Source organism: Drosophila guanche, unplaced genomic scaffold (genome assembly GCF_900245975.1).
Source record: "Drosophila guanche unplaced genomic scaffold, DGUA_6, whole genome shotgun sequence".
NCBI lineage: Eukaryota > Metazoa > Arthropoda > Insecta > Diptera > Drosophilidae > Drosophila > Drosophila guanche.
The window spans coordinates 10725695-10787199 of NW_022995743.1; the positions used below are offsets into that span (position 1 = coordinate 10725695).

A 61505-nucleotide genomic window follows, 5' to 3' on the forward strand; every position below is an offset into this window, starting at 1 on the left:
CTTTTGTATATTCAATTGGCCCTGCAAATAGATCAAAGCACGTAATTTAAATCAAATATAAATCAATACATCTATATATCAATTTCAAAAATATCATTTGATTGCAAAATAAACGGCTTGACATTGGATCCAAAAAAATGCTCAACGTAAGTGGGTTTTAAAATGGACGTCTACGGATAGATGGACCATACTTACCTCTCTGCAGGAGACCGAACAGGACGGGCATAACATCAGGGCGAATTACACCTTTGCTGAAACTCTAAAAGAACGAACGACTTCCCGATCTCATACATAGAACAGGACTAGGCCAAGCTGAGCTATCACAATTATTGAGAGATGCCTTTTATCGAATACTATTCGCGTTCCCTGCCTATTCCTAGAGCTGTGCCACACTTTGAGAGGATTTGTTAGACAATATGTATGTATATATGGTATAAAAAACAATCAATATAGAGATATATGTAGATATAGATGGGCTTTGGAGGCAATGTAATCCGAATATATAGCAAACAAATGATACCTTGAAACTATATACATAATATATAAATATTCATATAGTCAGTACCGAATCATACGAGTATCTGTTCAAGTTCTTGATCGACTGAGATCTACTCTGGGCAGGAATCACTGCAGTTGCTATGAAAATATATAGAAATATTTGTATATATGTAGATATGTAAAGTTTACACACAAAAATAGATAGTAATATATCATCATCATCATAATCAAATGTCAATATTATTAAAAGTGCAATTCGATAAGGCAATAGGTATACATAAATGTAAAAATCGTTTTCCAATATAATTCAAGGCATACCCCGATCGTGGCAATCAATCAATCAATCGACTAGGAAAAGTTAAAGTCTGTCCTGAGCCTGTTCCCCCAGATATCCTCCAAAGCCAAGACCACAAACAGCGCCTCTGAAAATACGCTCAAGAAACGATTTTCAATTATGGCAATAGGCAATAGGAACAAACAAAAAAAGTCATTAAAGTCAATAGAAACGCAATAAAGCATAGAGCACGATTGTAGTGCTAAATGCTGAGAATAAATTGATATATGTAGGATATATATATCTATATGTATTATATACGGTATTATATATTATATGTTTATTCAATGTCTCGTCGGCTGCGGGCAGATTCAGCACTCAAAGACTCTGAGACTGCCCTGCCGGCCAGCGTTTACAAATTGTTGTTGGTTCATCTGCTGTTGCAACATTCAGATGTGTGTATTGGGGAGACGTAAAACTTAGTTTAGATTATTCAAAGTAATGTTTAAATATTATGGTAGACCAACGTTCATATGGGTAAGTTTTTATCATTGTTAGATTTGCATATATATATATATGTAATATGTAAGTTTGTATATCAATATGTTTCATATAGAGACAGTAACAAGAACACACGATCTTACCAAGCTTGACACTTTTACAATTAATTATTTCGTATCTGTTCATGTTCTATAAGAGAGAGTGTGAAGGTTCTGGAGTTTTGCTTTCGGATTTCTGTTATGAACTGCCTTGAAGAATGTCCCCTCTGAAAGTACATATATGTTTGGCATATGTATGTATAATATAGGGTGGCATATGGTGGTAATATATGTAAATATTGAAATATATATATATGGTGTGATATTTATTATTCCTTGTACCTTGGGAAATGAGTTTTTCTGTTTGTTTGTCTGTTGTTTAAAGAAAATATTGAAAAGAGTTTAACCAGTTAGGATATCCTATATAAATTACAGTAAAATAGAGTACCAAATCAAGTCTAATATTATTGAATTCTGGGCTGCGTTGATCATAAGGCTATTAAGTATTGTCCACAAACTGAAAGGTGAAAGTTATATATTGTACGAGTATGCATATTGTTATTATCAAATCAAATTGGTATCACTCCAAAGGCCCCTGGACTTTCAGAACTCCCCTCTCAGGCCACATTACAGAAATCTTATACAGTGTATACATTTTGGAAATCGAAAGAAAGTCTTACCAGATCACCAAGGTATAGAGAACATCGTTTATATGTATGTATGATTATAGATATTGCTTGAACGGGTTGGTTTTTTCTTTGTAATATGTAACACTAAGCTAAGTACGAGAGAAATATGTTCATGTATCAAAAACGATCATCATTTATGAGCTACATTCGATATATATAGTTCTAATCAGTATATGTAAGTAAATGGATGCATATTAATTGTAATTCTATATATTTTTTAGTTTCAGTTATTGCAATTTGAGAATTCTCAAAAATGTTGTCTTTCAATTGTAAAAAAAGAACGCTCTCAACACTCTCCGATCGACTGCCGTTCGCTCGCACATTTCATTTCGCTTGACGAGGAAAGAATAGATAGATATAGTTGTTACCCAAAAACGTATTGGATTGGATTGGCTTGGCTTGGCTTGGTTCTACTGTGTGTGTGTGTGTGTGTTTTTGTGTGTGGCTCAGTGCTATTGAACATGGACAGCAGAGGCAATATCTTTTCCTTCTGTTAGGTTTAGGTTTAGGTTTATATATATATAAATATAAATACAAATATAAAAGTAGAGTTCGGTTTTTCAGGGTGGCTTACTCTCTTATGTACTAATGGGGAAATCATAGGGAATATCAGATAATAGACAGTTGTTAATATATTAATTTACAATTATGCAAAGTGCGACGCCACAAGCTGAATGCTTTTTTGTTTGTTTTTATAATTGATGATCTGATCCGGTCTCCTTCGATCTTATCTTCTCTTCTCTGTTCATCTCGTCTCATCCCTTCTCTTTGCTTCTTCGTGTCGCTGATGATGTGGTTTAAAAACTTTTTCTTTTGTTTATTTATTTTTTGCTAGCTTGTGGGGGGATAAAAGACATAGGACATAGTAGAACAATAGATCACTGCAAAGAGTTGTACGCATGGGAAACGAGATTTGGTTAGGATATCACATAGTGTAAGCATCAATTGTACTAATTATACATAACAATATGAGGAAGGGGGGGTCTCGCATTCACTAAAATGAAGCAGGCAATTAAAGCAGAAAGATAAAGCAAATATACTATGTGTGTGTGTGTTCGTAAAGCAATCAATTGAGAGCCCAGCTTTGCAGCTCAACACGGAAGAAATGTTTTTGTCTATCAACTACTGGGACTTGGTTACCACTCACCCAATTCAAGGCACCTGCCACATCCGTTTAGTGCAGCATTTTCCACTCCAACTACAGACTACAGCTCCTTCCTATTCCTCCGACTTCGACTTTGACTCCTACTTCCATGCCCACTTCGCGCTCCTCGCCACATCGCATCCCGAAACTTGATCAATGCTTGTCATTTTTGTGCGGCTTCTGTTGCTGCTGCTGCTGTTGTCCCGGCGCACCCGGGTAGCCGCCATAGCCACCACCCGGATATCCACCGGGATAACCAGCGGGCGGACCACCGCCGGGCTGCGGTGGTGCCTGTGGCTGACCCGCAGCCGCAGCAGCGTAATACTGAGAATATTGTGCATATTGGCTAGGAGTCATACCTTGTGCATAGCCACCGCCTGCTGCTGCAGCGGCCGCTGCTGCCGCCGCTGGATTGGGCTGCTGTTGGCCAGGATTGGGACCGCCTTGGCCGGGATTCGGCGCATTGCTTTGGCCAACAGCAGGTCCACCATTCTGTGATTGCTGCAAAGCATCGAGCATTAATTGATTGCTTTTCGCACACACACACACACTCTTCCCCCACACTCACCTTATTCTTCAGCGTCTTCTCAATCGCCTCTGCCTCTTCGTGCTTGCCCACACTGCGGTAATATTCCGCCCACTGGGCGCTGTAGTCAGCGCTGTTGCCGCCCGCTGCCTGCTGCTGTGCTTGCTGTGGCACTTGCTGCTGCTGCTGCGGCTGCTGCGGCACCTGCTGTCCGGGACCAGGCGCTCCGCCTCCCTGCTTGGCCTTCATCTGTTGCTCAATCAACTCAGCCTCGCGATGGCAGCCCATTTGCCTGTAAATTGATTGATTAATTAGAAGGACAATTAAGGCTGCGAAGAGCTTTAAATTCTCACTTGTAGTACTCGATCCATTGGGCCGAGTAGTCCTGTCCAGCGTTTGCACCGGCGCCGCCAGGCCCACCGCCCTGATTGGCATTCATTGCCATTTGTTGCTGCTGCTGGGCCGCTGACGGATCCCATCCCTGCTGGCCATAGGGACCCCAGGGCTGTTGCTGCTGCTGGTACGCTGCTGCGGCGGCGGCATTTGGATCTCCGCCTTGCATTGAATTGGGCCCACCATAGCCGCCCTGCTGCTGACCGTGATGGGAATTGCTCGGTCCACCTCCAGAGCCATTTCCACCACCGCCGCCTCCCCCGCTGCCGCCGCCACCACCACCACCGATGGGCTTGCGCGCAATGACGGTCAGCTCCATGTTGATCTTCTCAGAAATCATTTGACGAGCCGACTCCACCTGGTCGGTGGTGCCCTTCGACTTGAACAGCTTTTCGTTGGGCGGATTGCTGGCATTGCGATCCATTTCAGTATGGGCGCCGGACTGCTGATTGATCAGCTTGATTGTCTCCCCCCCACGGCCAATCACAATCTGCAAGGGAAACATTTCGGTTAGGAAGCGGCAGTATAGGAGGTTCGTGTTCAACCTACACCGCATTTGGATGCCGGCACCATGAATGTGATCTCCTCACGCCCGCCCTGGGCATGGTTCACGCCGTAGCCATAGCCATAATTTGAGTTGCCTTCGCCGCCACTCTGGGAGCCGCCGCCGTTGCCATTGCGGTTGAGTCCATTTCGTTGCTGTCAAAGAGAACGGACAAAAAATGAATTAAGTTCGATTAGTGTCTGGTGTCTCGGGTGCCTCTTACCATCACGTTCTCGATCAGTCCATCGATGGTCCGCTTGGCGTCCTCGACCTGCTGGCGGGTGCCCTGTATGACACAGCGCCTGTCGCCCATCTCGTCGTTCTTGCCTTGGATGAACTGCAGCTTGCAGCCGCATTCGGTTTGAATCTTTCGGATCATGTCTCCCCCCTTGCCAATAACGACGCCTACGGCAATTTTGGGCACAAAGACCTCTACGCTCTCGCCTCCATTGCCATTGTTAAAGTTGTTGTAGCCGAGGCCGGGCCCACCGCTGCCGCCTCCACCACCACCGCCCCCGCGACCACCCTGCTGCTGAGCCAGAGCGTCCTTCTGGGCAATGAGATCCAAGACCATCTGCTTGGCATGCTCGATCTTCTGCGGATCGCCGGAAATGCGCAGTGGTTTGATGACCTCCTGGTTGGGTCCGTCCTGGATAATAATCATCTTGGCTCCCGTCTTCTCCTGCAGCTGCTTGATGGTGTCGCCACCCTTGCCAATGACCAGGCCCACCTTGGCACCGGGTATCATGATTTCCTGGTAGGGCGAATACCCACTGGGGCCCGGAGGCGGCATGTTGATGGTGAGAAGCACCTCTACGGTTCCGCCACCACCGCGGCTGGCCATCTGCTGGATCATGTCGCGACCCTTGGACACTGTGTCCCGCTGTCCACGCAACGTGATGACTCGCTCCTGTTCCGGCATCAGCTGTACCTTGGCCCCCGACTCGGCCTGGATATGGGTGATGGTGTCGTTGCTGCCACGTCCCATGAAGGCATTTGCTATGGATTCGGGTATACGGATTTGCTCCTCGCACGTTGTGCCGGCCGATGCCGCCAGGCGAGCGGCCACTGCAGCGGCCTGGGCAATGGCTTGCGTAATATTTGCCCCACCCGGACCGGACCCCCCTCCCCCACCACCACCGCCACCACTGCTGCTGCTCATGTTCGAGTTATTGTTGTGGCCGTAGTCCGGACTGCCAAAGGAGCGTTTGCACTCTGGTCCGCTGTCGCCGTCGTCGTTGTGCCTCTTGAAGCTGTTCCCCGCGCCGGGTCCCGGCCCTCCGCCACCAGATGGTGGTGATGGTCCTGCTCCAGGTCCTCCTGGACCGCCTGCTTGCTGGCTGGGTTGGATCTTAGCCGCTATCTGCAAACAGGAAAGGCAGCCGCACCAAACGCGTGTACAGAAATAACTGAAGTGTTCCCTCGTTTTCGCTTGCTCTTCTTCTTACCTGCTTGGCACGCTGTATCGCCTGGGCCAACGCCTGGGATTGACTGATACTCTGTCCCTGTTGCGGTTGAAATTCACTCATTTCAATTTAATTTACCAACTCGACTTCGTTCCCACTATCGTTAGCTTGTAGTTGAGGGAATTTTGATTTTTTTCTTCTTCGGGGTTGAAAATTCAATAACCAATTAAGCGATTTTTGCAAACGCCGCTAGCAATGTTTCAGCTATTATTTCCCAGTCACCAAAGACGTTTTCTGTAAGTTTTAATGTCGCGCACGGCACAGTATTGTTTAAATAAGTGTTTTTTCACTTTTTTAATTGTTTTTACACGTTGAAAAGGTAGAAATTATGCGTCGGAAAAAACTTTTGCAGCATTGTCCATGATTAGGGATGTGTGTATCGATATATCGATTTCCATAAGGTATCGATACAGAGTGAGAGAACAACTCGATTGTACTATGATGGCTAGTGTTCTCAAGTATAAAATGTAATTCTGTTAAAATTTAAATAAAGTGATGTGCAGTAGTCTTAAAAATGCCCAAAGTTATCCATTTCAGCATCGCTTTTAATCTTGCTTCCCCACCCCAAAAAGTCAACAAAAATAGGAAGCCTACGTAATACAAATATTTTAAAACCAAAAAAATCGACATTATATGTTCTAAAGTGAAATTTACATTCAGAATCAACTTGTGGCTCGGGAAGAGGCTTATCAAAATATATGCGTGTGGGAAGGGAAGATTTAACTGCGCACAGTGGTGGCCGTGTCGGGCACAATGTTTCCTTCGGGCAGCTCCCTCACCAGCGACAGCAGCTTCTCCAGCTTGGCGATCTGCAGCGTGGTCTGATCCAGATACAGTTGCTTCTTGGGCGGCTTTACCATCACGCGAAGATTGGGCGATAGTTTGAGCGAAGTGGTAACTCCCCTGGACAAAAGAGTAAAGTGTGGAGAGGATCAAGGCAGCGAGAGGGAACGAAGTTACTCACTTTTCGTCGCCAACCACAATGAAGGGTATCTTCTCGTTAAAGGAGAGACGCGTGAGCTTGTTCTTTCGCTTGGGCACCACCGCCTGGATGCAGATGGCCTTGTACTTGTTCACATTCAGATCGAAGACGTGCACCTTGCCCTCGGTGGTGACGGCTGCAAAGACGGTGCTGGAATAGGGCGCCCACTTGACGTCGCCCACGGCAGAGCCGAGATCGAAGATGAAGAGCGGATCGGCACGCATGTCCTCCCAGACCTTGACGCGCCAGTCGCCGCTGCAGGACACAAAGATGTTCGAGTTGAAGCGATTAAAGTCGATGCGGTAGACGGACATATTGTGTGCGTTGTAGGTCATCAGGTACTTGGAGCTGAAGGCCGTGCTGCACTTGTATATGTAGCCACACTCGGTGCCCACCAGGAAGATCTTCTGGTCGGTGGGGTGGAAGACCATGCAGCTGCCGCCGCTCTTCAGGCTGACCTTGGTGCCGTCGGGTCCATCCACGAGGCCATCCTGCAGGAACAGCGTTATGATGGTGGTCACCCAGAGCTTGTTCTGCATCAGGATCCAGTTGAAGACCCGCCCGTCGGAGGACACCGAATAGAAGTTAATCTCGCCGTCGGTCATGTCCGGGCCCCACTTGATCTGCCAGACGCACTCTCCGTGCTTGCAGTTGACGCCCTTGGAGATGTACAGCGGCTCCTTGCAGTTCTCCCGCAGATTGTAGACGGCCACGTTGCCATCGTAGAGGCCAATCACGACCAGGAACGGGTATGTGGGATGAATGTCACAGCACATGACACCGCAATCGGTTTGTACTGCAAGGGAAAGCACTCAGCAAGGAGGGAGACATGAGACTCTGCGGCACTCACTGATGTAGTCCGGAAAAGAGGGATTCTTGACGGTAAAGAGGCACAGGTAGCCCTCGTTTGTCTGCTTCATAAATTCATCTAAATGGCAGGGAGCAGGAAGGATAAAGATTTGGATTTCCTCCTCTGTTTTCCATACTCACGTGAGCCAAAGCAAACGGCAAAGAGATCGTAATAACTCGGATTGAAGAGGATATCGGTGACGTTCATCTTCTTGGTTTTTTCGTACTGAAACTTCCACAGCGGCAGCAGGTTGCCCTCGCCCTCGCGGAACTCATCCGCCGGATCCTCCCAGTAGCGATAGTCATGGGCAATGTCATCGTAGATGTTTTGGTTAATCATCCGCTCGAGTATTTGCCAGCACTTGAGGTACTTTTTGTTGAGCTGCTCGGCAATGGCGGACTTGTCCTTGAACTTCTTCGAGCGCATGCCCCGCTTGCGGTCCTCCTTCTTGGCGGCGCCTTCCTTCGACACTCCCTCAGAGTCCTCCAAGTACGAATCGTAGATGACCCACTGCAGCACGTTGCCGCCAAACTGCGATCGTGGCGGTGGGATCGTTTGTGTGTCCACATTCTAGAAAGGAAGGAGAGTCCATCGGTGTCTATGGGGAGCTATGGATGTGATGCACTCACCCTCTTCGGATTGGTGTACGTTAAGGCAGCCCGTTCGCAGTAGTTGAACTGATTGATCAGCTTTCGCTTCTTGGCGGAGGCTGTGGCTGCCGCCGGTTGGGCTGCAGCTGCTTCCTCATCATCGCCACGTTGCTCCCCCTCTTCTACACCTTCTTCACCTGCCTTGGCCTCCTCCTCTTCCTCTTCCTCCTCCTCGCCCTCCTCCTCTTCGGCCTCCTTGTCGGGTGCACTCTTGGCGTCGTCATCGTCATCGGCTTCACCCTCGCCCTCGCCCTCCCCAACAGATGTGTCGCGCTGCTCCACCAGCGAGTAGTGGGGCATGGGCAGCGGGTAGCCGATCTCGTCGGACTCCTCAATCTGGCGACGCGCCTCCTCCGAGTCCACGTGCAAAGAGTTCCCAGGGTAGCCCAGCAGGGTCACCGTGTTGCCCGGCAGCGGTGCCGGCACATACTCCCCATCCTTGAAGCTGTACACCACCAGATTGTGGATGACGTTCGTGTTGGTGGGCGTCAGCACCTTGGTCACCTCCTCGGCCAGCTCGGCCTCCGTCAGATCCAGCTGATCGTCCGGCTTGAGCAGCTGGCGCGAACGTATCCAGGCATCAAAGTCATCCGCATCGCCGCCACCGGCATCGGCCTTCGTCTTGGAGGCTCTGTTCTGCTTGACAGAGAGTGGATGGATGGATGGGGGGCCAAAGATTAGGGCACAGGTGGGACAGGTGGGTGTGGGAGTAGGGCCAGTGCCAGGGTCAGTGGTGCATGCAACATTCCATTGATGGTGCAGAACGAGCAACAGAATGGCCACTCACCTTGGGGAAGGCTAATCTTCGGGCTTGAGTGCACTGAAAGCTAAGCTAGGTGCTGGATCTATGGCTAGGACTAGGTCTACTTCTATGTCTATTAGGGAACCAAGCATGAGGCATGCAAGTTGAAGTATGAGACGTGGTGAGGGCCTGGTTACCTCATCATCATCATCGCTACTGCTGGCAACATCAACATCCTCCCGCGGATCGGTGGCAGCCGCAGATTCTGACATAATTTTGCGACTAAAATTGAATTGTGTACTGAGAGATGGAGGAGGATAGCGATCTTTCCTACTTAGCTACGACTACGAAGAGAGAGAGAGAGAGAGAGACAGAGAGGACTACAGATAGCACGGGGTACATTGTATTTACAGAGGGTACAGCTTGGTTATGGAAAGGATATCGTCGATTAAATATATGTACATTGAGAAAGGAGAGACTCAAACAACTCTCTGATTGTATTTACAAGTGACTTCCGGCGTTTTCTACAGAGGATCTACTTATGTACATGTCTGCTTTATCGCTCTGAAACGCACTGTACACACACACACGCACACACACACGAAATTCTACGAAATATGCTAGTGGGGATAACAATCAATCTATTGGTCATATACCGCCATGGCCTTGTTGGCAAGCTTCCACATCTTGGCCAGAAATTGGTTCGTGGGCAGAGAATGGCAACTAAAGGGATATCCTACACGGAGGAGCGCGCTAGTGTCTGTCTGTCCAGCGAGAGTGGCGAGGAAAGACTGCCAGGCAGTCAGCCAAAGTGGAACTGAATTATGACCAAATATATCCGACAATTCCTGATGACGTTCGTCATGTCAGCGGCCTCTTCACGACAGCCCAAAAAGCGAAGAAAAACTTTCTGTCCTGACGTCACGACAGCTGGATTGGGCGGGTCTGGGGTGGCATCAGAATAAACAAATTTCGCACACAACTTGATTAGCACGTACTTGGAGGGGGAAAGGATATAAGTTACATATTTATTTTGATGTGCAACTAAATGAAAAGGTGAGCCTACGGTCGTATATCGTACGAGTGAGGTGAGTGATTTATTGAGTCTTTTATTGCGTTGGGTCTGATGAGCATTCAACACTCATCCTTGAGGGGCCTTCTACTCACACCAAACACTGGCGAACTTCTCCTTGGACCCCAAGTACGGGTCGGAAACTCTATAAATTGGTAGCTGTAACCAAATTGCACGGCACTGCCACTGGGCTGAGACCCTTTCAGTTGGGTGTGCTTGGGGCACGCACATGGATTGCGCCGGAAATTGCAAATTATGTATCGTGACAAAGTTCCATCAGCAAGAAACGTATTAAAAATAAGCGCAAAAAGAAAATTTAAACAAGCAAAAACCAACAGAAGTCGAGACTCTGGCATTAGGTTGCCGAGTGTCGAGGCGAAAGGATGTGTGCAGCAGCGGCAGTGTCGAATGTGGAGACTATAGAGAGTGGATGTGATAGGGAATTGCATCTGGAATCCCTGATGTTATTTACCTTCCCTTTGTTCTGCTTGCCGTCGCCCTTGCCTCCTTTTGGGTCCGGCATGGTTCCTGTCTATTCCGTTCACTTGTATATTTTTATTATATGATTTTTAGTTCTCTTCCGGACTGCTTGGAGATTGAAACTGCTGTGTTTGTTGTGCTCGTGCGTTCTGACAGTTGTCTGAAAGGTGTCCTGTGTGCGTATTCCACAAACCAAAGCAAACTAAACGAAAAAGCCCCTACAACTTTACGTAATGCCATGGGGGGAACAAAAGTTTTTGCTGTGCTGCCGGCAATTTGTGGCCCTTTTGTTTGTTTCAGTTTCTATAGAAATTCGCCCAAATCCAAACGCACTATATTGTGGTTTGCCATTTGCATATCGATTGGGCAATTCTCACACTCTGAATCCAATCACAATCCACAGTGCACAGTTCCAGTGCCAGACGGAATCCTTGAAGATTTTCTTTTGAATACATTTTTATTAGAGCAGTAAATCGATCGGTGGTTGTACATTATTATCCCTATATATATGTCCTTTGCTGCCTTAGACTTTTCACATATCTCACTGGAAGTTCTGGCAGATAAACGGAGACAAGGAACATCGCCGGCCCGAACAATATCATGCACAACAGCCAGTAGAGCAAGCCAAAAAATGTAAATGGTTCCATAAATGTATGAATGTTTGTACCAGAAACGATCGTTAATAGTGTGAATGATGAATTGTCTTTGTATATAATTGTAGATAAATATCACTAGTATCACTAAACACCGGACTTTGTCTGGCTGAGAGTTTGCACGCTTCTCCGATGTTTCTAATAGATTTACAGATGTGTATTATGCTGCTGCAGGTCACTTAAGTTGATGATTTTAGCTGTTCCAACGTTATGGCTATCGTACAGATCCGCATACGTAGGAATATGTTGCTTCAGGCGCGCCACCTAAAGTGAAAAGAGAATAAAATCAGTTAGAGATTGGGCTCAATTCTCAGCTTTATTTGCGGCTCTTACAGCGTGCTGTTTCCTGCCCTGTTCGACGTTAACTGGCACAGCTGCTCCACTGAATCACGCACTTTATACACTCGTTATGCCCACACCTCAGATGTGTATTTTTGGGGGCTATCCCCGGGCAAATCACATTCTAAATGCGAAGCTTTTTCAGCTGCAACTGACGCCAGTTAATTCGTAACTGATCCCCGGTACAGGCCTGCTTCGCCCCGCCAGCCAACAGGTTCTAAAGTTCCAGTTCTCGGCTCAGAGCTGAGAGCGTGACTACACCTATTCAAGACTCATTTAATGCCCAAGGCAAAGCCAATTCTATGACAACACAAACTGGTTTTCATTTCTATTTCAATTCAACATTTTAATGGAGCCGATCCACACAGTTCTTGGCTGGTCCCACACAAACACCATTTAATGGCAGGCATTGAACGTTTATCAGTGGTCCAAAAAATGTCAATGCAATGAGTATATAATGTACGAAAGATTGTGTACTCGTAAGGCTATGTACAAGGATTGATACGTGGATGGGAGAAGATAATGAAACATTTCTGAAGTTCTATTACAACAGCCCTAAATGGCTGGTCACTGCCCTAATCTAATCTAAGAACTTTCTCCAACAGTTGTGTAAACTATAAACCCCTCTCAGAGCTCTTCAACTGCGGAAGTGAGTGATCACTCTCTCCATGGGCCCCAACTTACATGATGTAGAAATAATTATCGCTGTCCTTGCGCTTGGCATTTTGAGTGGACGCGGAATTCGATGAACTGCTTTCCGTGTGCTGCGAGCCTGAGTTACAGTTCCGGCCCCAGCGATTGGGAATATCACTACCATTCGTGTGTCCATTCTGCTGCTGATGATTTCCGAGATCGTTGGCCTTGTTGGAGCCTGCGAAGAACGACTTTACGCTATCCATGATGCGACCCTCGTTCCAGATCTCTCTCGATTTCTTTGTGTGGATCGGGTGGAAGTGTGTGTACACTCGTATGTCGAGCCTCCGCAGAAACAGTCGAAAATTGATAAAGCTAAAAATATAATTTATTTATTTATTTTGACTGAAATCTTGTCGTGCGACTGGTGCCGCTGTTTCCAAGCGTTTGGGAACTGTTTCTGTTTGTTTCTTTTCTTTTTGGGTGTCGTACGATCTAAATTAAATCAATTTCTGATGCAGTTGAGCAACAAGTTGATTATTGATAAGATTTAAAGCAAACCTAGCTGTCGTATCGTATCTTGGGTACAGATATTTATGATTGTTTTTCATTGTTCTTTATGGCGAGCGTACGCACATGAACTGTGGCTTCATGCAGCACAAAGCACAAAGAAACAATTGAATTGGTTGTTCAAACAAAGTTCGATAAAATGGCACACATTAGGTGGGAAAGTGCGTCTTAATTTAAATGCAAACCGTAGTTAGTGGGTACACTTATGTATATTGTGTGTACATGGTGTCGATCGATGTACATATTATCAATTAGCGGTTCAAATCAGTTCACCGGCGGCGCTGATAGCCGCATTATGAGTTCCCAAAACGACAGAGACACTCGCATTCTTAGGGATCCATGGGAAATACATAGTTTGCGTGGTTAGACCAAATGGCCCTGGATGGCCCAAATGGCACTGATAAAGACGAGGTCAAGCCATTTGTAGGCTGACAACCGACCTACCTCACACACGCAATTGCCGCTTGTAACACGATAAAAACTTGTGACTAGCTGCTGTCTATCGCGTTGGATCGTTGAGTTCAATTTCAATTGCTTTGAAACTATTTCGCCCTGGACTATTCCTCCAGCTGAAGAAACTGAACACACACTTCAAATGAAACCCACGAGAAACCCAACACAGAACCGCTTTGCACAACGACTGAATCAATTGTGCCGTGCCGTGCCGCTTAGACTCCACGGTAAATTTCATTTTAATATTTCAGTGCTGCCATTTGTTGGTATTGGTGATCTGTTGGGGCGGTTTTTCTAGTTTGTTGTGATCGTTGTTTCGTTGTATATTCTGTATACATAACACCTTTAACTATGTACCAACCTTTTGGCTGCATTGCTTTGCTATATCCTACCTGTTAAAACAGGTACGAAAAACCTTGTAAGTGAACTTCCCGTCTTGTCTCTTTTCGTTCGCCCACTCTGGCTCTCTTTTTGTGGTCAACTCTCTCTCACACACTTCTCTCTTTGCATTTCTTGTGCTCCGCGTGCACTGATGCCGTGCATTAATGAACGGTATACACACATACATACATTCGAGCATGTGTGCGGCATGTGTGTATTTTACAACTGCTCACACACAATTTTGTAATTCATTGTTTGGTGGACTTTGGACTTTCGGGTATACCTCGGGCGCATATGTCATATGTGCATATGTAAGTATGTTTGTATGCATACTACACATGTATTTTCTTTATGTATGTACATATATACGGTGGAGCTATGTAAATGACTTTTGGTTTGTCGCTCTTACGGAGTTTTTGTGGCGGCTATGCGAATACCCTACAGAAAATCGATTTGGTTCGAAGCGTTTGTTGTCCAGTGTTATTTCTGGGAAAATATGTCATTACACTGGGTCACTCGACACTGAGTTGATAAGAACCGATTCTCGGTTAAGACAAGTATGCTGATTAATCCGTATTATTCTCCGGCGAAATGTTCATCCGAATGGAACTCTACGCTCTGAAAAACGTGCTCCTGTGGATTATCCTGTGGCTCCTAGCTGTAGGCAACTGTAGGTGTACCTGCGCGATCGCTTACAGAGTAGTTTGTAATGCATGAACCTCTTTGCAGTGGCAGAAAACGTGGAAAGCTGTTTGTACTGTGTGCCCATTGACGAATGCGGAAAACTGTTTGGCATCCTGCAGCAGGGTAAAAGTGCACCATTCGAAGACATTCGCTTGCTCTATCAGTCCGGCTGCAATGATTATCGCGGCTTGTTCTGCTGCGGCAACGATCTAAAGGGCATTGAGGAATTGGAACTCCAAAAGCCGCACTGTGGCGTCTCCGAGTCAAATCCAGTGGACTTCCGCATCATCAACGGCGAGGAAGTGAAGCTAAGCACCAGACCCTGGATGGCTCTCTTCTTGACCAACAGCTCCGCCAACGGCCAACACTTTTGTGGCGGCTCGCTCATCACAAAAAGTATTTAACTCCTTCCATACAGATAGCGACACTCAAATACTCATCCAATCCCTTGCAGAATTTGTACTCTCGGCAGCGCATTGTTTCACCAAGCGGGAGTATAATGATTTGTGAGTATTTTGCGAGTCAATTTTCTGTCTGGAATTGATGCTGAAGATCTTTAGGCAGAAATTCCGTGGTGGTTCGCTTGGGAGAGCACGATGTGCGCCATGCCAGGGACTGCCGGACCTATTGGGACAAGGAGATTTGTGCTCCACCGTCAGAGGATTTTGCCATCAAAAGGATAATTTCGCACGAATTCTTCTCGCATAGCTCCAATTACCACGACATAGCTCTGGTTGAGCTGGCCACGCAGGTGGATTACAAGAGTGAGTTCCCCTTACGTCACTCGATCAACAGTCATTTCCAGATGCTTCCCTCTGATCTCATCTTGCAGTTCACATCAAACCCATCTGTCTGCCCCTGAACGTAGAATTGCAGCAGCTGGCGGAAACTCTCGACTCCTTCAGCGTGGCCGGTTGGGGCAAGCTCAATGCCTATGCTGCTCGGGGCTCCGATGTGCTCATGGCCACCGATGTGCGGCGCAGCTCTCGCATAATGTGCACCATCAAGTACAGCATGTGGGTGAAGGAGAGCCAAATCTGTGCTGGCAGCGGCACCACAACAGAAGACTCCTGCCACGGCGACTCTGGCGGCCCTCTGGGAAGTCTCGTCAACTACTTCGGCCGACCCCGCTTCGTTCAGTTTGGACTGGTGAGCTTCGGATCCAGAAACTGCCAAAGTCAGGCCGTCTACACAAACGTAGGCGCCCATCTGCCATGGATAACAGAAAATATAGTTGAATAAACATCGATTTGTACATTATTTGTAGCAGCACACGAGATTCTTAGAGTAAACCACTTAATCGGACCACACAATGCCCTCGATCCAGTCGGTGAAGAGGTGAACCTTAGTGTAGACACTCGGCAGACCCTGGGTGCCGCACACCAGGCCATAGGAGACGATGCCAAACACTTGTTTGAGGCAGGAGTAGAGTGGATGCTGCACAAAGATGGGTCCGCCCGAGTCACCGTTGCAGGTGTCCGCATTGCTGGTGAGCGATCCGGCGCAGAACTGGGTGCGCGTCTCGATACCCTGCTGGAGTCGCTCCACGCACTGATCGTCGCTGAAGCGCTGCAGTGTGACCTTCAGCAGGTGCGACGATTTCAGGCCCTTGTCGGAAGTGAATCCCCAGCCGGCGGCAGTCAGCTGACTGTTCTCGTTGCCGCTGCTGGGCGGCAGACAAGCGGGTGCCACATGCTCGTTAAAGACTGCCGCCTTGTCCAGCTCTACGAGGGCAATGTCGTTCTTAAAGCCATCCTCGTCATCGTACGCCGGGTGCACCACATAATTGACCACTCGAAAGTCCTGCACCTGGGCATCGTCTGTGGTGCTGTTGTAGTCCAGCTCCCCGAGACGCACCACAAATTTAGGTGAGTCAAAGTCGGGATCCAGACGCTCGGCCTTTGATCTGTTGAAGCGGCAAATGTAAATTATTATCACGGCTATCGCTGGGCTTCCACTTACTCGCTGGTTTCCAGACAATGAGCCGCTGTGAGCACGAATCTGGGATGCACCAGAGCCCCGCCGCAGTCCCAGTTGATGTCGGCCTTGTCGCTCTCCCTTGTGCCAATCAGCGCCATGAAGGGGAACTCCTGGCCAGCCGCCTTCGATCCGCCCACAATGAAGGGCGTGGAGCGGCAGGAGGCGCGTGCCTCATTGAAACGCTTGCACTCTGATAAAGTTATGAGCTTTAGTTTTTCACGTTGACTAATGGACGCTCTCCCAGCTTACCCCGCTCAAACGGTCTCGTTTCATCGGCCGGCTTCACGTTCTGGTGATCCAGCGGTATTGGACAGCACACGATATCGTTGAACTCGTCACAGTACTTGATGTCAGGGCCAATCAAGTGCTGATTGTAGAATATCACGGGACAATCGGTGGCAGTTAGTTCCTTGCACTCGCCTGTTCCATTGTCGCAGAATTCGGCGCAAACACTGGCCAAAAGCATCAGCAGCAGCGAAACCTGAAGTCCGAGTAGCGACTCATCCATTTCCGACTGCGTCGCAAGCGAAACTGAGAGGCGATCACGAAACGAGCTTTCAGAGAAAGCGCAGAGAGAACTTCGCTGCTGTGACGTGACTCATTCAGCTGCTTCGAACTATCAGGAAGAAACACCTCCATTAACCAGTAACCAGTTCATTTAGGATTATTGAATAAATATTTTAAAATTCGCTTAGGCTACGGCTTAAGTTATCTGATAAAAGTTCTCACTTACACGATCTCATGATTGATGCAAAAACCGGTACAAAAAGAGCCAATAATACTACTAATTTGAACTTATGCTAGAGCTGGGTATTACGTCTGGTGGGGCCTCTATAACTAGTTGTGGCGCATGCCCATACTTTGCATGTGCTGCTGTTGTTGCTGCTGTTGTTGTTGCTGCTGCATGTGCTGCATGTACATTTGCTGCTGTTGATTGAGTTGCTGCTGCTGTTGTGGATTGCTACCGCTACCCAGTGGCACGCTCGTTGTTTGCGCAGCATTCACCTGTTGCTGCATGGGTTGCTGCTGCTGCTGCTGCTGCATGGGTTGTTGCTGCTGCTGCATGGGTTGTTGTTGCTGCTGCATGGGTTGCTGTGGCTGCTGCTGCTGCTGGTGTTGAGCTTGCTGCGGCGACTGTGTTTGATTTGTGACTGTATTGGCATTGCTTTCAGCGCTAAAATCAAGTGAAAACAAGTTAAATCTTTAAGTACTTTCACGTGTGGCAATGCTTACATCTTCTCTGTATGAATATCCTCCAGATTCAGATACGATATGAAGCGCAGGCGCATCTGTAGCAGTGGTCGCAGTCGTTTAATGATTGCCTCCGACTCGTTTTTAATGGTATTCCCCACATGAATGTACTTGATGTGGTAGCTGCAAACGATACAAAGTTAATTAGTCTTCAAAATGCATACAAATATTCTATAACACTAACAGAAAATCGCATATTTGATCCACATATTGCAGGGGTCTGGCACCGCTATGCTTGTCGACTACCTCCAGTATCTCATAGAGCAGAATGGCGATGCCTGCCACAGCATTTGGGGTCTCCAGCTCGATGCGTTTCATGAAGGGACCAAAGACATGGCAAAGATACAGCAGCTGCTGCTCTGTGTGCACGCAGGGCTTCAGCTTCTCCTTGATGTGCCTGGTCATGGCCGCCAGCTTGAAGACGCCCATGTGATGGAAGACCGAGTGAGCCACGGCCAGCACCACAGCGTAGCTCTTTTCCAGCATCGCCTCGCGCACCGTCTTGAAGTTGAACAGCTCGAAGGCATTGAAACGATACGTCCAGTTCAGCATGTTGGGTGTATTCAGCATTTCCTTCAGCCGATCATAGATGCCGGTCCAGTAGGGCTCTGGCAGCGCTGCCATCACGATGCCCACTGCATTGATGTAGCTGTGGATCTCCTTCTGCGGTATCACCGCATAGCCACTGACTATCACGTCGATGAGGTTGTTGGCCACCAATGCTGGGGCCACGGGCAGACCCAACAACTCCACACACGTCACATACAGCGCATGAGCGGGGGCATTGGGAAACTCGTTGAAGCGCCAGTCCGTGGTGTAGAACACATTCTTCCCGCTGATGGCTAAAAGGCAAGCGATTAACTTGAGTGTTCATTAACTTTCCCTCAGTTTAACTTACTCTCCGACAGTCGCTTAATTAAATTCATGTAGTAGCTCAGTTCTGGTGTCCAGAGCAAGTCTTGACTCTGAAGAAAGACCTTGTAGGGCTCACTGATACTCCAGTTTGGTGGCCGAATGTCACTGAAGGCGCCGGTAATCGTGCTCACCAGCTTCTTCTTCAACGAGGGTCGTTCCCGCAGAATGCGCTCATAGTAGTGCAGAGTGTTGTACAGATATGTGATGGGACGATCTGCAGGAAGAGCACACCCAGTTAATTCTTGCTTGGAGTGGGCAGTGGGTAGAGTGGGTACGCACCATGAAACTTGTAGAGTATGCTCAGATGATCCAGAATGAAGCCCAGGATCTGGTGTACACTCGGAATGGTGAGCTCTATGAAACGATGCACAACCACATCGAGCACGGGCAGAAAGCGCAGGCACACATTGCTGAAATACACGGGAAGAGCAAGGTGCGAGGCAGACTCGTCGAGAGCAAACTTTTCTGGGTACTTCTGGTGGAAGGACAGATGCTTATCCTGCCTATAAATGGGTAAGAGAACAGAGAATACTATTACCCTGCCTCACTGTTGGCAATCTTAACAATCTTACCAGTTGCTCTGCTTCCAGTGATCGGGATTGTTGTCCTTGCAGAACTCCTGCACGCGGTTGCGCAGCTCGCTGGCTTTCAGCAGCAGCAACTGGATGATCATGAAGCAGACCTGCGCCTCATTGCCCTCGTGGGTGCGCAGTGCCAGGCAGAGCACCACGCGATCGATGGTCACCACATTGAACTTCCAGATCATGTGGTTGATCGTGTCCACACACTTGTGGATAAAGTCACGGCCATCCGAAGAGCTGGCCACCTCTGCGACCAGATAGTCGCAGAACTTACGCAAATGCGTTGTCAGTGCGCGGGCACTGATGCCCTCCAGGATCCTAAAAGAAAGTAGGTTTAAAGAGGACGCGCTTTTGAGATTAATTACTCACTTGTAGGCCACTGGACTGATGCTCTCCGTCTCCCAAATTATCTTGAAGAGCAGACATAAGAACAGGGGATTGGTAGTTGGGCGCAGAAAGTGCGCAATAATATCGTTCTCGCTGGTCATCGAGGTCCATGTGCGGTACTCCTCCTCCACGGACTTTTTCAGCTGCTGCTTGTTCTCCGGCGGCTGGGCGTTCTGTGTGAAGTACTCGTTCAGGGCTGGCGGGAAGCAGGCCAGCGACTGCAGCGACCACGAATGTGGCGTGTGCTGCATTATGTTTGCCAGAAAGTCTTTGCACCAGCTCTGCATCTCGTCACCGCCACCATGCACATGCATGGAGCGGGCCAGCGTCAGGATGAGCACACGGTTCAGCTCCTCACTCTCGTTGGAAGCCACCGCTCCGGGAGACTTGTCGTTGAAGTAGCGCGAGAACTGCGGCTGGAACTCTGCCGATCCGATGCTGGTAATCAGGCGCAGACCGGTCGATTCGAAGCTACAATTTACAAAGATTTAAAGGAGATTCAAAACTCTTAATGTTATTGCCGCCTCACCATAGATTTAGCTGCATTTTATTGGTCTGCGGCACCGAAGAGAGCGAGTGGAGCAGCGACAGCAGCTGGACGCGGTAGTGTGTGGGCACATGGTGCAGTCGATATGAGAACATTTCCATGAGAGTGTGAAGCATGGCCCAGGCATGGTTCTTGAACACCGTGGGCATTAGTTGGCCTGCGTATTGGAAAATTCGTACAATTTGTTTATCATTTCTAGCTACTGCACTCACTCAGAAAACCCTTCACGCCAAGCGACTCGATTTCCGTGTAGACCAAAAGTCTCGCGTATGTCTCGAGCAACGCCGCTGCCGGCACTTGGCCCTTGGTTTGGGCCTGCTTCAGCATTTGCGTGACGAAGCTGTGGATCAGCGACATTTTGCTGTGCACAGTGAGGCTGTCCAGCACTGCCACCGAAAAGTTGACGGCTGGTATCTGGGCGCCATTGGGTGACTTGGAGGTTCCATTGAGGGCCTCCAGGAGCAGACCCATGGGCCGTCCGAAATACTCCTGATTGGTCGAGTACGCATTGCACACAAGAATGATGCGAAAATCGTTGCCCAGCGACATGTTCATCATGGTGTTTGGCGAGACCAGGTGCTGCAGAAAGCTGTGGGTGGATGGAATGATTACTGCCTGATCCTCATGCCGTTTGCATGGATGCTTACTCGTGGTGATTCTTCAGGGCAATAGGCAGTGGTCGTGTTATGTTCATATTCTCCACACGCGCCTTCTTCATCAGATGGATCCACACGCAAATGGGTGCCATGTGGCGGACCATGGACGATTTGTTGATGTCCGGCAGCTTGAGTGGCTCCTGCTCCGGATAGAGCAGATCGAACAGCCGGAAGACGGGCAGAAAGTTAGTAATCTGGAATGGATTTTCTGTTGAGTTCTGTTCGTTCTTGAATGTCTTTTGCTCTTCCTACGGGATTCTTTTGAATGCTGCCAGAGATGAATTGCAGAAGGATCCACATCAACTGGTCGCGTCCCTTGCGTAGCTCCAACTTTGAAAGCTGCAGAGGAAAAGATAGTTCTTATAGACATGATTTATACGAATCTGTGAAGCGTACCTTCTCGTGCAGTGACAGGACAATGTGCATAAAGCTGACAAATTGGAAGAGCACAAAGTAAATCAGCTGCGAGGAGAGATGTAGCCACACCCACTCGTTGGGTGTAATCTGCTCGTCCGAGGAGTTGAATCCACTGCCCGCAGTGGCGTCATTTGCCTCAGTCATCTCCATGGCATGTATGATCAGGTTGACCAGCTGCTCCTCCAGGGCATTGTAGCGCTGCTTTTGGTGCTTCTGTAGGTTGAGCATTTGCGAGACCATCTCGCGGGAGTAAGGCTGCTCCAGCACATACCGTAGCAGGGGCCGCTGCTCCTCCAGCAGTTCCGGCTCGTAGGGCAGGCTGCCCTTAAAGTTGAACTTCAGGGTGTTGTGGTCGAGGCGCCAGGAGTTCATCATGTGATCGGCGTAGCCAAAGTGCTCCACAATGGGCAGCATGTTGGCGTGTCCAATGATCGATACCATTTGGGCCGTGGTGCGGAATTCCTCCACGAAGTCGGTCATCAGCTTGTTCAGCTTCCAGTGGTAGGGAAACGGACGCATTATCTCGTTGGCAACGAAGTAAGCTGGCAGCAGGCAATTGTTTCGATCGAACAGAAAGCGCAGTATCTCCTCCACGGCCAGGAGTTGCGGCATGTAGGTCACATTGACGTTGAGGGGGAACCACTGCGCCTTGTCGCGGCACACCTTCATGATCTCGCGCACTCCCTTGTAGTCCACCTGCATGATCACCTTCTTGATGATCCGAAAACTTTCGATCCAAAAGGTTTTGTGTTCGTAGTCGAGTTTCTCACACATCAGCACCTTGTCGCAGATCATCCAAGCTGTTATTACATGCGCATCCACCAGCTTCACCAGCGCGGCCATCATTACTTTCATATGATAACTGGACGCGCTGGCGGCACGTAGCAGGTACAGCCGCAGGACATGCTCCCGATGCTCCTGCGCAATGTTTCCAAAGGCCGCAACTGAAAAAGACATTGGTCAATTACATTGTGGGACCACTCGAACAGATACGCATACCCAAATCATTTGAGAAAGTCGTTGCCTTGTCCTCTTCGCCGAATGGCTTAAAGACGATGACGCTCACAAAGGCCTCGTCGATGGAGTCTACTTTCTGTAAGAGGCAAGAGCTGTTTTAGCTAAATGGATTTCCTTCGTTGCGGTTGCTGTAGGTCTTACCAGGAAGTCGTTAACGGTGTCTATTATTTGCGTTTCCATTTCATTCCATTTAAATTTCCGGCCGCATAAACAAATTTCTTCGGCTGGCCTGGCTCCTGCTACAATCGATAACACACGCCGGCACACACAGACGATAGATAGATTTTCGTCAGCCCTGGTTCTCAGCTGCTGCACTGTACCATTCTGTTGTTTGGTTGGAATATTCTGTACTGCAATAACAATGAAGAAGGTCTTGGTTACAGGTGGAACTGGTCTTGTGGGCAAAGCCCTAGAAGCTATCATCAAGAAAGAAAGGCCCACGGATGAGGAATGGTATTTTGCCGGCTCCAAAGATGCCGACTTGACGTGAGTATTGTGCATACAGTGAGAACTGTAAATAAACAAGCATTTTCCATAGGAATCTGGCAGCCACGCAGGCACTCTTCGCAAAGGAGAAGCCCACGCATGTCATCCACTTGGCCGCCATGGTCGGGGGCCTGTTCCACAACATGAACAATAACCTGGACTTTTTGGTGAGAAAGAAAGGGCTTCAAATTCTCCAGCAAAGATTAACTCTCCTCGGTTGCAGCGAAACAATCTGCTGATCAATGACAATGTGCTGCAAACGGCCCACGAGCAGGGATGCACCAAAGTTATCTCTTGCCTGTCCACTTGCATATTCCCAGATAAGACCACATACCCCATAGACGAGACCATGGTCCACAATGGTCCCCCACATCCTTCAAACTACGGATACTCCTACGCAAAGCGGCTCATCGACATTCAGAACCACGCGTACAACGACAAGTACGGGCGCTTGTACACCTCTGTGATTCCCTGCAACATCTTCGGTCCCCACGACAACTACAAGCCCGAAGTGAGTCACGTCATTCCGGGCATGATCAATCGCATGCACAAGCTGATCACGGAGCAGGCGGATACTCCGGAAAGCGAGAAGGTTTTCACAGTATTTGGCAGTGGCAAGCCTCTGCGTCAGTTTATCTACTCCTTGGACCTGGCAGAACTGATGATTTGGGTACTGCGGAGCTACGACAGTGTCGAGCCAATTGTCCTGAGTGTCGACGAAGCCCAGGAGGTGACCATCTTCGAGGTGGCCCAGGCAATAGCCACAGCATTTGAGTTTAAGGTGAGCAGAGGTACTTTAGCGCAGTTGGTACTTTAATAATGATTGTCTTCAGGGTAAACTTGTTTGTGATACAAGCAAAGCGGATGGGCAGTACAAGAAGACGGCGTCCAATGCTAAGCTACGCAGTCTCCTGCCGGAATACACGTTCACGGACTTTGAAACGGCCATCAAAACATCGGTGGAGTGGTACAGAAGCAACTATGAACAGGCGAGAAAGTAGCTGGAACGAACGCACAACCCACAATTGTAAATAAATTCCTGCCTTATTGTCTTCAGAAGTTCAAGGGAATCTTACTCTTGCTTTTTATATCGAACAAGCTGTAATCGGTAATAATATCATACGGTGAGTGGCTTAAACTGTCCAGGAGTCGCCATATTTATTCCTCTTCGGGCTGCCAGTGGCTGCCTCCGGTGTTGGCTCAACAAAACGTGGCTGAACGGGGGCTGGAGCCTCGTAGGGCTTTGAGTAAGGACTTTGCTGACGGGTCGCGTACTCCTCGCGATTCTTCTTGCGCAAATCTTCGTAGCTTTGTCCAGGCTTGGCCGGCTCCAAAGGCAATTCGGTGTCCATCATTTGTCCAGATGCTGATGCAAACAGAGGAAATGTCAAATATTCGTTGTGAAATTCAGTGCAGGTTACTCACAGTCCAGACTGGGCCGGTAAATGTCATCTAGGCCAGCCAAAGTGGGCCGTGATTCAGTGTCCAAGTTCAAGGAAGTGTTGCGCGAAGGCTTGAGTCCCTCATCGCTGTACACATCCGCGGAGCTGGGCGAGAAGGGAGCCAATGTAAAGGCTCGGCTCAGGCTCTCATCTGGCGTGATGGTGCTAATGACACCACCACCCTGTCGGCGCTGCCGCAGGACTTCGCCCAGGCGGGAGTTTGGCAGCCGCATTATCTTTTCGGCACACTTCTGCTGGTAGCTGACCTTTCCCACAAAGTAGCCCATAATGACACCCATAACCACTTTGGGAACAGCTCCGTACTTGCCATTGCCCTTTATGTAGCCGTTCTTCACACCAAAGTAGGCCAACAGCCCCAGACCAGTGCCAAAGGGCAGCGACCGCTGGAAGAAAGATTCCGTGTTGCACTCACGTAACGCCTTCACCTCCTCCGCGGAGAACTGATAGTCTGCCTGAAAAGTAACGAATGAATTAAAGATTACACAAAAACGGAACCCATTCTACTCACTAGTGGGTGTTGATCTGGATGCTGAGGCGGCCGGGAGCCATCATTCAACGGAGCATCCATGATGACCAAATTTTATGGAGAATTTATGAAATAAAAATGATACAGAAGATTGTTGGCGGCGGCCGGCTCGGGTAACTTGGCAGCCCTGGTTTGTGAGCAGCAAAAACAGCCCTGTCTAAATGCGCGCGCGCCGTTTTCGCTCTTTTCAACTATGATGTATTAATACGAAAATAAAATGTCATCATAACTAACCGCCAGTGCGTAAATTGTCATCCCAAACACCCATTTAGATAAACAACTTAACAGATAAAATAAATCTAAATTACTGGTATTTCGCCATATTCACGTCTAGGGCTGATGACAAGCATAACAACCAGTGCCAGGGATGCAACACGCACGCAGATTATGACATATTCGCTGTCAAGTAAAGTTACAGCTGTGTCGTCTGCTGGCCCAATCCAAAGCCGTGTTATTGTAATTAATTAGAGTTTTGTATTTTTTGGAAATGTTCTCCGCTACCACACACTCTGTGGTAAGTGTACGCTCCACATGGCCCACCGCCCGCTGGCGCCGATCCGCTGATCCAGCCCTCACCTCACTGACGCTCGTTTCCTCTTACGTTCACTCAGCCCTACCTCTACCTTGGCAACTTTAGTAGAAAACCGCATTACTACAGCGTGAAGCGTACCAAGCTGCCAGGAGGCGCTGGTGCGGCGCGCCTTTTTGCTGACAAATCAAAGTCATCCAAACAGCCAACGACGGGCAAGTGCCATGCGCTCGTGCTGGAGTTCAAGAGCCTGCTCAGTCGGTCGGGCGCCAACCTGCAGAGCATGGTGGAGAAGGCCGTCAAGCTGAACGGAATTCTGGACACTGCGCTGGTGAACGATGCCCTCGCCAAGGTGACCCGCATGCTGCCCGCCCTCGGCAATGTCCACGTCACGCTGGTGGAGCCACTCACACAGATCGGCCATGAGCAGCAACCAAATTATCAGTTTGAAGTATCTTTGGATGGTGCAGCAGGCGCCAAGCCCATAGGCGCACATGTGTAAATGAATCAATTAATATCTGCTCTTGATCCTTATTAATATTTGCTTGAATTTCAGCAAAATGTATCCAATCGTAACGAAAAGTCTTCTAAATCCGCTCTTCTCCCAGCATCAACTGTGAGTACCATAGAGGGCCGCGCGCTCGATCCTCTTGTTAACTTTGAATTTCCATGCAGGAGGCAGTTACGCGGCTTCAAGACGGATCGTTCCATAGACGCGGAGCAGAAGCGAAATCCAACGATGACGTCCAGACTGAAGACTGCACTGGGGACAACGTCACAAAAGCTAGATGGCGAATCAAACCTTCAGGGAGAGAAACTTAGAAAACTACTGTCCAAAGCCGACGGACACGGATCGCCCCACAATGCGGTAAGCTGCAGTGCAGTCTTCATGGATTGGCTGGCTCTAATATAAGTTAAACATTTGCAGGAGAATCTGAAGATTGCATTTGCCGAGGGCTATTTGGCAGCAGCAAACTCAGAAGATTCACCGAAAACTGGCAAAACAATGAAGTATCTGAAGGTATTATTCCAGTGTGTCCAATGACATAGTTTTACCCTTTACCATTTCCCTTCCAATGGAACCACCTCCCCCCAGTTTATCAAATAATGCCCAGTACTTATCACACAGACTTTCCAGACACTCATCGTTATCGTCGTCTTCATTGGCATATTCCTGAGCTTCTTCACCACCTCGAACGGTTCCGTATTTCGGTGAGTGCACGACTCTATCCAGGCGTCGCCAGAACAGTATTAATGTTGCTCCCTTTTAGTAGCATTCAGCTGGGCAACCAGGTGGAGGTTGATCCGGAGGAAATCAATGTCACATTCGACGATGTCAAGGGCTGCGACGAGGCCAAGCAAGAGCTCAAGGAGGTCGTCGAGTTCCTAAAGAATCCCGACAAGTTCTCAAACCTAGGCGGCAAGCTTCCGAAGGGTGTGCTCCTGGTTGGACCACCAGGAACTGGAAAAACCCTGCTGGCACGTGCCGTGGCAGGCGAGGCCAAGGTGCCATTCTTCCATGCCGCCGGACCAGAGTTTGACGAGGTTCTCGTCGGCCAAGGCGCCAGACGGGTGCGAGACTTGTTTAGTAAGTGAAGACTTTGCTACCTCGAGCCTCTGTTATCTAATTCCCAACTTTTTCAGAAGCGGCCAAGGCTCGTGCTCCGTGTGTGATCTTTATCGATGAAATTGATTCGGTTGGCGCTAAGAGGACAAACTCGGTGCTACATCCGTATGCGAATCAAACCATAAATCAGCTGCTCTCCGAAATGGATGGCTTCCATCAGAACGCTGGCGTCATTGTGCTGGGTGCCACCAATCGCCGGGACGATCTGGATCAGGCTCTGCTGCGTCCCGGTCGATTCGATGTCGAGGTGGTGGTGTCCACGCCAGACTTTACTGGCCGCAAGGAAATTCTGTCTCTCTACTTGACCAAGATTCTGCACGATGACATCGATCTGGATATGCTGGCACGTGGCACCTCTGGCTTCACGGGCGCCGACCTGGAGAACATGATCAACCAGGCGGCACTCAGGTGAGATAAATTTAAAGGGAATGGTCATGGAGTGGAGCTAAGAGTTACTTCCCCTTGCAGAGCTGCCATCGACGGAGCTGAGACGGTGAATATGAAGCACTTGGAGACTGCACGCGACAAGGTACTTATGGGCCCCGAGCGCAAGGCTCGCCTGCCCGACGAGGAGGCAAACACCATTACGGCCTATCACGAGGGTGGCCACGCGATTGTCGCATATTACACAAAGGAGTCGCATCCACTGCATAAGGTAACCATCATGCCACGAGGCCCATCGTTGGGACACACCGCGTACATACCCGAGAAGGAGCGATACCATGTGACCAAGGCCCAGCTATTGGCCATGATGGACACCATGATGGGTGGACGTGCTGCCGAAGAGATCATATTTGGATTGGACAAGATTACTTCGGGCGCCAGTAGTGATCTCAAACAGGCTACCTCAATTGCCACACACATGGTCAAGGACTGGGGAATGTCGGAGAAGGTGGGTCTGCGCACGATTGAGCCAAGCAAGGGTCTGGGCACCGGCGAGACCCTGGGACCCAATACCATTGAGGCGGTGGATGCCGAAATCAAGCGCATCCTCAGCGATAGCTATGAGCGGGCGAAGGCCATTCTAAAAAAACATACCAAGGAGCACAAGGCGCTCGCCGAGGCGCTCTTGAAGTACGAGACTCTGGATGCTGACGACATCAAGGCAATATTACACGACAACCAGACGTAGTTTCCTCTTTTAATGATTGCCCTGGGTGGGCATGGGCATGGAGCTGAACTGCAAACAAATTTTTAGTTGTACCGCTAAACTAAAACAGAAAAGATATAATACAAGAACGGGACGCAGACGGACAGTTAAGAAATAAAATGTTATACATATTTTAGTAACGTTTTCCATCATCCACGTAGTATTTTAGTTTGAAATAAATACAAAATTGAAGTCATGTTAACAGTTGCGAAATCCACCGATAGCAATATCGATATATCGAAATTAGTCTATCGATGTTGTTCCCAGCCCTGCGCAAAGGCCACCTAATTGATTGAACGGGGACCGTGTTTTTTTTCTATTTAAATAAATTGCAAAAGTAATCAAATAAAATGTGTGACTACAAGATTTCGGATCGCGCATACACAAAGCTGATATTCCATGTTGCCAAATATCCCCACCAGGCTGTGAACGGGCTGCTGCTGGCCGATAAGACATCGAAAGGGTCGCTGTTGGAAATCGTGGATGCAATCCCGCTGTTTCATCAATGCCTGCACGTCACCCCCATGGCAGAGGTTGCCCTTATGCAGGTGGGTTCTGGCTGCTGCTACACCAGCATAATTGACCATTTCCGTGCACTGTGGCATGTGTATGTGCTGTACTCACCATTGGGTCATTTCAGATTGATGCCTATGCAGAGCTGGAAGGCCTCGTGATTGCCGGATATTACGCGGCTCCGGAGAACTTCTACGACAACCAGATAGACAAAGCGCCTGCCGTTAAAATCGCCGATAAGATCCAGGATAACTTCAAGAACGCCTGCCTCGTGTTGGTGGACAACAAGCTGGTGACTCTAGAACACGACCGTGCCGCCATTCAGGTCTACACATGTGCGGGCGACTCTGGCCGATGGTCAAAGGCCAAGTTTACACTGTCACAGTCGGCACAGACCCTGGAGGGTGTCTCGCTGCTGCTAAAGCGCGGTGCCATGCGCGACGTGATTGACTTTGATAACCACCTGGACAACCCAGAGAATGATTGGACCAACGATTTTCTCAATCAGTCGCTGAACGACCTGCAGAAGCTATACTAGTCCCGGTCGCCCCACTTGGTAAACGGGTAAAGCCCTATTGTAACCATATGTATGTTATAGTTTAGCTAATTCGCATTAGAACGAACACAGAGAAGCAGAGCCGGAAATTCAACCTTTGCAATTTAATTTATTGTAATTACAATTTGGGTTTCAGTAATCTTTAGAATAATGCATATAAGTTAAATAACATTCAACTAATTAATAAATAATCAATTCTTTCATCTTGCTGTCCATGGAGTATGTGTGTCGCGAGTCTGTCGTTTAAAGTCTGTTTGTCCGACCCGTTCAGTCCTGTCCGACTGTGTCCTGTGCTTTCTGCCCCCCTCCGTCTGTTGTCTAACCTGTTGGTAAACCTAAGCACGTTTACAATTAATTTAGATCGTTAATAAATACAAATGAGTAATATGTATATAATTTTGCTCTTGCTTTTGCTTTCTGGCCATGTAAATTGAAATATTTTACAACAATATTTGGTAATTGGTAATATCGCGATTGCTGATTATACATTTGTAGTCATACGGTATACATAATACGTATATGTCGATATATGCATGTATGTGTGTAAGTATGTAGGTCGGAGATCGGAGTATCGCAAAAACGTTTATTAATTTCAGTGTATTATTGTACGGGGGTTATGTTTGCCAAACGAACTCTTTGAACCATACAAAATGTACGAGTATAGGGGAACGTAATATAACGATTACGAGTTTAAGGAAACTGGAACTGGAACTGGTTGCGTCTGCCATCTGCTTCATTCTTATTTTCATCTTAGTATTATTTGATTCTCTTCTTGTTATGTGGCATTTATGTATATGTATATGTAATATCATTTGCAGTATTGATTTCTGCTTGTTGTTTTGCATCGATTTGTAAATTCCTCAAACATGTGGATGTGTTCGTGTGTGTGTGTGTGTGTATGTGACTCTACGTGGGCGCCTTTTGATTATATCCTAGCTATACAAGTGCCTGCTGTGGCGCACCTCTGCGCCTGAACCTGAACACGCGCAAGCAAAATCATTTTGTGTCTGGCTGGTGGTATAACAAATGATGTACTCGAGTCGCAGGCTTGCTTGGGTTCTCGGTGTTGTGTCTTGTGTGCCATTCTCCCATGTTATGTTAGTTGATCTATAAAAAGAGTCACAAAATGCACAGATAGTGGGGTTATGTAAACGCAGCCAACAGTGTGGTGTGCTGTGAAATGTGTATCAGAAAACGGAGTGAAAAAACACCCAAACAGAAAACGGTTTTTTTGCAATTTAGAAATTTCTAGGTATGAGTGTGTGACCGCACTGAGATCGCTTGTAGTATGTGTGTGTGTGTGTGTGTGTCTGCTTGATATATCGGGTGTAGTCTATACGTGGGCAGTAGATTTCATCTAGAGATTGCCGCCTCTGATATTTACCATTCCCGAGGACAGAGAGTTGATGGCATCTTCCACGGTCGGCTTGTGACGATCGGTTTTGGATGAGTTTATGGGCGAGAAGTTGTCTACGATTGTAAGCGTGAACGAATACATAACAAATATATAGAGACAGAAACACAAAAAGGCGATTCAATAAGCAAATCTCATGTGCCAATTACCGAGATCACCACTCGAACTGGAGTCCGTAAAACTGGGTGTGCCCTCTGTCCATGTGGGTGTGGAGCCCTCACCTGATGCCGGCGGCGTCCAGGCCAGTCCACCGCGAGACCCATACTGGCTGCTCGACGATGTGTCCACCGCCAGCAGCGTATCCAAATGAACCTCAGAGACGCTGTGCAACAGAGAGATGGAAAATGTAGACAATCCTCAGAGCAGATCGTATCGGATTGGCATACCTCACGATATCCTCCTTGTAGGAGCCTCGATAGGCGGGTCCAATGTTCATTTTGCGATCCAAGTACTGAGCCTGCTGCTGGTAGTACGCCTGCTGCTGCGACTGCTGATGATGGTGATGATGCTGGTGGTGGTGAGACCTGCGACCCATCGAGGATGTGCTGTTCTTGTTCGAGCTGTCCTCGGAGATGTCGTCGAAGGCAGGGGGAGGAGTCGAGCTGCAGGATGGAGTTGTGCCTAGCGATACAATGAGCAGAACATACAATGAGTGGCCGGCCGCAGAGTATTAAATCAAACACAAATGCCAATCGAGATTAGGGATGAATGAATGGGTGAATTGTGTGTGCCAAGCGGGTGCGAGCGTGCCTAGAGTCTACTTCTGTCCCCCCACCGAAGAACCCCTCTGCGTGTCCTGCGTTTCCTGCGAGCCTCGGGTGTCACTCTCCGGTATCGTGGATGGAGCTGTTTTGGGCGCACGTCTCTTTCCTCGCTTCATGGGCTGCGGCTTCGTTGGCTGAGGAGGCGGCTCGTCGGTTAGCTTGGGCTGTGGCCGCCTCGGGCGATGCGTTGACTCCAGCTGCCGCTTCACCTCCAGAAAGGCGCTGACCGACTGCAACAGATTGTCCTCCTCCGTGTCGCAGACATCGTCGCCCAGTGCCAGATCCGCGTAGTGCAGATAGCGACTGCGCTTCTGGCGTCGCTGCTGCTTCTGCTGCAGATCCCGGCGTGGCGAGCGCTGCGAGGGAATGCTGCCCGAGGATCGGGAGCGTCCAGAGCGAAAGCTCTCGGCTCGCAATGCGGGAAAGCCACCCATTATGGAGGCCGCTGAGGAGCGCCTGCTGTGCGCCACGAAGCTGTTCTGCCGCTGAAAGATGTCCACGTGGTTGAGCAGGCGCGGCTGCTGGCGTCGGAAGCTGCTCTCCGAGCGGGCCGTGGAGTACACCGACAGCTGGGAGCCGCCTCGTCTCTGAGAGGATCTGCGCAGCAGGGAGACCGCAAGCGGAGGGATTGGCTCTGGTGGTGGTGCAGCGGGGTCAGCGGAGTCAGGGGCATCGAAGAGATCGTGCAGCTCGAGCCAATCCTGCACGTTACTGGGCGAGCGACGGTCGCCGAAGCGGGGCATGGTATCCCTGGGCACCTGCAGTGTGTGGATCTGTGTTGGGGCTGTTGGTGGATTAGTGTGCGGTTCTGTACCTGGCGTCGAGCGGTCCTGTCCATCCCGGCGACGAGGCGATCCGCGCGGCGGCACTGGCGGCGGCACCCGAGCCTTCAGATTGCTGCCAGCCCCGGCTGGAGTCCGCTGCTTGACTGGCGGTGGCATCCGCTCTCGCTCAGCCATGCCACTCCCACTGGCCGTGGATGATGGCCCGGCACTGGCTGCTCCGGCTGCCGCTGAGGCGGCGCCTCCTGGCGTGGGCTCTGTGGTGGGCGGCTTGGCTGGCTGGTGGATCTTGCCACTGCTGTGGGAGTGCGAGGCATGCATTGCTGTGGAGAGGAGATCGAGGATTAGGAACGGGGCAAGGTCAACAGTCAACAGTGTCAACAGCCGGTGTCGAATGGGGTGTGGGGGGGTGGACAGCCACTTACGCCTGGTGGAAGCCTCGTTTTCGCTGTCAATGGAGCGCTGTATGGCCTTGGAGAGGCTTTTTCTCTTCGATGGCGAATGCTTAAGCGCTGGAAGATGCAAGCAGAGAGCGGGATTAGTGGCAAGGACTCCACTGGGACAGGCGGGGGGGGGGGACTGGTGGCAGGTGTCCAAAGCAACTACGCAAAGCCAAAGGAGCAGTACGGGATTGCCAGAAAGTGGACACTAACGTGACTGAGACATTGAGAGGCATGCTTTTGGCGTCCAAACAAATCAATAAATAATGGTGAGTGATTAATATAGAAAAAAATCAAAGTAGAGCACGGAAAAATTGTTCAATAATTTCATTACCTATATAGCTGGTTACCAAGGTACGAAATTTTCTGTGATTCCCCTTGATCTCGGGGAGATCCACTATATGCGTGAGAGGTGAATGCATTCGAGACATATTTAAAAGAAAAGAAAGCAGAGAACAGAGCGATTACGACGGCATGATTATCGTTTACAGATCAATTCTGATTCGGAGCCTACGCAGGCAGGCCCAAGCCAAAGGTGTACCATAATTGCATATTTCTTTTCCACATCAATCCATCAATTAGCCACTTACGAGTGTACAGTGTATAGGGTGTGTGAGTGTGTCAGTGTGTCAGTGTGTCAGTGTGTGATTGATAAATCTACCAACAAAAATCATCTAAGAACACCCTTCAATTGAGCGTCTTTTGGGCAGAAGAACTGCCTTACAGTACGAGTACTTAGCACAGAGGCCTCTATACAACTCTTTCGCTTTGCCCACTTACGGGAGGGTATCTTGCGGAACACGGTCTTGGCCATGAAGTTTTGGAATCTTTGAGCATAGAACGAGGGCCGACACACCGAGACGGTTTCCTGTGGAAAGAGCAATGAGTTCCATGTGAAATGCGAGCCATAGCGTTGTCCACACCACAGCTTACCCCATCGTGTATGATGCTTTTGAATGTGTGCTCCAGCTTCTTCTTCAGCCTGTAGGATTGCAGAATGTCAATGATGCCGATGTAGAGCAGAAGGCGTTCGCCCTTTTCGCTGCGCGCCGGAATGCCACCAGGCCTGGCAATAAGCAATAAGCAATATGATACAATGATCTTTTGATCAGAAATCGCATAGGAAATACATACGGCACATCCTCTTCGTCGTCTATGGGTTCGCTCTCCGCCTGTATGCTCTCCATGGCCGTGGAGTGCGCCACCAGACGCTGCCGATTAACCGATCTGTATGCCACACTGGATTAGCTCTTGAGTGTTAGTTGGATCTGCGTGGCAATGGCTCGGGTACTCACTTGTTCCGACTGATGCCCGTGGCCGCGTCGCGGTCCTTGCCATCCCCATCCTGGCCGTCCAGCGGATCGTCCACATCCCCGTCAGAGTCCTCGGCCAGGGGCGCCCGCAGGGGCTTCCGGCTCTCGCTCAGTTTCTCCTTGAGCGCCACATCTAGATTGTGCACGCCCAGGAGCAGCGAGTAGTCCATGATCTTGAAGGACTCCAGCACCGTGCAGTCCCGCTGAATGGTCTTGATCAGCGCCGAATAGGTCTCGGCCTCCAGGAAAATCCCATTGGGGTGCTGCACCATGAAGTCGAGGTCCTTGTAGGTGGGCGACTTCTTCGACCGCTCCGCCTTGTTCGCCTTGCGCTTGAACGTCGACCCCTTCAGGTCGTACTTCAGGTGCATCCTCACCGACGACGGCAGCAGATTGTTCATGACCACCAGGCGAATGTTTTTGGCATTGCTCGTCTGCAGGCAGTACAGTCCGAAGAACTTGGGCAAGAGCGTGCGCGGATTTTGATTCAGATTCATATAGTAACTGGAAAGGCATAAGGCAGGAGGGGAGATTAAGCTGCCGCGCTGCAGTCGATCGTTGGCGGCACCCACCCAGGCAGTAGTTTCTGTAGGAATTCACCCTCCTTGTGTTGCACCGTCTTGATGATGAACTCGTCGTCGTTCGTCAGGTAGAATATAGAGCCGGAAGCGCCAGGATTCGACAGTTCTCGCAGCGGAGAAGTGCACATGGACATCTGGCAAAAGAGTCGCCGTGAGTGGGGACGTCGACGCAAGTTCTACTCGCATTTTGCTCACCATGAAGTCGTCTGGTTGGATGCCAAACAGATCCCGAAAGTAACGGAATGCTATGGGGGCGTAGATCTTATATCTGAATTCGCTGTAGTGGTGGGCAGGTGTAAGGCTGGAACCCTCGGGCGGAAAGGTGATGCTCTCGATCTCCCAGAAGTCCATCATTAGCAGATCCCGCTTGGGCTTCGATGCCAGACTGCCGACCTGTTGGAGGAGGAGGGACGTTCGATTAGTAGTCCGAGAGTAGGAGATTAGCTAGCATAAATGCAGAGTCTCACTGTGTGCTGTATGCCCAGTTGTATGGAGCCCATAATCTGCGACGTTTGTATTTTCTTGTAGGTAATCTCGCCGCCCTCGCCCACGCGTCTGTGTCCAATCTTTCGCTCCTTGTCCGCCTTGTTGTTGTTGTTGGCCGTGCGCAAGTGTCGATTGCCCAACTGAAAGTAATTCAACTCATTAGCGGGTTGTACGAGTATGTGCGAGTTTGGATATGCTGCGGTGTACTTACCTCGGGCGAAGAGTTACCCACATGGTCGTTGGAGGCTAGTTTGGTTAAAGAACTTTATTAATAGGCTTTCGTTTCATGTTTAATTCAACTCCTGACGTATTTTAGGCCAATCACCGCTGCAAAGGCTGTGACTTGAACTCGGATGGACGGACTTCCCTCCCCTTCCCACACTGCCACACTGCCACTCTGCCACTCTGCCTCAGCCGCGCCCTTGACCAACCCACACACACGCCATAAACATTGTTCCTTTGTTATCAACTTTCGCCTGTCCATGGGTTCGTACAAATATGAACCCATGGGCTCTGTCCTCTGTCATTGTCCGTCCGCCATTCAACCAGTCAACTAGTTCGCCTGTCTGTCAGTCTGCACGTCAACTGGCCTGCCAGGGGGCAGGTGGGGTGGTGTTCCCTCTTGCGAGACACATGCGCCAGGGCCACGCTTTCCATTTGCCATTCATTGATTTTTTTTTGAGTCGACTTTCTTTGCACTTTTGTCTGCCACACAAAAAAACGGTAGGAGGAACGGACTGTTGGGATATTTACCATTGCTGGGATCCACTGGCTTTGCCTGCGATGTGGAGGAGCTGTCCATGTCGATGGTGTTGATGGTGTCGCCATCACCAGAAGCCATCGTGCCCAGCCGTAATTCTCTACTCTCCCTCACTCTCGCTCTCTCTCTCTCGCTTTCCGCTTAACCGTTACTGGGACATGCTGCGGATTGGAATTGTATTTGAAGCTTCTAATTTATTGTGCTGCGATCCTATTTATTGTTATCCAATCGAAATCCAGTGGCCAGGGGGCAGCGGGAACCTTGGCTTTTGTCTGGCTATGCTATGGCGTCAAACTTTTTGCTAAGATGTTGATTCCGCTGCTGCTGCTGTCATTTTCACTGCATACTCATGGGCGCGCAGCCTGGAACGGCCTGGAAGCCTGGACGTGCGCATGAACACAGGCGCCCCCACACGGCACAGGGCTGCACACACTTCCACAACACAGAGTTGCATTCCAAAAACACGGTCACAAATCACGAATTAAATCACATAAACATAATTCACATTCACATTTGTAACGTGTATTTTGGACCATGATTATTATTATTAATATTTATTTCAGTTCAGTTCATTAAGAAGCCAAATTGAACTTTTAATATTTTCTTTTCCTTTTGTTTATTAGCATTTCTGTACTCAATTAGACCTATACATCATATATAACTATTATATATATATATATTTATTTATTTATGTGGTAAATATGTATATGAATACAATAATTTGTTATGTGGAGTGTGTGTTGTTGCTGTTGTTGTTTCTCGGGTTGGTTTGGGTTTCGTTCGGTTTCGCATGGGAGGAGTGCGGTTTGTCTGTGGTGTTTATGTCTTTGTTTGGTGTTCAGTATTCGTGGAGTGTCGCTTTTTTTTGTTCTTTCCCTTACAATTACATGCATTTACAAAATAAGCGCCTTTTTTTTAAAAATACCGCAAAAAATTACGTTTATCCGTTAAAATTCTATTAAAAATGAAAAATCGTTAAACACGTCTATACGAAACATACTCGTTAAAACGAACAAAATATAGCCTACACCTACACCAAAGGGCACTACCAAACTAACTGCTTAGAGCTAGGGATGCGATCGACATGACCACGGCGACCGTTGTCCACTTGCGTTGTATAGTTGAGGCCTTATCTGAGGATTGTCAGTGGTTAATGATTGCCGTTCCACGTGGATTGCTCGTGCGGCCTCGTCTTACCTCTACTTACCATAGAAAATAGTCTCCCTGCGCTTGGTGTAGTTCGTGCCGATCAGGATAAACGCACAGGTTATCGGTGTGGGGGATTCGAGTTGATCTCTAGGAATGCGCGTCCGCACAGTCATGCTGTAGAGGCCACTGGGGTCCTGGTCCAGCTGCGTCAGCACCGAATCCAGCACATGGGTGTCGAACCTGCACAGAAAAGAATTCATGATTAACTCCCCTTGCATGCCAAGTCGCAATCTGCAATTGTTGGTCTTACATGACCGACAGGATCGGCTGTGGAAAGACGTGTTGAACCGCACACATTATGTCCACATCCGACTGCGCGCCGCCCATTCGTGCCTCCAGCATGAAATCCGACTCAGGAACTGTCAGCGTGTTGGCGATGGGAGATGGTGAAAAATCGTGAGAATTAATCAAGTGTCAGACAAAACAAAGAAATATTCCAAAAAAGAGGAATATCAACGACAACAGGCGGTTCCGGGTGCCGCAGTGACTGCCACCTGACACGCATGCAAAATGTGAAAGGGGAATCACACGTGCCACAGGCACACATCACACCCCATACAATGCCCCGTTATGGCACCCGTGACACCCACCGATTATTTGTAAGCGGGCACTCCGCTTGTCCGTGGTCTCAAAGGTCTGCACGGCACAGGTGTACTCCCCCGTCATGTTCCAGTCGGGATTCTTTATCGATATAACACCGGGACTGCCCTCCATGCTGAATATTTTGGTGTCTATCTTTGACTTCATGAAGCCCTACAAGTATAAGACGCAAGCAATTTTATGTTAATTAATTTTTGCCGCCCCCGTACCCGTCCACAGTGCGGGGCAGACAATGACAATGACTCACCATGGCGAACCCCTTCACCGAGGGTATCCATTGATAGATGGAGTGATTGTTGAACAGCCACTTCAGCACAAATCCCTTCTCGCTGGGCCCAATCTCGTACTCGCAGTCGAGCACCAGAGGATCGGGTTCGTTATCACGTTCGAGTGTGTAGGTGTGCGGCACCCGCAGATTCGTGATGCGCACCGAGTGGGTGACTACGCAGCACAAAACGGAGCAAACAAAAAAAAACGGCGGAGGATTAGGATTAGTTTCCGGCATCAAGTGGCTTTTGCGGTAATCCCCACACTCGCGGGTGTGCCAGTAGCACTCACCTGTGAGTAACGTCAGCCAGGCCAGCAGCGTTGCGCACAGGACCCTCCCGCTCGCCATGTGCGCTGCCTAATCTTCGACCTGGTCCGGGTCCGGAGCCGGGTCCTCCTCGTTGTTGTCGTTGTGCTGCTCTTGGACGCTCCGTTGCTGCTCTGCAGTGACTGCAATCGGCTAATACTGGACGTTAATTGTTGTTCTCGTTGTCGTTGTTGTTGTTGTTGTTGTTGTTGTTGTGGTTGTGGGTTGCTCCTCGGTCCAAATCCGTTTGCGGGTCCAGGGCCGCCTAGGCACAGGGACAGCCACAGCCACCATTTGGGCTGGGAATCACACTCATTATCACGGACATCTCATCACAGAACAACAGTTTGACTGGAACCCGGGGCACCCTTGGTGGTTGTGTTGTACAATTAGGAGTTGGAGGGGGAGCAGGAGCTGTGGCAGTGGCAGTGTCGGTGGCCGTGGCGGTGGCGGGGGTGGCCGATACAAACTTTTCTCATACAAACGATGAGCTCAGCACTACGAGCGGCCCCAACGGTGGAGTTGGAGTGTGCACATCCCTCGGCGGCTCGCCGTGCGCCTCTCTGTCGCCTGCTGAATTGCTGCACTACGTCCACCTTCGATTATTACACTTGCAGTTCCATTTTATGGCTGGTAATTCAAAACTTTCCACATATACAACACTTTTTGTTGGTGAAAAATCGACTTTTTGCTATGTGTAAAACGTGTGCTAGTGTGCGAGAGTGTGTGTGTGCGTGTGGGGGAAAATTGTGCCAAAACGGAGTGTGGAGTTCGTACGGAGTAGTACTCGTATTCACGGCGCATCCACCGCGACCTGCGTGGTGGTTCTGCTCAGTGTGACGACGAACTTATCGATAAAAATATACCAAAATATAGGTTTTCGTTTTAGAACCATACCATAAATATACCGTTATCTTAAATCATTTTCTTCGATATTGCTCTTCCATTTAATATTACCAGCTAGTTGGAATTCGCAGCACTAAAACTATAATTTTATGCAATTCATTAACCATTTTTTCATTGGTTGGTTAGTTTTTATGACTCCTTTTTGTTAACTTTTTTGCAAAACAAGCTTAAAACTAAAAAGGTCAACCAAAAAAAAAATATCTTTAAATGTTACGTGAGTGGGAATGAAATGTTACGTCATTTGACAATTTGTTGCTGGCTAACCGGTAGTAGAGTATAGTATGTGCGTTTGTGTACCCTGCCTTGCCTTCAACCTTTGCAATTCGAAGATATCCTTTGTCTCAAAGTAACATAATGTTGTCCATGTTGGGGAATCACTTTGTTGCTAAAGTTAAAATATCCCTAAGGGAATATAATATACCTTAAGTAGTCACCCTGGATCATGTTGGTATTTTCTATATAAATGTTGCCCCTTTTCCAGTGCAGCTTTTAATGTCTTAACACTGGAATGCATACTAGGTTCAAAGGAGAGAGCTTTTAGCTCTCTCTCTTTCTGCCACTGCGCCAGCGCTTCATTTGTCAGTTGCAGCTTCCATACACAACCGTTGCTCGAATGCAACCCTGGATGCAACGAGCGCGCGCGCCAATTCGATTGCAAGTCGAAATTTGAATGGGAAAACTGCAGTGCATTAGTATGTTGTGGTTTATTAAATTTTCAATAACATCAGCAAAAGTCTTAGAGTCTAATTAATATTTAATAGTATTTTTTTTCTTTTTGTTACACGCACACATAAAGTACTACACACGCGTGTACATATATGTGAATTCACTTTAAAAGTATGCTATAGATGTGCAATGGATCAGATTCGCATGGATATATGTGGATATACGATATACAATGTGTAAGTGGACTCGCAACTATAGCGTTTGATTTGGTCGCATTAAAATCTCTGTGCTCTGGCATATTCTACTCCTACACATACTGATCACTACGTGGCTGTCGGACCTGGCTAGGTGCTAGGGGGTGACTAGTTGGACAGAGGGGGGCAAAGGGTGTGTTAAAAAGTGCTTAGATCGAAATGAGACAGAAATCACCGTGGGTGGAATCAAATATACACAAGCCAAGCGGAACGGGGGATGGTCCTAAGGTGTTCTGCGACAGGACCTAGTCACTCGCCTCGTCGTGACTGGCCGCTGGTGTCCGACGGTGCTGATGCCCGATGAGCGTCTCGATGCGAAAGTCCTTGGCATGGCTCTGCTTGTTGGACCGCAGGCTGGCTGGCGCACCGTCGTAGCGGCTCCTCGGACTGGACGTGAGGGCCTGGACAATGGGGCTTCTGGAGGTCTCGGCATGCTCGAACAGCAGCATATCCGCGGGCACGTCCAGACGGTTTGTGCACGCACTATCCACGGAGTCCGATATGTGCGAGTCCTCCTGGTCGTTCTCGTTGGCGCTCTCCACATCGATCTTGTCCTCGCACGAGTCGTCGTCCGCCTCTGCCTCTGCCTCCGCCTCGGTCTCTGCATCCGCATCTGCCTCCGCCTCCGCATCGTCGTTGTACACATTGAGATCCATGTAGCCACCGCCAGTGGCGCCGCTGACTCTCTCCCCGTACTCGCCGTGCGCCGGAATTCCAGCGGCGGCACTGGCCATAGTCGCCACATCAAAGGGGTAGGGACTTTTGTACTTGCCGCCAACTCTACTCCCAGCTCCGCCACTGCTGTGGGCCACGGCCTCTGCTGCCTCCACACCCCGTGCGCGATTTATGAAGTTGAGGCGATCAAACTTGTCGCCATTTTGGCCATTCTGGTACAGCGATGCCTCGGCATTGGCGAAAAAGTTAAACTTCTTGTCCGCCCGCAGCGCCGTGTCGAAGACATCCGCCGGCGAGTGCATCACGTCAAAGTCTCGGCTGCCGTTGAAGTTGGGCACATTGAAGTGCACCGGGACCAGCGGCACGGGTTTGCGTATCCAAAAGGGCGACAGTGTGCCGAATACCGCCGGAAAGGAGAATCGCTGCATTGTGGGGGCTCGCTTGTATCGCTTTCGCCGTCGGAGGAAACTGCCATTGTCGAACATGTCCTCGGCCAGCGGGTCCAGTGTCCAGAAGTTGCCCTTGCCCGGATTGCCCGGCTCGCGCGGCACCTTGATGAAGCAATCGTTCAGGCTGAGATTGTGCCGGATGGAGTTCTGCCAGGCGGGGAACTTGTCCTTGTAGTAGGGAAAGCTGCAAGCAAATGGAAAGTCGCTGAAGATATTTCCCGTCGGACACTCGGTCGGACAGAAGGCACTACTTACCGCGACATGATGAAGTCACAGATCCCGCTGAGGGTCAGCTTCTTGTGCGGCGACTGCAGAATGGCCATTGTGATGAGGGCTATGTAGGAGTACGGTGGCTTTACCAGTGGACCGCCGGCATTGCCGGAACCATCTCCGGCGCTACCGCTGATGGCCGACGGCTCCAGATCGCTGTCGTCGCAGGCCATCGACATGGCATCCACGGCGGCGGCTCGCGATGATGCACTGCCACTCCGTTGGCTCTTGTGCAACGGCGGTGACAGGGAGACGCTGTCGTGCAGAGTGTGCATGGGATCCGTGCTGGTGTGCATGATTAGCGACTATCACTAACTAGATTCCAGAGGGAGATTCTATTCTATTCTTCTCTTACGAGTATGCAGTAGAGGACGCAACACTTTTGCTTTGACTTTTGCTCAGGAACTGTGTTCGATTTGGCTGATTATTTATTATTATTATTCACTTCTTCACTTTGATTTTGGGTTTGAATTGGAATTTGAATTCGATATCCAATCGGCCATGTCACTCGCGCACCATTTCGTTTTCGTTTTGCGTTTTGCGTTGCGCTTCTTAACGGTTTCGGTTACCGGCGGCGGCGGCGCTTACTGATAACTGTACATGACGCTTGGTACGAAACGAAGGCTCAAAGCTTGAAGCTGAAGCTGACGCTGAAGCTCGAGGGAGATACACTTGGGTGGTGGTCCGGTCGTCGTGTCTGTCTGAGGCGGAATCCGGCTGCCAAATGTTAACTGAATCGCAACGAAAACGAAAATCCTCTCGCCCAAAATGTTTTTCTACATAACTCAAACATTTATTTTATGGAAAACCGCTGCCGCTGCCGCTTGCATGGGCTTTTGTGTCGCCGCTGCTGTGTTTTCGTATCTCGAATAACTGTGATTCTACGGCAACGCGACGTCGCGTCGGGGCAGCATCCCTGCAGCAGACGGCCTCGCTCCGTCTCGCTCTGGCGGGGGATGAGATGAGCCGTAAACCAATCTATGGCCCAGCAGCCATCCCTCTCTGTCGTCTCTCTCGCTCCTGTTGTACTCGCTCTCTCTCTCTCACCAGCCTTATGCTATCTCTTTCGCGTAATAACATAAAATGGTGGAGTGTCCTCGTCCTGGTTCTTGCTGCTGTTCCTGATGTAAATGTGAAATTTGCGACGGCAAATTGGCAGACGGCAGCGAGAGCTGCGACAGCAACAGCGACTGCGACTGCGAGGCTGCAGAAGCCAAAACTCAATGTTGTGGGACGGGAGTGAGGTGGGAGCAGTGACAAGGGTTAGCGGCTGAGGGGAGGATAAACATTTTGCGCAAATTTTGAGATACCTTCTGCAGCTTTGACGTCGTGGCTCTTAATAATGTTTCATTATGTCAGCCACATGGAGGTACCATCCAGCCTTCCCTCCCTCTGGCATCCTACCGAGCTACCCACCTCCTCCCTGCTCTTGCGTTCAAATGTTAGCATTTTTATGTGCGAATGTTTTTCTAACCGTATGCCGGCGTTTCTCTCGATTTCTCTCGTTTCGTTCTGCCGCTCCCTCCTCCTCAAACCACTTCGGGTATGCGCCGTTTTCGCCAACATTCTCCCACACAATAAAGCGGAGCTTTGTCGAACGGTAAAGGCGTTTGGCGAGGGGAGGGAAGGGAAGAGTGGGGATATTCTGTATACATGTGTTTGCTGTATTTGTATCCATGCGAGTTTTGTATTATTTCTCCTTTTCATTTTCGCTGTTTATACCTCAGTAATCTCCAATTCGCTTTTGGGGTATATGCGATCTTTAATTTATTCATGGAGATATATATACATGAAAATGTATTTCCGACCAAGTTAATTATGATACAATAGTAATTAGTTATTAGTAGTAATTAATTAGTAAGCAACTTAACCTGCTTTCCCATCAGTTTTGGGAATATTTCGGATCATTTAGAATACACAAAGATTTACCAGTTTATTTCATATCAAAGATAGTTTCTACTATAGTCCTTCTCCACCGATCTATCAGATAACTCTTTTAAGGTAGAAAACAAGGTTCTGTTTGTTAATGGGTATTCTTTAGTCGTTATGCGGGACACATGCCAGGGCCTTTCACTCGTTTTGTTGCCCACTTGTTAGACATTATTGTTCTTGTTTTTGTTGCAGTGTTGTTCAGTGTTCAGATTTCAGTGTTCGGTGTGCAGAGGCTTCCCCTTTTCAAATTAAACATTCAGTAGTCACTTTTATTTGTTGTACTTTGTTCAAATTAGTTTTTCAGTTTTGCGGAAGTTACACACACACACACACATGGAAGAGCACACCCACGCAAACACAAAAGGCAAAGCGACTGAATAATGGCCGCCATCTTCCCACTGAGGACAATATTGATATCGTTTCTTTCACTTGGCATCCATTTTCATTATTCCAATTCTGTTTAGCTGTGTACAAAACATCTCTACCCCCACTCCTCCGTCGCTCCATCCCACTCTCTTCCCCTCTCTCTGCCCACTTCTTTTCCACTCCGTTACACTAACGAATCAATGATTTTTTGGGAAAGCTTCAGAGGGGCGTGGCATTGCGTTTTGTTATGTATCCTTATCCATTTGGATTTGTGTTGGTATTAGATAGATAGAGACAGCTACAGAGAGAGAGAGAGAGTGAGAGAGTGTGGTGTGGGGGGGGATTACGGACTGCGGATTGTGTCAGTTTCCCAATTTAGTTGCGGAAAATTTATTGCGGCATTCAATTCCTTTGCCTTGTTTATGGCCAAACAAAGGTTCTTATGGCTTCTGGCCAGTAAAAGTTGTTCACACAAAAGCAAAAATCAAATCAAATGCATACCTAAATATGTATAGAGTATGTACACATACATATATTTGTACATACATGTCTAATATGTATGTAAGCGCAAACTAAATCGAATTTCCTTTCGATTGCCCTTTTGGAATCTGTTTTATGAATACTTTGCGTACTTTATTTTAGTTCGATTAACGATTACTTTCTCTCTTTCTATGTATTCGTTCAACACCAACTAATCCTCAAAACATTCGCTCTCTCAATCCACTTTCCATCGCTTAAGCAATAGTTTCCATGGCAATTGACAGTTTTGCAAACTGCAACCCAACTCATCCAGCATCCAGTTATCCCCTCGTAGCCATATCCATGTCCAACGACAGCCACATCCCCTGTCTGTCTACGGTTAATCATCGCTTAGGCACAGCATGGGACCCATGGGTGGAGGATGCAGGACTTTTTGGCGGCCAGTTGAGCGTGAGGATGCGGTGCACTCAAGCTTTTGCCGTCGAACAATTAACTTATGGGCAAACAATAACGCCCAGGAATGCACGCTGGCAAGAACCAGAGGAGAGCCAGAGCCACCACAGCCACATCCTGCTCAGGCTGAGGCAGCGGCATGATCCAGCAATAATCCTTCTTTTGTCAGCAAATTTATTGCACACAAACAAACGACCAAGGGACATGGAGGACATGTAGGATGAAAGGGAGCGAAGCATTGGGCGGGGGATGATGCACTGGCTGAGACGGATACTAGGGCTGGGATTGGGGATTGTGGATTGAGGATTGTGGATTGAGGATTGGGCTTGGATGAGCCCAGACTTTGACAATACAAATTTTTATTGCGAAATCTGCAAAAGGCAAATAAAAGATTTGACACTTGAATTGCTTTGACTGCAAGGAGCAGCAGCAGCCAGGACAATGGCTACAGTGACTCCTGCTTGACGGGGACTGCCACTAATTTGTGCTCGAGATGCTGCATCCTCCCATGGTCTGGCGGGGTGTCTGGCACCTGGAGAATCGCAAAGGCAAACACACTCGAGGTCGGGTCTCCTCCCGGCACCCGGCTCCCGGCTTAATAGCTTCGCTTCTTATGTCATTATTAAATCTTTGAAGTATCTGCAGGATGGCTGGCATGGATCTGGAGCAGGGGCAGAGACACATACAGGCACTTGAATACTTGAGTGACGCTCAATTTGATGGACAAGGACATCAGGAATCGGCAACCACCCACCCAGGACAATGGGAAAAATCACAGCAGGTAGCGGACAAATTGCGCAACTGCACCCGCAAAATTTCATCCAGCATCAGCATCAGCAGGAGCCAGCAGCCAGCAGCCAGGATCCAAGCCAGCCAACAAGTGGAAAGCACAACAATGGGATGCTCTACCTCTGCCTCTCCCCTGTCCCCTGTCCAAGCGGGCATATTTCACGCTCGATTTATCCTCATTCAGTGGTGGGTACAGAGGGCTGGGCTACAAGGGTTTGTGGCAGCAGCAGCAGCAAGTGCTGCATTCAGTTTTGTTCATTTGATGTGGCTGCGGATGATGATGATGAGGATGATGCCTGGTGCCTTTTGCCTAAGCCTCTTGTTTGGCAGCAGGCAGCCTCGGCAATAAAAATCGAGAGCCCTGCCTAAGCCTCCTTAACGCCTCTTTTCACTCTCTGCCAGGATGTCAATTTCTCAATTCATAAATAACCAGAGAAAAAAGGAATGTTAACGCTGCAAGTCGATGCACTAGATACCCTTCAAATGGCAGCTAGCTATGTGATGGAGAAAGTGCGGATTTGGGTTTATTTGAGTTTGATTTTTAATTGAAGCAAAAACATTTGCCTCGATGCCTTATGCGGAGCTCTAGTTGTGTTTCATTTAGCTTCTACTTGAGTTTAATCTGTGCCAAGTCGAACCTCTTATTCAGCATACCCTTTCCCCTAGGGCACAATAAAAACCCAAAGCCCTTTCAATGTGTCAGCACAAGTGTGGAAATTACAGCGGGCGTGGATGGGTTGCAAATGTCGGTCTGGTGTGGGAAAGTGGGCATCGATGGCAGAGTGTGTTATTGTTGTTTATTTGCTGCTTCTGCTTCTGCTGCTGCTGCTGCTGCTGCGTTTATAACCGCAGCCAAAGTATATCCCCATACAGCTATGCCTTCTCTCTGTGTGTGTGTGGGATCTGCTTGAGTTTTTTGAATTGGTCGACATCCTCTGGCGTACTTGGATCGCATTAAGTTGATTTATTATGCAGCGCAGAATTCAATTAAGTGGGATGATTGTCACTTGTCCGTATGCCACGAAACGCAACGAAACGAAAGCCAAGGATGTGTCCAGGACATTGGAACGTTCACTTCACTCGTCTGTGCCGTTTGCTCTCTTAACTGTTGGGGCGTGGCAGCTATTTGGACAGTTGGTAATGCCCATAACCAACGCTGATCCGATGCCCACAACTGCTGCCCATAAAGGATAATCGTTTATTTGTTTTGGTTTCGAGGATTATGAAGTCAAAGCTAGTTCCCCCCTGGGGATGATGCAAAGTCGAAAAGGTGCGACACAGGTTGGGCACTAGATGATGTCACTTGATGAGGGTTTATAATATGGAAAGTATTGATAAGTACTGGCAAGATCTCCTCATTCCAGAGACCCCAATTGAAGCTCCATCGGAGGTCTTTTCGCTCTCCCTCTCTCTCGCAGTGGCAGTGGGTTAAATCCTCATTAATTGCTCGTCCGTAGACATGGAAACACTCCACAAAAGAGACAACAAGACGACACATTCACACTTGAGCGCGAAATTTAAATCAAACCAGAAATAATCAAAATCCAGCAGGGGCGGGGCGTCAAGCGACACGCTTAATAAGTTCCCAGCGGACACGTGTGGCACGCTCGCCCCTGGAGTGGGTGTTGGGTAATTCACACTTCCTGTCAGGGACTACCGAGAGGGGGTTGCTTGCCTGTGGAATTTCATTAAATAATCGTTAGTGTAAATCAATTGGTAAGATCAAAGCGATGTGGGCTGGGCGACATGGCGACAAATGAAAAGAAAATAGAGGCCAGGCACAGCTCTGATATTACCAATTTGTGTTGCAAATAAAATGTGCACAATGCTCGTAAATATTTGTTGGCATTGATGGCGATAGCGCAAACAAGTTAACACGTGGCCAAGTACCGCGAAGTGCGAACACGTGCGGTGAGACGAGAGGCCTATTATCAGTGTCCAAAATCAACAATATTGAATGTGCAATCAGGCATGGGGATGCGTGGAGAGGTGATTCTATTGGGTATCCTTTAGAAGAAGCTCCCACCTGCTCCTTTGCTCAGTCCGAATAAGTCCCATTTGGATCCAACAAATCTTTATTCCCATAATCGCATTACTGTTGACAGTCCAAATTGTCAAGTCCTGCAACCCGTCCAACGATTCGATTCATTCATTGTCCTTTGAAATTTAATTTAACGCATTTACATGCAGCTTAAGATCTCTTCTGCTCTCGCCTCGGGCCATGGGCCACAGCAAACAAATCAAACGTATTTTGAGGAGCGAACAACTCAAACAAAGGGCTGCGTCTACGGATGAGGGACTCGCTTTTCGGCACCCAACCCAACCCAACCCAACGCAACCCCACACGGCCGGCCCGGCTGTGACCCTGCGCACATGCACACCAGAGGGCGGGTGGATGGCCTGGCGGCTGTGAGCGAGTTGGAAAAACTCAATATTTGAATAACTTACTACCGTGTGGAGAGCAAACTTTTGAGGCAGCAACAGAGTTGAAGAGGCAGCACTTGAGGCAAGCTAAGGACATTGGCGGGTCGCAAAAGGACAATTATTTGCTTACGCGTTGTCATTCAAATTGAGTTTTAATGTAGAGCGTAGTGTAATCATTTAAGTCTCATTTCAGCACTCCACCCTGCAGCACCAATCCAAAGGGGCGGCAAGTGCTCAGCTGCGAGTCCTGTGTCCTGTGTGCTGTGTCCTGCCACTTCATGTGGGCACCATTATTTGCTCTATCACGTTCATGTACTGAAGTTATGAGGACATTATACATCCGTAGTAAACACAAATATCTATAATCCGTGCGCCCAGAGGCGGGCATTCCGTGCGTCATGCAAACTTTAGCCTGACTGCCTGACTGCCTGCCTGCCTCATGGAACACATGTACACGGCCGTAATTGTTTGTAGATGTCCTTAAACGTCGTGAGAATATTCAGTTGGTTTGCCTCCGCTGCCCCTCATTGTTTTGTGTAGCTTTGGAGGGAGTTTTGTGGAGGGAGCAGCGCCTGTTGCGCCTTGGCTGCACTTCTCAAAGAGTTTTCCCCACAAGCTGAAGTTTCAGTTCGATTGAATCTGAAGACACGAAATTAATTAAAGTTTCAACTCCGCTTTGTACCGATTATTTACTTGGATGGCTGAGTAGGCGTAGCCTTTGGCTGTTTTGTCAGCAACTTTTGTGTTCACTTTCAACAAAAAAAGATGGCTGAAGGTTTCAAGTTTTCGCCCTGCGTCTTTAATGGCCAGGGAGCTGTGGAGCAATCGTTGTACGCCTTGGGAGCGGTATCCAAAGGCAGCACCTCCGTGGGCATCGTGGCAGCCGATGGCGCTGTCATTGCCACAGCAACGAGAATGTCTTCGCCACTGATGGAGCCGCGCGGCATTCTGCACGTGGCCCCCATAGACACCATGATTGGAATGACTTATTCCGGATTGAGTGGCGACTTTCACTTGCTCAAGAAGCATGCCCAGAAAGGTGCCCAAGACATTAAGTAATAAGCTGAAACATGTTGATGATTGCCGCTGAAGTTTTTTATACTATCCCATAGGCTGATCAATGGCGTTCCGGTCGAAGTTAAGCAGTTGGCCCACTGCCTGGCATTTGTCATGCAGGAGCACATCCACTCCGCGAGTGCGCGACCCTTTGGAGCTGCCCTGCTGATCGCTGGCTGGGACAAGGGCCTGCCGCAGCTGTACGCATGCAGTGCCGACGACTCTTACTTCCCCAGAAAGGCCATTGCACTGGGTCGTAATGCTGCCGAATGCACGAATCTCCTGGAGCAGCGATACAACAAGAAACTCAAAGTAGAAGACGCCATCAACGCGGCACTGTTGGCCTTAAAGAAAGGTTATGAGGAGGAGCAGAAGGGTCCCATGCCCAGCGAAGCCATTCAAATGGGCATTGCGTATCCAGAAGGTTTCGAGCGTGTGGAATTTGATATTGTGGATGAGTTTTATGCCGATTGTGTTTAGTATTTGTTAAGGAATAAAGCTGCGAACGAAGCTATACAAAAGATACAAAATGACAAAATATTCCTATCTGTCTGTTGTCTATTCCCAGCAGACATCCACTTATCCAGTAAATTTTGTACCCACACCACACACGACACACACAGATTCCATTCCTATCTGGAGGATACCTTAGGGTTACTTGTGTATAACATCTACGAATATTAAGAATTTCATTAATGCTTCCCCTCTCAAAAGTGTGTAACTGGCATCCCTGCCTCTCCTCTTGCTCTCCCCTCTGCCTGGAATGTTGGGTGGAACGAACAGGCACAATTTCCATATTATTCCAAATCTTTGTGTGAAGTGTTTTTGCGCACAAAACTGTAATTCTTATTCATTTCCAGGACGCACTCTGGAGTGCCTGCTAGACGATTATTAGCAATTTGATATAACTGCATGTAAGTACAACACGAGAACAAGTCAACAACGGATTCGCACACACACACACACACCCCACACCCCACACCCATGCCTGCGCACACACACACACACACACGTGCACGTGTAGCAGAGCCACTTACATAAGACCAGAGAGAGTCTGTCCCTCTCTCTCACTCTCGACTGTGCAAAATCACTTCAGTTAACTAAATGCGCCGACTGCGACGCAGGCAGCACTGCTCGCAAGGAAGGCTAGAGCGAGAGGCAATGACTGCCGAAAAGCAGCAGCCATTGCGCGGGGTGTGGCCACAGTGGCGACCAATGGCTGTGCAGCAGCGCATGCATATGTATCCTGGACGGGATGTGAGCCTGGGGAAAGTTAAGCTCATTTTCACTGCTTCTCTTCTCTTGCTTTTCTCCTCTGTATCCCGCTCTCCTGCTCTCTCCCTCGAATTTACTTTACTAACAAAACATGACTGTTGGGAGGCAAAAAGGAAATTGTTTTATCAAATGGGTTTCCTTACGCTTTTTTATTATGAAATTAATTTCCAACATCGTTCCGCAGTCGTTGACGTTTGCCAGCACACCCCCTCCAGCCCTCCACCAGCCACAGCTGAGCTGCGGGGCCATTTTCCAGTTTCATTTTCCACCCATTTGATGGCACGCTCTTTGAGCATGTGTTTACTCTAGTTTTGCTTTGCCTTTTCCCTCGCTTAGCAATTTTCTACTCGCATTTAATGGAAATGTTTGCGTAGCGCCCTCCCCGATCAGCCCTACCAACCAGCTCTGGTGTCCACTCCCCCCACTCCCTCGACCGTCTGGCAATTGCATTAAAATGCAAATCTTGATTATGAATTTAAGACCTCACTCGCACACACAAATTAAATTCATTTGCCACTCGAATGGCAGCAGCCAAGCAGTCCAAAAACTTTTATTCAATTTCTGCATGGCGATGCCTTCAACCCTCCTCAACCCCCGCTCTCAATCAGCTCTTCACATTGGCATGGAATAGTTGGGATCCAAATACAGTTTTCAATGTTCAATGTTCAATGTTTTTCATTATTTATGATTTCAAGGCAGAGATTAAATTAAATCTAATGCAAAAATCCAATCTGAATTTGCTTACGAGGTGACGTCTTCACCACGGTGGAATTAATACTCCATCTCCATCCCTCTCTAGCGCTTGTCTCTCTGGGCGTGGTGAATAAGATATCGGTGCTCCCCACAGCGGACAGCGTTACCTTGTTAGCAATTTCACCATGCAACAATTATGGATACGAGTGTTTGAATTGATCATTAAATTCTGCAAGTCGGCAGCTTTTATCTCTAAAAATTCTGCCATAAACTCAAATCCTCTTTGCCAGCTCTTTTGGGCAACTTTCTGAGTACTTTGCGGTTTATTATTCTGCACTTATTTGCATTCAGGTCTGAGACTGCACCTGCGTTGGGTCCGTTGTGGGTGCAACGAAAGAAATGTCTAAAATCGATGGGCATTTGTGGACAAAACTTAGGCGGCTTCCGCTGGCCAAGTGCTTTTTTCTCTGCCTGCCCTGGCCGGCCGAATCGCCCAATCGAAATTAATAAGGTGTTATGGACAATAAAGGCACGGGGGGACGAGACTGCTGCCCTGCCTCCATGTTGTGATAGTCTTGGGAGAGCTGGACGCCTGAGAGTGGGTTAGGTGGTGGGCATAACAGCCAGCGATAGTTGCTCAATGCAATGGCAGAAGCACCACCGTCAGATCGATAGCACTGCGCTGCAAAAGTATTTCTTTCAAGCCACTGGCAATCGACTGCAGCCCGAACCCTGCTCACTAGTGTAATCGATACGAAAATCATACTCAAAATAGAATGGCCACTAAGTCAGTTAGCATGAATGTCCGCCAGCTAATTGTGAAATCAGTTTAGGCGCACTTTTCCATCGGCTCAAAACGGGCGCTGCCGCCGCGGAACATTAAAAAATCGCAAAAAAATAAATATAAGCCACAAAAAACTCAAATAAAAATAAAATAAAATATATTTAAACGTTGCCTTAATGTGCGGCCAGTGAGAGGAGTGTTCAAAGCAGTAGCAGGAACAGCAGCAGCCGATCCAAGCCATCCGCAATGGTGCAGTTCCAGGGAAAATCAGGCGCCGTTGGTGGTGGTCAGTGCTAATCGAATTTGCCCCTGGGAACTTGACCTTGAAACGTGGTCACGAACCCACTGAACTGTTACTCCCTTGGCTTTTGCAGAACTCATTCACATGGTGACGCTGGACAAGACGGGCAAGAAGTCCTTCGGCATCTGCATAGTGCGCGGGGAGGTGAAGGACTCGCCCAATACGAAGACCACAGGAATATTCATCAAAGGCATCGTGCCCGATAGTCCCGCCCACTCGTGCGGCAGGCTGAAGGTGGGCGATCGCATCCTCTCGCTGAACGGAAAGGATGTGCGCCACTCCACCGAGCAGGCGGTCATCGATCTCATCAAGGAGGCGGACTTCAAGATCGACCTGGAGATACAGACCTACGACAAGAGCGAGGAGCAGTCCAAGCAGAACGATCCGCGCAGCAATGGCTACATGCAGGCCAAGAACAAGTTCCACCAGGAACAGGCTCCCATCAACACCATGGGCATGGGGCAGAACCAGAACCAGAGCCAGGGGCAAGGCATGGGCATGGGCATGAACAGGCAGCCCACGATGCAGAAGCGGAACCAAACATTCACGGCCTCCATGCGGAACAAGCACGCGGCGAGCAACTATGCGGACGAGGACGATGAGGATACCCGCGACATGACCGGACGCATACGCACGGAGGCGGGCTATGAGGTGGGTCTCGGTTCCTTTTCCCTAAAACATTCCACGGCTGTGATGTGCATCGTCTGCCCCACAGATTGATCGCGCCTCTGCGGGCAACTGCAAGCTGAACAAGCAGGAGAAGGAGCGCGACAAGGAGCAGGAGGACGAGTTCGGATACACGATGGGTGAGTCTGCCAATGCGGTCCATGCTGTGGCTAATCCCACACTGCTCTCCCACAGCCAAGATCAACAAGCGGTACAACATGATGAAGGATCTGCGCCGAATCGAGGTGCAGCGTGCGGCCAGCAAGCCGCTGGGCATCGCTCTGGCCGGCCACAAGGATCGCCAGAAGATGGCCTGCTTTGTGGCGGGCGTCGACACCAACGGCACATTCGCCAGCGTGGACTTCAAGGCCGGCGACGAGATCGTCGAGGTGAACGGCAACGTGCTGAAGAACCGCTGCCACTTGAACGCCTCCGCCATCTTCAAGAACGTGGAGGGGGAGAAGCTCGTGCTGATCACATCGCGACGCAAGCCCAACGACGAGGGCATGTGCGTGAAGCCCATCAAGAAGTTCCCAGCGTCGTGCGACGAGGCAAGCGAGAAGCAATCCCAAACAGAAGACACACGAAGTTAATCCTCTGTTGCTGCTTCTCATCCACAGACCAAGTTCATCTTCGACCAATACCCAAAGGCACGCTCGGTGCAGGTGCGCAAGGAGGGCTTCCTGGGCATCATGGTTATCTACGGCAAGCACGTGGAGGTGGGCAGTGGCATCTTCATCTCCGACTTGCGCGAGGGCTCCAATGCGGAGGCGGCGGGCGTCAAAGTGGGCGACATGCTGCTGGCCATCAACCAGGACGTGACCATGGAGTCCAACTACGATGAAGTGAGTAGCACGTGGCGGCAAGCCCTCTAGTCCGAGACTAATTCCACATGCTCTCAGGCAACGGGTCTGATCAAGCGGGCCGAGGGCGTTGTCACCATGATCCTACTGACACTCAAGAGCGAAGAGTCCATACGCGCCGAAAAGGAGGCGGAGGACAAGAAGAAGGAGGGTAAGCTAGTGCTGGGGGGTAGCCCTTCCACCATTAACCATTCTTTGCTGTTCTCCTGCAGAGGCCAAGAAGGAGGCGGAGAAGCCACAGGAGCCCGCCACAGCCGAGATTAAGCCCAACAAAAAGATCCTCATTGAGGTGAAGGTTGAGAAGAAGCCGCTGGGCGTCATAGTCACTGGCGGCAAGAACAATCACGTCAAGGTAAGGCAGCGCACCTGTTGGGTGGTAGCAGAACTCAACCTCAATCCAATCAATCTCTTTTTCAGACTGGCTGTGTCATCACACACATCTACCCGGAGGGCGCAGTGGCCGCGGACAACCGCCTGAAGATATTTGATCACATTACCGACGTGAATGGCGGGCCGGTACACGTTGGTAGCATGACCACGCTGAAGGTGCACCAACTGTTCCACGTGACGTACGAGAGATGCGTGAACTTAACCGTCTTTCGCGCCGATCCACCCGAGCTGGAAAAGTTCAACGTGGACTTCATGAAGAAGGCGGGCAAGGAGCTCGGTCTCTCCCTTGCGCCCAACGAGCTTGGCTGCACCATCGCGGATATCGTGAGTGCCAGAGGGTACAGCGAGGCTTTAACACTACTAAGAATCACTTGTCTCTGCAGGTACCAGGCCAATATCCGGAGATCGACAGCAAGCTGCAACGCGGAGACATCATTAGCAAGCTGAATGGCGATGCACTGGAGGGGCTCACGTTCCAGGTGTGCTTCGCGCTGTTCAAGGGCGCCAATGGCAAGATATCGATGGAGGTGACACGACCGAAGCCCACGCTGCGCACCGAAGCGCCCAAGTAATAGGCGGGGAGTAGTGAAACTCGCGAAAACTTCCTCCAAAGCTGCCACAGCAGTCCAATCCATTGAATAAAAGATCCGACAAACTGTTAAGTGAAAACAAACTGCGTTCCGTTATGGGTTTATTCGTAAGGAAATTCCTTAGGCTATGGAGCTTGCATTCGATGCGATACGGGGCCACAGATCAGCGCATTCCTTGGCCACAGGCCCGGTGATGGCCGACCCCTTCATTTCGCCCTTGTTGTTTACTATGACCCCGGCATTGTCTTCAAAGTATATAAACACCCCGTCCCTCCTGCGGAACGGCTTGCGCTGCCGAATCACCACGGCAGGCATAACCTAAAAGAGAACATGAGACAACAATTAGTAACCAGCTACAACAACAAAAAACACAAAGCACATAGGTACTCGACGGTAAGTGTGATTTAGTGTGCCGATTGTGAGCATTTTCACTGAAAGTTGCTCCAATTTGCCGCTCTGCACATTTCACACTCACACACACACACACCTAACGTCGATAACCATGCAGAAACACTCACCTTCTTCCTGAGCTCAGGCTTGCCCTTCTTCACGGTGGCCACAAACATGTCACCGACGCCAGCAGCAGGCAAACGATTCAGACGACCACGAATACCGTGCACGGCAATAACATACAAGTTCTTGGCACCTGGAATGCATCAACACAGCTAGCATTAGCAGTCGCCACTTGGGAGTCGGTATTTGCATGCACACTTACCAGTATTATCAGCGCAGTTCATCACGGCGCCAACAGGCAAACCTAGGGAGATGCGGAATTTACCTCCCGCGGTACCACCACGTCCTAAACGACGAAAAACACAAATATTTAGTTAAACCACTACATTTCTTTACACTTATGGTCGTTGCACAATTGCTTTTCATGGATGGCACTTATTTAAGTCGGTTTAATTGGATTATTTTTAGAATTTTTACCTCTCTTCGACATTTTGCAGCGTTCGGAACAGGAAGTAAAAAGAAAGAACTGGTTCGTTTAGTTCGGCTAGGGATGTCGAATATGTATCGATATGTTGTTACTTATCGTTTATTTGTATCGTCCGAATCGATACTATTGTGTGATAACTAGCAAAAGAGAACTGTCAGTGTGAATCTAAAAAATATTTCCTTAGAAATACCTCTCTCATTTTCATAATATACCGTAGTCCTAAATCATTTTCCTCGATGTTGGTGTTCTTTTTGATATTACTAGCTTTCAAAGACTTTTAACACTGAAACAACAATAACTTCATCCGACTGAAGAATCTATTTTGCTTATTATAAATATTCCTTTTTGTGGGATTGTGTACCTTATGACCTTATATTTTACAAATATGGCAATAGGCATGGACCGAATTTTTGCTAATCCATAGACTGCATTTGTTTTTCAAGATAACTACATTCGCTCCATGTAATTGTGTTGGCTTAGTAGCCAAATCAGATAAACTATAAATATTTCTAGCCAAAATTATTATTTTAATATATTTAATATGAATCATCAATTAAAAGGTAATAATATCGATACTAAATGTGGTGCTGCCAGATATTCAAGAGAATGAACTAGTTCGCGAGTTGGCAAACGCAATTATGAGCCTATGGTGTATGGGACCGACCATTACCAAACGATATGGCAACCAAGTACAAAAGTCCAGTTATTTCAACGTGTGGCGGCGTCCTTTTATAAATAAGACAAAAACACAGAAAATACGAATTTAAAGCACCTTCAAAAGTAAATGTGTGCGCGAAATTAGCACCCACTTAAAATTTAATGTTGCGCTGTGGATTTTGTCTGCACTTCATTCGGCCACACACTTCTGTACAGTTTTGGCTCTAACAAGGCGGCAAACTACTACGCATATTCTCATACATGTGTACTTATTGTGCTGTTTAATATGGATATAACCGAACAATTAGGCGTCGTAAAGAAGATGGTGCATTCTGTGCTGGTGTCGTCGCCTCAGGTAATGTCGTTAATGCAACTGAGTCGCGACTACAGGGAGATGGTGGGCGCAGATGTGCCGTACCACCAGCTCGGCTACAAAGACTTGGAGCATTTTCTTCGCTCCCTTCCGGACATTGTACAGGTATGAGTGAAGTATGGGCTTCGTAGCATATTCAAATCACACTAATCCACAGGTGACTGGCTCCGGACATATGGCTATTGTGCGGCCAGTGGCAACTGCAGAGTCGGCACACATCCAGAAATTCGTCAAGTGCCAGAAAAAGACGACCAGACGTCCCATAATTCAAAGCAAACGTAGACCACAGCCTATATATGACCCGACGCCATCAGATTTGGTCTTTATCAACGAGTCTGTTGGGAAGGGCTATCCTGGAAACATGTACTATCCGGTTAATCAGTTTCGGCCACCAATGAGACAACCAGACAACAACTTCCAGCAAAATCGTCCAATCAACCCGTTCAATCCTCAGATGAGAGTCTATCCGATTGTTTATCTAGCTGCACATCAGCAGGGAATGTATAACATGCACACACAAATGCAACCCATGCGTATCCCATATCAAGTGAAGCAGCCTCTTCCGTCACCCTCTTCGACTTATATGCCCTTGCGCAGTTCGACTCCAATCGAAATGAAACAGCCAAAGCCAACTCAAGCTTTAGATTCCATGGTGAAGTCATTCACTGATCTATCCCTTGCTGCCACTGGAGAGATGAAGGCGCAGGAGAAGAATGTGTCTGAATGTGTCTGCAGCTCCAACGACAATAAACTCGGTCCTGCACCAGTGTCTGATTTGAACAACGATAAAAGCCCAATCAATGTCATGGCTTCTGAAGAAGAACCAGTCGTGGAACTGGGGAATGTAGAAAGTATTCCGCTTGAACTCGACAACAAACAAGAGGATAAATCCTTCGTTTACGATTCCTCGAGCGATGATTGCAACGAGAGTGATGCCTTTCCAGCATATGCTGTGGTAATGTGTGGCTATTCATTGCATTTTCTCAGGGAAAATGAGATTTTTACTTCTCTTGCAGGATCAACGTGTTCTTGGTGTCGACTATCCGCGTGACACCGTTCGCTCCGATTACAAGATGCAGCGTCGCGACTTGGAAAAAGATCTCAAAGTGGACGAGCGCTACTTCCTGCAGCTTGTGGAGGTGACCAATCCGCATAGCTTCCACTTCTGGATATACGACGACTACGACGCATATCATACATTTTCAAGCAACATACAGTAAGGCAATCCCTTTTTTTCTAGTTTCTCTTATTCACTGTTTTGTTTGCAGGGAAGTCTACAAGCGCTTGGATTCGACAATATTCACGATGCCCCAGTGCTTGCTGACGCCTGGCCACCTGTGTGTCGTCTGCCCCAGAAATTCATCGGAGTGGGAGCGTGCCAAGATCATCAGCCAACGTACGGACACTGTGCGCAAGACCATTGAGGTGGAGCTCATCGATACGGGTGTAATCGATACCGTGTACACCAAGGACGTAAAGTTTCTAATGAACCAATTCGCCGACATGCCGCCGCAAGCAATACAGGGCCGAATGGCTTATGTGTCACCGCTCAAGAGTCCGCGCTGGTCCTCGAAGGCTGTTGCCACATTCAAACAACAAGTGAGCTACTGCAGACTCTTTGCAAAAGTGGAGGCAATCAAGGTAGGAGGCTAAGATTATAACTTGGAAGCGCAGATATAAATTTTAATTTTTCAGAACAACATTGCGCATGTGGTGCTCGTCGACGGGGATAATGTTAATTTAAATCTTTCGCTATTAGACTCGGGCCTGGTACGTCGCTGCTTGCAATCCTAGCAGCCCAGTTACCATTTTGAAGATTAATCATATAATATTCATTCAATATTCAATTCACAGTCGCCTAGTCGCGTTTTTTTTTGGTTTTTTACGTTATATTTTTTGTTGACCAGCTGTTTTCTTTATTATTTTCTGGTAGTGAAACGAATCGTTTTATTTTATTTTAAGGCAAACGCTGTCCTGCTTTTCTTTTTATTATTTACGTGTAATAAAATACTAAGTTACATAAATCCCCCGACAAGTCGCTGTCCTTTGCCTGATTTATGCTTGAAAGTAAGACAAACAAGGACTCAAAGACGAACCACTTGCGCAGAGATCTCGCTCGCAAACTAAATATTTTTGTATTCCTGAACGGAAATTCGGAATCTGAATGGAAAATCATGATCCATGCCCAGCGGCAGGCGGCAATAAATACTTGAAATATAACCAAAAACTGAGATACTTTATAACAATTCCCTATAAAAGACAACAATGTCTATGTTTTTGTTGTTGTTGTATATATATGTCGTGTATATAGTTGGTTTCTTGTCTGTTCTTCCTTTTTTTTGTTTGTTTTTGTTTTGTTTTTTTTTCGGCTGGTGACCGCTGAAACGACGGCACCCTGAGGTTGGTTTTCTCTTTAACATACTCGTATTTTTGTTTTGTTTTTTGTTTTTGTTGAGGCTTCTCTACTACGTTGTGTGTCGAGTGGTGTTATTTGTTGTTTGTTTGTTTTGTTAGTTTTGTTTAGTGAGTGAAAAACTAATAGTTCAACTACTAATGCGCATTCGTTAAATTTGTTGCTTAAATACTTTTTGTTTTTGTTTTCTTGTATATTGCTGAGTTATGTTGTTTTCCATTTTGCAATGCGTATTTAAATATGCTATATAATCGCAATAATACATAATTGTTTGTTTTGTTTGTTTGTTTGTTTTGTTGGTTGCTCGAGTACATAATAGCTACGCGCATAAATATGTTTTGGTATGCCTTCTTCACGCTTTCCTTCGTTTCATTTATATCATAAGTTGATGCGTGTCTGCGGATCTGTTGGTCTGTCTGTCTGTCTGTCTGTCTGTTTACCCTGTTCCACTCTACAGGTGTGTGGAGTGTGGTGTTGTGGGTGTGGTTGTATATCTGTAGTAGGTCCATAGGACTAACGCCTAGGTGTAGCAATTAACAAAAGTCTACGCACTTTGTAATCGTTACAATATCGTGGGCATAAAACTTAGATGTAGATTCCCTATAAGGTATGTCTCTCTCTGTGTATTGGTGTGTGTGTTTTGTGAGTGTGTGTGTGTGTGTGGCAAACTCTTCTATGGCGGTGTGGGGGCTGCATCTGTGTGGATCTGATTCGGATCTGTCTTCTCTATCATATAATTTATATTTGTATGTAATTGTTTTTTTTTGTTTTTTTTTTTGGTTTTTTTTCGATTCTTATATTAAAGTCATCACAGTTAGCGGAGCTGAAATTATGAATAATTATTGAGGACATTTTTGTGTAATTGTTTTGTTCTTTTTTTGGATTTTTTTCGTTTTTAATTGTTTTTCTACTAAATTGCAATTGCATATATAGAGTGTCTACCGTAAATTGATTCTTTTTTTAGTGTACTCTTCTCTTATCGCTTCCTCTCGGGGGTTTTCATTTACTAAATTATTATATACGCATGTGTCAGTGTGTGTGTGTGTGGGTGTGGGTGAGTGTGTGTCCTGCAAAACTGCCTTTCATATGGATGCTCGATGCCCGCCAGCACCGCTCTTCATCGTGATCGCCATCGTCATCGCCGCGGCTCAGTGTCATGGGGTATTGCCCTCGAACAGGGCACGAAACTCCCCGCTCCGAGGCCTGGGCAGACCCTCGCGTATCGTTTGCACCGGCTCAGCAATGCTCGACTCTGACCCATGCAGTAAATTCTCCTTGAGATCCATGTCACTGCTTGTAATGGGAAGAAAGCAAAAGTAATACAGAAAATTGCACAACAAATCCGATGCTGATTGCACGCTTACTCATCCTTGCATTCATCGGCCTCGGCAGCCAGGGCATTCACCACGGCCGTAATAGTGTTCGACTCGGGATTGCTCAGCTGCTCGTCCTTTTGCTGCATTATGTTTGGATTCTTGCCGATCTTGTTCAACCGCTCGGCGGCCACAGTCTCCATGGTCTTGCGCATCAGCGGATACTGATCCAGCACGCAATTGAAATGATCCACGCTCAACGAGAATAGATTGCAATAGGTTTCGGCTCGCACGCTGGCCACACGACGCGCATTGGTCAGCAGACAGATCTCACCGAAGTAAGATCCGTCCGATAGTGAGGTGGCAACCTGTTGAACAAACGAACAATTAGCTACAGAAATCAACAAGAGAAGAGACTGAGCATTACCTCGCCATTAGCCATGACAATGTCCACCACGCCCTCCTGTATGAAGTACATTTTTGTACCGATCGTACCCTCCTTTATGATAATATCACCTGAAATAGCAGAACGTTAAGAGTGGGAACAGCTTTGGAGACACTGTGAATCAATCACCTGGTTGGAAAACTTCGTATTTCAGTTTGGTAACTACGTCGGAAACGAAATTCGAATCGGCATTAGCAAAAAAAGGCACTGACGCCACGAGGGATCTGTGAAAGGTTGAAAAAGTAGAACGATTACAATACAAGAGATTTGGGATACGCGCGGCTTGTTATAACACGACGACTTGGATGGGTTGAGAGAACTAGTGGAAAGATCGCCCCACCTGCAATTGTAGTTAATGACATCCTCGCGCAATTTCTCGCTCAACTCGCCAAGGATTAACTCTTCATCGAAGAATTTACCCTGGTACCGATGCTCGAAGTATTCCGTGATGCGCTGTCGCATGTCGCGCGGCAGCTTGCGGTAGGCCATGTACTCCTCCACCTGTTTGACCTTCTCGCGATACTGTCGCCTGCTGGAGTCCAAGCTCTGGATGAGATTGGTCGCATGACCCAGGAACAATGCGTAACACGTGGCGCCGGATATCATCGACAGCATCGTCAGCCACATGTCTGTCAGTGATTGTGGTGGAAATCTGAAGGAATCAAAACGAATCGAATTAAGGTTTCCATCAGGAGAGGAGAGTGAAATTTGTGGGAACTTACCTGCCGTAGCCTATGCACAGCATGTGCGACATGGCCTTGAACAATGCCCACGAATACTGCTCCAGCCAGTAGGATTCCTGAAATCGAATTGAATTAGCCACCCGATACAAACGACTCGGCACGATTCACCGATTTAGGATGGGGGTTACCGCACCTGCAACTCGTTGATGGATACCCAGGAGTTCGATGGAAAACCCTGCAACATTGGCACTAAGAACTGCAAGCAACCGCTCCAGTGTCCGATCAAGAGCATCATGCAAATTAAATTGAAGAT

At 48.3% G+C, this 61505-nt stretch overlaps 19 protein-coding genes across 49 annotated transcripts in view; 7 read left to right on the forward strand and 12 right to left on the reverse strand.

Annotated features, from left to right (window-relative positions):
- Positions 1–1097: 1097 nt before the first annotated feature.
- Positions 1098–6448, reverse strand: LOC117590156 (far upstream element-binding protein 3). The gene is made up of 7 exons (XM_034282545.1): positions 6056–6448; positions 4831–5970; positions 4613–4762; positions 4024–4553; positions 3713–3962; positions 3148–3645; positions 1098–2881 (listed from the first exon to the last, which is right to left on the reverse strand). Exons 1-6 carry the CDS (start codon positions 6134–6136, stop codon positions 3298–3300), a joined length of 2499 nt encoding a protein of 832 aa, XP_034138436.1. The 5' UTR covers positions 6137–6448; the 3' UTR covers positions 1098–2881; positions 3148–3297.
- Positions 6449–6679: 231 nt separating this feature from the next.
- Positions 6680–10983, reverse strand: LOC117590217 (dynein intermediate chain 2, ciliary). 2 transcript variants are annotated; one of them, XM_034282683.1, is made up of 6 exons: positions 10842–10983; positions 8535–9191; positions 8046–8475; positions 7906–7983; positions 7038–7851; positions 6680–6976 (listed from the first exon to the last, which is right to left on the reverse strand). In XM_034282683.1, the coding sequence occupies exons 1-6, from the start codon at positions 10890–10892 to the stop codon at positions 6793–6795; spliced, it is 2214 nt and encodes a 737-aa protein (XP_034138574.1). In that variant the 5' UTR covers positions 10893–10983; the 3' UTR covers positions 6680–6792. The 2 variants fall into 2 exon arrangements, with proteins under 2 accessions (XP_034138574.1, XP_034138583.1); XM_034282692.1 differs by lacking the exon at positions 10842–10983 and adding an exon at positions 9954–9998.
- A 304-nt stretch (positions 10984–11287) lies between these two features.
- Positions 11288–11528, reverse strand: LOC117590287. The gene has a single exon (XM_034282776.1). The coding sequence runs from the start codon at positions 11494–11496 to the stop codon at positions 11350–11352; it is 147 nt and encodes a 48-aa protein (XP_034138667.1). The 5' UTR covers positions 11497–11528; the 3' UTR covers positions 11288–11349.
- LOC117590277 lies at positions 11529–13670 on the reverse strand. Its single transcript, XM_034282766.1, has 3 exons — positions 13489–13670; positions 12526–12849; positions 11529–11766 (listed from the first exon to the last, which is right to left on the reverse strand). The coding sequence occupies exons 2-3, from the start codon at positions 12738–12740 to the stop codon at positions 11754–11756; spliced, it is 228 nt and encodes a 75-aa protein (XP_034138657.1). The 5' UTR covers positions 12741–12849; positions 13489–13670; the 3' UTR covers positions 11529–11753.
- Positions 13671–13798: 128 nt separating this feature from the next.
- On the forward strand, positions 13799–15822 carry LOC117590230 (serine protease grass-like). 2 transcript variants are annotated; one of them, XR_004574272.1, is made up of 5 exons: positions 13799–14548; positions 14608–14958; positions 15017–15068; positions 15123–15326; positions 15395–15503. XR_004574272.1 is itself a non-coding variant. In XM_034282703.1 (5 exons), the coding sequence occupies exons 1-5, from the start codon at positions 14470–14472 to the stop codon at positions 15802–15804; spliced, it is 1092 nt and encodes a 363-aa protein (XP_034138594.1). In that variant the 5' UTR covers positions 13810–14469; the 3' UTR covers positions 15805–15822. The 2 variants fall into 2 exon arrangements, 1 of the variants encoding a protein (XP_034138594.1); XM_034282703.1 differs by having other exon boundaries at positions 13810–14548; positions 15127–15326; positions 15395–15822.
- Positions 15794–17117, reverse strand: LOC117590243 (serine protease snake). Its single transcript, XM_034282718.1, has 3 exons — positions 16792–17117; positions 16525–16732; positions 15794–16468 (listed from the first exon to the last, which is right to left on the reverse strand). Exons 1-3 carry the CDS (start codon positions 17048–17050, stop codon positions 15859–15861), a joined length of 1077 nt encoding a protein of 358 aa, XP_034138609.1. The 5' UTR covers positions 17051–17117; the 3' UTR covers positions 15794–15858.
- On the reverse strand, positions 17098–22576 carry LOC117590143 (mediator of RNA polymerase II transcription subunit 23). Of its 3 annotated transcripts, none has more exons than XR_004574265.1 (15): positions 22455–22493; positions 22296–22389; positions 21276–22240; positions 21132–21218; positions 20871–21073; positions 20436–20812; positions 20206–20380; positions 19659–20147; positions 19281–19607; positions 18988–19211; positions 18692–18922; positions 17978–18635; positions 17776–17916; positions 17276–17716; positions 17098–17158 (listed from the first exon to the last, which is right to left on the reverse strand). XR_004574265.1 is itself a non-coding variant. In XM_034282533.1 (15 exons), the coding sequence occupies exons 1-15, from the start codon at positions 22491–22493 to the stop codon at positions 17380–17382; spliced, it is 4290 nt and encodes a 1429-aa protein (XP_034138424.1). In that variant the 3' UTR covers positions 17181–17379. The 3 variants fall into 3 exon arrangements, 2 of the variants coding, with proteins under 2 accessions (XP_034138424.1, XP_034138415.1); XM_034282533.1 differs by lacking the exon at positions 17098–17158 and having other exon boundaries at positions 17181–17589; positions 17647–17716; XM_034282524.1 differs by lacking the exon at positions 17098–17158 and having other exon boundaries at positions 17181–17716; positions 22455–22576.
- Positions 22577–22639: 63 nt separating this feature from the next.
- Positions 22640–23869, forward strand: LOC117590254 (probable GDP-L-fucose synthase). The gene is made up of 4 exons (XM_034282730.1): positions 22640–22799; positions 22852–22966; positions 23023–23580; positions 23633–23869. Exons 1-4 carry the CDS (start codon positions 22675–22677, stop codon positions 23798–23800), a joined length of 966 nt encoding a protein of 321 aa, XP_034138621.1. The 5' UTR covers positions 22640–22674; the 3' UTR covers positions 23801–23869.
- A 15-nt stretch (positions 23870–23884) lies between these two features.
- Positions 23885–24923, reverse strand: LOC117590257 (OCIA domain-containing protein 1). Its single transcript, XM_034282745.1, has 3 exons — positions 24771–24923; positions 24225–24714; positions 23885–24165 (listed from the first exon to the last, which is right to left on the reverse strand). Exons 1-3 carry the CDS (start codon positions 24828–24830, stop codon positions 23933–23935), a joined length of 783 nt encoding a protein of 260 aa, XP_034138636.1. The 5' UTR covers positions 24831–24923; the 3' UTR covers positions 23885–23932.
- A 151-nt stretch (positions 24924–25074) lies between these two features.
- On the forward strand, positions 25075–28230 carry LOC117590198 (ATP-dependent zinc metalloprotease YME1L). 4 transcript variants are annotated; one of them, XM_034282644.1, is made up of 9 exons: positions 25075–25302; positions 25400–25815; positions 25874–25933; positions 25993–26185; positions 26246–26338; positions 26447–26529; positions 26589–26905; positions 26962–27352; positions 27413–28230. In XM_034282644.1, exons 1-9 carry the CDS (start codon positions 25276–25278, stop codon positions 28074–28076), a joined length of 2244 nt encoding a protein of 747 aa, XP_034138535.1. In that variant the 5' UTR covers positions 25075–25275; the 3' UTR covers positions 28077–28230. The 4 variants fall into 4 exon arrangements, with proteins under 4 accessions (XP_034138535.1, XP_034138544.1, XP_034138552.1 ...); XM_034282653.1 differs by having other exon boundaries at positions 26592–26905; XM_034282661.1 differs by having other exon boundaries at positions 26456–26529.
- A 117-nt stretch (positions 28231–28347) lies between these two features.
- On the forward strand, positions 28348–29366 carry LOC117590266 (ER membrane protein complex subunit 8/9 homolog). Its single transcript, XM_034282754.1, has 2 exons — positions 28348–28642; positions 28735–29366. The coding sequence occupies exons 1-2, from the start codon at positions 28445–28447 to the stop codon at positions 29143–29145; spliced, it is 609 nt and encodes a 202-aa protein (XP_034138645.1). The 5' UTR covers positions 28348–28444; the 3' UTR covers positions 29146–29366.
- On the reverse strand, positions 29253–36027 carry LOC117590163 (phosphatidylinositol 4-phosphate 5-kinase type-1 alpha). 9 transcript variants are annotated; one of them, XM_034282567.1, is made up of 17 exons: positions 35697–36027; positions 35155–35189; positions 34925–35083; positions 34653–34850; positions 34449–34591; positions 33859–34380; positions 33698–33790; positions 33497–33629; positions 33344–33431; positions 32898–32960; positions 32777–32800; positions 32549–32635; positions 32156–32446; positions 30964–31198; positions 30727–30899; positions 30548–30633; positions 29253–30270 (listed from the first exon to the last, which is right to left on the reverse strand). In XM_034282567.1, the coding sequence occupies exons 1-17, from the start codon at positions 35782–35784 to the stop codon at positions 30262–30264; spliced, it is 2427 nt and encodes an 808-aa protein (XP_034138458.1). In that variant the 5' UTR covers positions 35785–36027; the 3' UTR covers positions 29253–30261. The 9 variants fall into 9 exon arrangements, with proteins under 9 accessions (XP_034138458.1, XP_034138450.1, XP_034138474.1 ...); XM_034282559.1 differs by having other exon boundaries at positions 33698–33802; XM_034282583.1 differs by lacking the exon at positions 32777–32800.
- A 390-nt stretch (positions 36028–36417) lies between these two features.
- On the reverse strand, positions 36418–38917 carry LOC117591918. 2 transcript variants are annotated; one of them, XM_034285311.1, is made up of 6 exons: positions 38071–38917; positions 37760–37953; positions 37503–37665; positions 37163–37271; positions 36901–37092; positions 36418–36836 (listed from the first exon to the last, which is right to left on the reverse strand). In XM_034285311.1, the coding sequence occupies exons 1-5, from the start codon at positions 38126–38128 to the stop codon at positions 36903–36905; spliced, it is 714 nt and encodes a 237-aa protein (XP_034141202.1). In that variant the 5' UTR covers positions 38129–38917; the 3' UTR covers positions 36418–36836; positions 36901–36902. The 2 variants fall into 2 exon arrangements, with proteins under 2 accessions (XP_034141202.1, XP_034141201.1); XM_034285310.1 differs by having other exon boundaries at positions 36420–36836; positions 36911–37092.
- Positions 38918–39745: 828 nt separating this feature from the next.
- LOC117581134 (fork head domain-containing protein FD3) lies at positions 39746–42160 on the reverse strand. The gene is made up of 2 exons (XM_034268064.1): positions 41292–42160; positions 39746–41220 (listed from the first exon to the last, which is right to left on the reverse strand). Exons 1-2 carry the CDS (start codon positions 41600–41602, stop codon positions 40158–40160), a joined length of 1374 nt encoding a protein of 457 aa, XP_034123955.1. The 5' UTR covers positions 41603–42160; the 3' UTR covers positions 39746–40157.
- A 6305-nt stretch (positions 42161–48465) lies between these two features.
- On the forward strand, positions 48466–49312 carry LOC117592130 (proteasome subunit alpha type-2-like). The gene is made up of 2 exons (XM_034285676.1): positions 48466–48805; positions 48863–49312. Exons 1-2 carry the CDS (start codon positions 48516–48518, stop codon positions 49284–49286), a joined length of 714 nt encoding a protein of 237 aa, XP_034141567.1. The 5' UTR covers positions 48466–48515; the 3' UTR covers positions 49287–49312.
- A 2289-nt stretch (positions 49313–51601) lies between these two features.
- Positions 51602–54447, forward strand: LOC117592122 (inactivation-no-after-potential D protein). Of its 2 annotated transcripts, none has more exons than XM_034285666.1 (9): positions 51602–51844; positions 51933–52510; positions 52575–52665; positions 52721–53076; positions 53146–53370; positions 53428–53539; positions 53601–53740; positions 53806–54102; positions 54162–54447. In XM_034285666.1, the coding sequence occupies exons 1-9, from the start codon at positions 51805–51807 to the stop codon at positions 54348–54350; spliced, it is 2028 nt and encodes a 675-aa protein (XP_034141557.1). In that variant the 5' UTR covers positions 51602–51804; the 3' UTR covers positions 54351–54447. The 2 variants fall into 2 exon arrangements, with proteins under 2 accessions (XP_034141557.1, XP_034141558.1); XM_034285667.1 differs by having other exon boundaries at positions 51602–51841.
- LOC117592131 (60S ribosomal protein L23) lies at positions 54442–55426 on the reverse strand. The gene is made up of 4 exons (XM_034285677.1): positions 55299–55426; positions 55084–55167; positions 54887–55014; positions 54442–54686 (listed from the first exon to the last, which is right to left on the reverse strand). Exons 1-4 carry the CDS (start codon positions 55309–55311, stop codon positions 54489–54491), a joined length of 423 nt encoding a protein of 140 aa, XP_034141568.1. The 5' UTR covers positions 55312–55426; the 3' UTR covers positions 54442–54488.
- Positions 55427–55998: 572 nt separating this feature from the next.
- On the forward strand, positions 55999–58373 carry LOC117592125. The gene is made up of 5 exons (XM_034285669.1): positions 55999–56443; positions 56496–57293; positions 57355–57554; positions 57607–57979; positions 58034–58373. Exons 1-5 carry the CDS (start codon positions 56252–56254, stop codon positions 58130–58132), a joined length of 1662 nt encoding a protein of 553 aa, XP_034141560.1. The 5' UTR covers positions 55999–56251; the 3' UTR covers positions 58133–58373.
- Positions 58374–58624: 251 nt separating this feature from the next.
- The window catches only part of LOC117592113 (potassium/sodium hyperpolarization-activated cyclic nucleotide-gated channel 2), a 20624-nt gene continuing 17743 nt past the window's right edge, over positions 58625–61505 (reverse strand). For 7 of the 14 annotated variants that reach the window (XM_034285639.1, XM_034285650.1, XM_034285643.1 and 4 more), the window contains 7 exons: positions 61386–61505; positions 61232–61308; positions 60850–61161; positions 60639–60733; positions 60492–60580; positions 60116–60432; positions 58625–60041 (listed from right to left, as the gene is read on the reverse strand). The exon at positions 61386–61505 is cut by the window's right edge and continues 30 nt beyond it. In XM_034285639.1, coding sequence (XP_034141530.1) covers positions 59906–60041; positions 60116–60432; positions 60492–60580; positions 60639–60733; positions 60850–61161; positions 61232–61308; positions 61386–61505 — 1146 coding nt within the window. In that variant the 3' untranslated portion in view covers positions 58625–59905. Of the gene's footprint in view, positions 60045–60115; positions 60433–60491; positions 60581–60638; positions 60734–60849; positions 61162–61231; positions 61309–61385 lie in introns of all 14 variants that reach the window. The other 7 variants (XM_034285640.1, XM_034285647.1, XM_034285641.1 and 4 more) reach the window with 1 other exon arrangement.

Bases quoted from the DNA above. Each gene is read 5' to 3' on its own strand.
- LOC117590156 (XM_034282545.1), bottom strand. From the start codon at position 6,136: ATGAGTGAATTTCAACCGCAACAGGGACAGAGTATCAGTCAATCCCAG. The intron at 5,971-6,055 runs GTAAGAAGAAGA...TCCTGTTTGCAG, and splicing joins CGATACAGCGTGCCAAGCAG to ATAGCGGCTAAGATCCAACC. The intron at 3,646-3,712 runs GTGAGTGTGGGG...GATGCTTTGCAG, and splicing joins AGAAGACGCTGAAGAATAAG to CAATCACAGAATGGTGGACC.
- LOC117590217 (XM_034282683.1), bottom strand. From the start codon at position 10,892: ATGCCGGACCCAAAAGGAGGCAAGGGCGACGGCAAGCAGAACAAAGGG. The intron at 9,192-10,841 runs GTAAATAACATC...TCTGTCAAGCAG, and splicing joins GCAAGCAGAACAAAGGGAAG to AACAGAGCCTCCAAGACGAA. The intron at 7,852-7,905 runs GTGAGTGCCGCA...TTTCCCTTGCAG, and splicing joins CTCTTTTCCGGACTACATCA to TACAAACCGATTGCGGTGTC.
- LOC117590287 (XM_034282776.1), bottom strand. From the start codon at position 11,496: ATGGAACCATTTACATTTTTTGGCTTGCTCTACTGGCTGTTGTGCATG.
- LOC117590277 (XM_034282766.1), bottom strand. From the start codon at position 12,740: ATGGATAGCGTAAAGTCGTTCTTCGCAGGCTCCAACAAGGCCAACGAT.
- LOC117590230 (XM_034282703.1), top strand. From the start codon at position 14,470: ATGTTCATCCGAATGGAACTCTACGCTCTGAAAAACGTGCTCCTGTGG. The intron at 14,959-15,016 runs GTATTTAACTCC...AATCCCTTGCAG, and splicing joins CGGCTCGCTCATCACAAAAA to AATTTGTACTCTCGGCAGCG. The intron at 15,069-15,126 runs GTGAGTATTTTG...ATCTTTAGGCAG, and splicing joins AAGCGGGAGTATAATGATTT to AAATTCCGTGGTGGTTCGCT.
- LOC117590243 (XM_034282718.1), bottom strand. From the start codon at position 17,050: ATGGATGAGTCGCTACTCGGACTTCAGGTTTCGCTGCTGCTGATGCTT. The intron at 16,733-16,791 runs GTAAGCTGGGAG...TAACTTTATCAG, and splicing joins AACGAGACCGTTTGAGCGGG to AGTGCAAGCGTTTCAATGAG. The intron at 16,469-16,524 runs GTAAGTGGAAGC...CCGCTTCAACAG, and splicing joins CATTGTCTGGAAACCAGCGA to ATCAAAGGCCGAGCGTCTGG.
- LOC117590143 (XM_034282524.1), bottom strand. From the start codon at position 22,493: ATGGAAACGCAAATAATAGACACCGTTAACGACTTCCTG. The intron at 21,074-21,131 runs GTAGGAAGAGCA...AATCCATTCCAG, and splicing joins GCAGCATTCAAAAGAATCCC to ATTACTAACTTTCTGCCCGT. The intron at 19,212-19,280 runs GTAAGATTGTTA...ACCCATTTATAG, and splicing joins CACTGGAAGCAGAGCAACTG to GCAGGATAAGCATCTGTCCT.
- LOC117590254 (XM_034282730.1), top strand. From the start codon at position 22,675: ATGAAGAAGGTCTTGGTTACAGGTGGAACTGGTCTTGTGGGCAAAGCC. The intron at 22,800-22,851 runs GTGAGTATTGTG...CATTTTCCATAG, and splicing joins TCCAAAGATGCCGACTTGAC to GAATCTGGCAGCCACGCAGG. The intron at 23,581-23,632 runs GTGAGCAGAGGT...GATTGTCTTCAG, and splicing joins CCACAGCATTTGAGTTTAAG to GGTAAACTTGTTTGTGATAC.
- LOC117590257 (XM_034282745.1), bottom strand. From the start codon at position 24,830: ATGGATGCTCCGTTGAATGATGGCTCCCGGCCGCCTCAGCATCCAGAT. The intron at 24,715-24,770 runs GTGAGTAGAATG...GTTACTTTTCAG, and splicing joins ATCCAGATCAACACCCACTA to GCAGACTATCAGTTCTCCGC. The intron at 24,166-24,224 runs GTGAGTAACCTG...TGTTTGCATCAG, and splicing joins TTACCGGCCCAGTCTGGACT to CATCTGGACAAATGATGGAC.
- LOC117590198 (XM_034282644.1), top strand. From the start codon at position 25,276: ATGTTCTCCGCTACCACACACTCTGTG. The intron at 26,906-26,961 runs GTAAGTGAAGAC...CAACTTTTTCAG, and splicing joins ACGGGTGCGAGACTTGTTTA to AAGCGGCCAAGGCTCGTGCT. The intron at 27,353-27,412 runs GTGAGATAAATT...TTCCCCTTGCAG, and splicing joins ATCAACCAGGCGGCACTCAG to AGCTGCCATCGACGGAGCTG.
- LOC117590266 (XM_034282754.1), top strand. From the start codon at position 28,445: ATGTGTGACTACAAGATTTCGGATCGCGCATACACAAAGCTGATATTC. The intron at 28,643-28,734 runs GTGGGTTCTGGC...GGGTCATTTCAG, and splicing joins CAGAGGTTGCCCTTATGCAG to ATTGATGCCTATGCAGAGCT.
- LOC117590163 (XM_034282559.1), bottom strand. From the start codon at position 35,784: ATGGCTTCTGGTGATGGCGACACCATCAACACCATCGACATGGACAGC. The intron at 34,851-34,924 runs GTGAGACTCTGC...CTCCTCCAACAG, and splicing joins AACTGGGCATACAGCACACA to GTCGGCAGTCTGGCATCGAA. The intron at 32,961-33,343 runs GTAAGTGGGCAA...TCACGCATATAG, and splicing joins GTTCCGCAAGATACCCTCCC to TGGATCTCCCCGAGATCAAG.
- LOC117591918 (XM_034285310.1), bottom strand. From the start codon at position 38,128: ATGGCGAGCGGGAGGGTCCTGTGCGCAACGCTGCTGGCCTGGCTGACG. The intron at 37,093-37,162 runs GTAAGACCAACA...TTTTCTGTGCAG, and splicing joins CAGCCGATCCTGTCGGTCAT to GTTCGACACCCATGTGCTGG. The intron at 36,837-36,910 runs GTAAGTAGAGGT...GACAATCCTCAG, and splicing joins CAGGGAGACTATTTTCTATG to ATAAGGCCTCAACTATACAA.
- LOC117581134 (XM_034268064.1), bottom strand. From the start codon at position 41,602: ATGCACACCAGCACGGATCCCATGCACACTCTGCACGACAGCGTCTCC. The intron at 41,221-41,291 runs GTAAGTAGTGCC...ATTTGCTTGCAG, and splicing joins TGTGACTTCATCATGTCGCG to CTTTCCCTACTACAAGGACA.
- LOC117592130 (XM_034285676.1), top strand. From the start codon at position 48,516: ATGGCTGAAGGTTTCAAGTTTTCGCCCTGCGTCTTTAATGGCCAGGGA. The intron at 48,806-48,862 runs GTAATAAGCTGA...ACTATCCCATAG, and splicing joins AAAGGTGCCCAAGACATTAA to GCTGATCAATGGCGTTCCGG.
- LOC117592122 (XM_034285666.1), top strand. From the start codon at position 51,805: ATGGTGCAGTTCCAGGGAAAATCAGGCGCCGTTGGTGGTG. The intron at 51,845-51,932 runs GTCAGTGCTAAT...TGGCTTTTGCAG, and splicing joins ATCAGGCGCCGTTGGTGGTG to AACTCATTCACATGGTGACG. The intron at 53,741-53,805 runs GTAAGGCAGCGC...TCTCTTTTTCAG, and splicing joins GCAAGAACAATCACGTCAAG to ACTGGCTGTGTCATCACACA.
- LOC117592131 (XM_034285677.1), bottom strand. The intron at 55,015-55,083 runs GTAAGTGTGCAT...GATGCATTCCAG, and splicing joins GAACTGCGCTGATAATACTG to GTGCCAAGAACTTGTATGTT. The intron at 54,687-54,886 runs GTGAGTGTTTCT...GTTCTCTTTTAG, and splicing joins AGCCTGAGCTCAGGAAGAAG to GTTATGCCTGCCGTGGTGAT.
- LOC117592125 (XM_034285669.1), top strand. From the start codon at position 56,252: ATGGATATAACCGAACAATTAGGCGTCGTAAAGAAGATGGTGCATTCT. The intron at 56,444-56,495 runs GTATGAGTGAAG...ACTAATCCACAG, and splicing joins CCCTTCCGGACATTGTACAG to GTGACTGGCTCCGGACATAT. The intron at 57,980-58,033 runs GTAGGAGGCTAA...TTAATTTTTCAG, and splicing joins CAAAAGTGGAGGCAATCAAG to AACAACATTGCGCATGTGGT.